At 36.2% G+C, this 63413-nt stretch overlaps 2 protein-coding genes and 1 long non-coding RNA gene across 3 annotated transcripts; 2 read left to right on the top strand and 1 right to left on the bottom strand.

The window, feature by feature from the left end:
- Nucleotides 1-23697: 23697 nt before the first annotated feature.
- On the top strand, nucleotides 23698-52218 carry LOC131166292 (uncharacterized). The gene is made up of 11 exons (XM_058124703.1): nucleotides 23698-24071; nucleotides 25793-25835; nucleotides 26250-26303; nucleotides 26677-26740; nucleotides 30248-30304; nucleotides 30443-30549; nucleotides 30703-30741; nucleotides 31823-31911; nucleotides 32029-32107; nucleotides 35547-35594; nucleotides 51419-52218. Exons 1-11 carry the CDS (start codon nucleotides 23893-23895, stop codon nucleotides 51497-51499), a joined length of 840 nt encoding a protein of 279 aa, XP_057980686.1. The 5' UTR covers nucleotides 23698-23892; the 3' UTR covers nucleotides 51500-52218.
- Nucleotides 26031-52108, bottom strand: LOC131166293 (uncharacterized). The gene is made up of 3 exons (XR_009139783.1): nucleotides 51945-52108; nucleotides 30111-30191; nucleotides 26031-26463 (listed from the first exon to the last, which is right to left on the bottom strand). It is a non-coding gene; the product is annotated as an uncharacterized LOC131166293 (long non-coding RNA).
- A 2195-nt stretch (nucleotides 52219-54413) lies between the features above and the next one.
- On the top strand, nucleotides 54414-63056 carry LOC131166324 (protein trichome birefringence-like 33). The gene is made up of 6 exons (XM_058124771.1): nucleotides 54414-54751; nucleotides 54873-55083; nucleotides 61148-61319; nucleotides 61509-61708; nucleotides 61833-61991; nucleotides 62503-63056. The coding sequence occupies exons 1-6, from the start codon at nucleotides 54568-54570 to the stop codon at nucleotides 62843-62845; spliced, it is 1269 nt and encodes a 422-aa protein (XP_057980754.1). The 5' UTR covers nucleotides 54414-54567; the 3' UTR covers nucleotides 62846-63056.
- Nucleotides 63057-63413: the final 357 nt, after the last annotated feature.

Raw genomic sequence — 63413 nt, 5'->3', positions numbered from 1 at the left:
AATTTTTTTTATAACCTACTCGTCGCAACCTATTGCACTGCAAAGGCACCAAATGCCATGCTAGGATAATAGAATTGGGCTTGGGCTTGCTATTCATATTACCATAGATTTAAGGTCTGTCACGCCCCGAACCCAGTAATGGGACCCGAGGGTGAATAAGTAACCTAACATGTCCCTGTATCATACAAATTACTAATGACACAGTACCATGAAATGAGGGTCCGACCCCGTGAGGTTCCTAGGCACCCTATACACATTCACACATACCACGGAAACACAGCGGAAGATAAGTCTTTTTATACATATACAGTACCATATCAGAGTCTATACAAAGGAGTCTAACTCCACAAAATACAACACAAGTCCAAGTGGCAGTCAAAACCCCCAAAAGACCACCCAGCATAAGCTTAGAACTTACCCGAGTACTTTCCGTAGTACACCAACACTACGCTCCTACACTAGGCAGCTAGCTCCGGTTACTCGAAGGACTTGAAAAATATGTACATACAGTAGGGGTGAGACACCTCTCAGTAAGGCAGATACAGGTTATATCGGTGTCTGCTATTTGAGTGTTATCATGGCAGCAAAACATACACAATTAAATGCAATTCCAGTACTTTCATAAAACAATTTCAAAAAAGTGCATACACGCACACACACATAATCAAGTAACCCAGTGTCATCACACCCTTCACCCTAAAGCCGGCCCACGATACCCAGCGTCGGTCCATAGCCGGCCCGCAATACACGGTGTCCCCGGCACATGGCAAACCCCAGGCTCCCATGGCATCATATCGGTACAAATTGGTGGATCCACACCCTTCGGTGATCAGCCAGTAAGGCTCATGCCCTTAGATATAAAGCCAGACACTTTTGCCAAACATGGCAGGCGATAAACATACACCCTCAAATATAGAGTCGAACACTCTTTCAGTACTTGGAACAACTTGGAACCCAATTCCTATTGCATTTCATCAAAACACAACCATGCATGCTCAGATAACCAAACAAACCACACCCATTTGGTAATCTATAAATCATGATTTTCCAAGCATATACAGTTTAATAAAGTCAAGGCACCGTCATCCCAAACACAATACATAACATAGTATACTAAAGGTTTTCCAACAAAACCAGGGATTGCAACCCAGTACCCCCTTTTTCCCAAAAATTATTACATGAAAAACCCAATATTTTACCTGTTAGATTTTCCCAAATGAGTAACCAAAATACACACAAGACCATAAACCACAATTCTACTGAGTCCGATTTCAAAAATAACCGACATAAACTGAATCCCCTTACCTTTCCCCAAATGATAAATCCCGAACTTCAAGGCCCCTAAACAGCGAACCTAGTTCCAAAACCTACATATCACAATACAAAATATACTCACAAACCTATTCTCTACACAACTACAGGATCATAATTGAAAATCGAACCTTACCTCAATTCCGAGCCAAAACTCGAAGATACCCAAAACAACGATCTGATCCGTAGTACTTGTAGAAAATCCTTACCTGATCCTCGTGGTAACGTTGGATCAACGATTCCCGCTACATACGGTGAAGAAATCTAGAAAGATAAAGAGTAGGTTGAGTTTCTAGAGAGATAGAGAGAGAATTTGAGTTTTCTTAACTGAGAAGTAATGAAAATATCTATTTATAACCCTTTGACTTGACCGCTCCTCGTCGACAAGCCCTTATAGACATCTCGTCAACGAGACAATGGCTTTGTCAACGAGCCTGAGATTTCCGGTTTCTCGAAACCCCTCGACTTCTCCTCGTCGACGAGCCTTCGTCGCCGAGAACTCCAAAGCCTTCGTCGACAAACTTTGGCTTCGTCGACGAAGCTTGCTCAATTACCAATTCACCCCTCTTAATTAATTAAATCCATAAATCACGGTTCGGGTTCTTAAAAGGCATGTTTGTATTATTTCTCTTTTCGACTTTCTATTTCATTTATGAGAATGATTTATTTGTTTATGTTGTGAGTTTTTTATTTTTGTTAACAATTTTCGTTATTTTTCTAAAAATCAAATTTTACGATATTCAGTTGTTTTGACAACCTGCTGCAAAAATATTTTAGTCTATGACTATTTTTTGAGATTAAATCATTCATTTTATCCATACCTTTTAACTAAAATTAAAATTAAATGATCATATGAATTTAAAACATACTTAAAAAAAAAGCACATAAAAATTCAAAAAAATCAAAAGAAATAAAAGCCATTTATAAAATGTTTTTACTATATTTCAATTTTCATGTCCCTCAGGATTTTTCTAGTCAAGTGAATAGAGACAGGTAGAATCGTTGCATTACACGCATAAATAAACTGCATAGAAATAGTTAACAGTGGATGAGAGAAACAGATTGGAAGGAAGGAGATGGGTGGATATTGTCATTGAATGGGCATCTATTCTGCATTGAAGAAACAGAAAGCTCAGACATCTCCATCCCCATCTATCTAAATGTATCCTTCCGATGTCGATGCCCGTTATCACCCTCGTCTCTGCCAGTGAAATTGCATTGCAGGGAGGGTTGAATGTGACATAAGGCACTGTTTTTGCACAGGAGGAACTCTCATGGATCCTCTTGTTGAGAGAGAGAGATCTCACAAGAAGAGAGGATGTGATGCGGCGGCGGGGCAGAGCTACGGCAGAGACGACGGCTACAGAGCTGCGCCAAAGACGATGGAGACCGCGACCGCTACGGCAGAGATGATGGAGGTTGCAGCAGCTATGGCAGAGATGATGGAGGCTTCTGCTAGGTTCTTTCAAGAGAGATGCGAAGCAGCATTAGAGCTCAATGCAATAGCACGTGAATAATGTTGTGGAAGATATTATATATAAATTGTTAACAAATTTATATATATTAAATAATTAATAATATATTTTCATCATTTCGCTTATAAAGTATGAATCTTCAAATATATTTACAAAAAAAAAACTATATTTTGTATAATACTATAATATAAAAAGGATATAAATTTTAAAATATAGTATGGATATGAATTTAAAAATGTATGAATACATATTTGTTTATTTTATTTTTAATTAAATAATTATTTTTTCTTTTAGTTTCAACAATTAAGTTATAAATGGTATAAATATATATAAGCAAAAGACACTCACCTCTCATGAGATTTGATAAAAATAAAAATTTCTCAAATACCTTCCTTATAGTTTCAAAAATGTCTCAAACCTCCCTAGAGATTTGCCAACCAAAAAAAAACATAAATCTTCTTTAAAAAAATTTATCTTTTTGTACAATATAAAGGGATGTTTGTATATTTTTGACAAATTTCAGATGAAGGTTAATATCTTTTACCCATATATTTTTTATTTGAATTGATATTCTATATGTAGTATACAAATTAATTCATTTTTATTCATAATTTGACTCCAACTTTTCATATTTTTATACATAACGTCAAAATTTACTTATATATTATAAGAATATTTGCACTTACTTTCAAAATATAAGGACATTTTTTCTTTAAAATGATTTATATTGTGTTTGATAACATGAATTGTCACGCCCGAACCCGGAAATGGGACCCAGGGTGTGATTTAGTAACCTAACTTATCCCTGTATCATATAACATCCATGATATTACACAATAGAAGGGTCTGACCCTGTAGGGTTCACACATACCCTATCCATCATCACATACACAATATATACGCAGCGGAAAATTCAACCTAATGCATTCATAAAACCATACCAGAGTCTATACAACATCAGGATTTATTCTCATAGTACAAAACATAATCCTCAGGTATCTACATAACCCAAAACAACAACCCGGCCATAGTATAGTACTTACACAAGTACTAGACAGCTAACCAACAACCACGCTCCCGAAAAGCTAGGACACTAGTATCGGCTACTCGAAAGACCTGAAAAATATTTGTATGATAGGGGTGAGACACCTTTCAGTAATGGAGAAACACATTATATCAGTATGTGGCACATGAGTGTTATTTCAATAGTAAAACGTAAACATTTCACAATTACAGTATCTTCACAAAACAGTTTTAGTATACATCTCACCAAAACACCTCAGTCTAGTGTCGTCACACTCTTCGGCCTAAGCCGGCCGCACGACACGGCACCCCCAATAACCTGGCATAGCCTAAGCCCCATAGCCTTTAATAGGTGCAAACATGGTACAAACTCATACCCTTCGGTGACCAACTGGAATCATAGGTGGTATTGCATACCCTCGACCTCAAGCCGGATATCTGAGCCTATGGTAGTTAACCGACTCGGCCTCCTACGGTATTATTCTGGCACACCTCATTTCTCAGCCTTCGTTTGTTAATCGACATGCCTCGATTGTTCTAGGCCTTTGATTTTATCCTGACTCGGCATTTTCACAAAGCCTGTAACATTTTGGAACTCACGTTCTCATATCTCATTTCAATTACACACAGCTTACAGTAGTTAACCAACACACTTTTTCACAAAATACATCATTCACGACCTACAGTAGTTAACCAACACGCTTTTCATAAAACACATCATTCAATATATATATCAGCTCATTCCACACTTATTTGGGTAAACAAACAATCTCACATCAGACATTCTGAAAATACAATTTAAAATAATCAAAGGTATGGTCATCTCTATAGCACAGTTTAACCAAATATATAGTTTTCCAACAGAAACGGAGATGATACCCGAAACCCGCAATTTTCCAAAAATTGTAAACCCAAAAATCCTGTCATTTCACCCTATAGATTTTCCCAAATAAGTAGTCAAAACATTCATATAATCGTAAACCATACCGATTCATATTACAAAGATATCTAATATAAACATAAACCTCTTACCTTTTCCCGAAAACCAAAACACGAACTAAATGGCTCCAAAACAACGAATCGAGTTCCCAAAACCTAAGGATCGAAGAATGATACTTCAATATAATCCCAACCACTACAGATCTACCGAACCGAAACTGAAATCAGACCCTTACCTCGATTTTGGAACAAAACCCAAAAATCCTCGAAACGAAATTCCGATCCTCTATAACCGTAGAGGTTCTCCGCTTGATCCATGTGGTAACATCGGTTTGTTGATTCGGGTAACATATAACCCGTATCTTAAATAGAGAGAGAGAGAGAGAGAGAGAGAGAGAGAGGGTTGGTTCAAGTTTTAGAGAAAGAGGGAGATTTTGAGTTTTCTTAACAATGAAGCAACAAAATATCCTATTTATAGACCCTTGACCGGGTCCAATTCGTTGACGAGACGGATCCTTCGTCGACAAATCATCTAAGCATTTCATCGAAGAACCGTTACCCTCGGTGACGAGCCCTATTCTGATATTTTACAACTCACTCGATATCTCTTCATCGACGAGGCTTTGAATTTTGGCAACGAACAGTATGAGGGCCTTCGTCAACGAGGACAATGGCTTCGTCGAAGAAGCCTGCTAATTTTACCTTTTACCCTTTACTTATTTATTTAGTCTGGACTTCTTGGGTCGGGTTCTTACATGAATTTCAAACATTGGATTTACATTTTGATGAATTTAGATGAAATTTAATATAATTTTGTTTTATATTTTATCCAAATTCACACAAATCCAAATTCAACGTCTCTCCCAAATATAAGGTTATAACATATTTTTAGTTATAGTAGATGTATACACATTTTTGTTCCTGAGCATTTTTAAATTTCCCCTCCCATGCAAAACATTTTTGTAAGAAATGCATGATCACCATATTGGTATGGCTTTTGTTGTCTTTGGTAACAATCAAGTTGTAACAACCTGCCTAATTTATCGTATAGATTTTGTTTTTTTTTTTCACGTAATTATAATATCTTGGTAAGCCATAAACCACCTGGACCCAAGGGAACTAGGGGTAACCTGAAATTCATCACCATTACTTAAGCAGCAAGAAAAGTGAAATCATATACTATCAGAATACCGTATAACCCAATACCAGAGTTTACTACAATTGTCATATAAATATACACATCACAAATATATCCAAAATAGTCCTAGGGTCGCTACCCAAAAATTCGTTTGACCCTAGCAAGCACTTACCCTTCAAGTAAGGCAGGACTATCGTACACTAGCGCTACGGAGCTTTATCCTCTCTTCTATCTGAGGCTCTTGAAATGTTCATATAATTTGGGGCGAGACACCTCTTAATAAGGGAAAATAAATTAATATCAGTGTGTGGCAACATGAGTATTTCCGTGCTATACATATAACAGTATATAAACATACTTGGTGAAACTGTCTGTATCATATCTAGGAAAACATATATAATCATAACATGACAGAACATACTGGATTTCCGTAAACATAATTCATCTCATATAATAATAATAAAAAACAACCCTAGAAGGTTAGCTGGTCGGTGTCATGTCTTAGCCCCACATGACTGGGTTGTGCGGCCTGAAGGCGAGATCCGACAATGGCTGGCCGACCACTGCCGAATCAAAAGCAAAAGTCTGTAAGTATGATGGGTCTGCCTCTACTGGTCCGTACACCAAGGGTACCAACACTACAATAAACAACATCGACTGCCATTCTCCCGATGCCCTGTACGACTAGTGGTATCACTAACATGGTTTCAATCCCTGAATATTGATCTAAACTAAACCATCCGAGTTTTGATAACATATAATATATTTACATATACTGATTTAACATGAAACTAGATTGATAGCATTTTTCTAAATTCTGACATATCATAAATAATCACGGCCTTGCGCCGGCTATCAATTACGGCCTTGTGTCAAGCATATCATAACATACTGAACTAAAATTTGTATTGTTTATCATAAAATTCTAAAACCATAATTTCCCATATTATTTATGGTTTTCCTGGAAAACTGTTGTAAACATGTTTTTTCTGAAAATTTGAAATAACATAATATTAGTAAAATGATACTCATGCCACACCGTTTTAGATAGTATTGAAACTATGTACTAAACTAAATTTATTCCTAATTAAATATTTTAAATATGTTTTCCTGTTTAGCAGCAGCATTCCCAAACATTCTGATATAACATACATAATTACTGTAAATACATGCTGTTTTAAAATAATAAATCTTCATAAACATAAACTGACTTAATTTAACCCCTTACCTAACTTACCGAGCGACCACAAATTTAACTAAATTTACTCATATGACATTCCCAGCTCAACACCCTAAAATCAACATTTTCTCAACAAATCCTAGTATTATTTCACCTAACACATTTCTTTCAACACAGAAACACCAAAAACTTAATAAAACTTAAAATAATTAACTTACCCAAATTTTTGGGATGGTGCCCAAATTGGTCTAATCAACAAATTACTCCAGCAGAATCATAAAGAATCTTCCTAAGAGTAACGTGGCTACTTCAGATCGTCTAATCGGCATGAAACGAGGTCGGATTTCTAGAGAGAAGGTAAGGGAGCCGAAGTTGAGAGAGAGAGAAAAGATTTTGCATGAAATTCCTCGCAGAAATCGGATTTGAACCTATTTATACACCAACCTTTGTTGATGAGACACGTTACTTCGTCGACGAGGCCAAGAAGAGAGTTCGTCAATGAACACTTACACATCGTCGATGAAATGAAGGCCTTGAAAATAGCCCTTTCGATAATTTCTCGTCGACGAGACATGTGACCACGTCGATGATCCCAAGAAGCCAGTTCGTCGACGAGAACCTGCTGTGACCCCCTTAAAATTTCTTATTTCTCTCATTCCTTTTATCATTAAATTACTATAATTCTTCGGGTCTCTACAATTACGATATAATATTTTTGACAAAATGAACCTTTCATTAGTTGACCGTTAGTTAACCGTTATGTATATATGAAAAAAGTTATTTTTAACCATAATGAATGATATTTTTAAAAGGACACCTACTTAATAAATTAAATTTAAATTTTGGTTAACATAATATATAGGAAACTACCTAAATGACTCAAAGATCTAATTGAATTCTCAAATTAGTTAGTCTATCAAGTTTAAACGGTTTGTTGTTTGGTAGGGCCGATAGTAGTACATTGTGTGGGACAAAATAAGGGTCTTTCTCACCTTCTACAAGTCTACGATCAACCTATTGACACTATCATAAAGAAAAAAAATACATCATTATTTTATTTTTGAAAAAATATGTAGAACCTGAACCCGAAAAATAAAAGAAAATAAATATAAAAGAGATAAATAAAGGGAAACAAAAGAAAGGAAGGAAATTGGTTTGGCAAGACTTAAACCATCAACGGTTTTTTTAGAGCTTAAGAAAATCGTCGCCCGTTTTAGTCAATTGGGAGAGTCAGTTGCCAAACCGTCGCCAATTTTCTGAGGGCAAGGAAAACCGTCGACGGTTTTCCTGCTTGCCTGCTTACTTAAGGGCTAAGCAAGGCATATCCTTTCATAACTTAAAAATTCTCTCTCTCTATCTCTCTATAAAGGTTTTTGGACTCTTTGCTCTCATTCTCTCGTGGCTCTCTCTTTCTTTCGTAGGCTCACCCAGAGCCCATGCTTGGTCTCCGATCAATCTTCTCCTCGTTCTCGACTCCCGGTTCGTTTTCGGCGACGGATTGAAAAGCTAGGGTTTTCCGTTTTTCAAACGGAATCAATTTCTTTTTCAAGAACAAGTAAGAGAATTAAGTTTAGTCACGTTTTTAATAAGTTTGAAATGATTAAACTACTTTATATATAAGTATACTATGATTTTAAATGTTGTTTCAAAAACCGATCATTCAAAGATGGATTTTTCAAATATAGGATATATGATACGGTATTTTGAATAAAATGAACGGTAGAAAGCTTGATTATAAACTAAATATACTACGAAGTACTGGTTGGTTATTTATGGATTATGTTTAAATACTGAAATCGTGTGACAAATGAATAATCGGTATAGATATTGTATAACTGAATTTGAGTATGGTTGTGAAAATACTGAATTGTTTGTGAAACATACTAGAATTGCCTTTGCAAAATATTTGAATTTGATATGACGGCGGGGGGCCGGGTTTTATTTAACGGTCGGGGGCGAGTTTATTTAAATGGCAAGTTCTATATGAAATGAGATTTATACTACAATTTTATTACTAAAATTGCATGATATGATTTAAGAACCCTGTGGACTAGTGATGTATATGAGAACACGATAACGTTGTTAGGGATTTATATTGAGACCGTGTGTGCCCACACTGTACTGAGAGGTGTAGGGTGGTATCTTGTAATGCCCCAACCCTTTATATGGGCCCGAAGTGCTACTATTCATACATAATCTGTGCATATCTGATAACATACATAAACTACCCGCCCTAAATAGGGACATACAGGTGTATCATAATGATCTCTACTTTCATACATTGCGGAAGACATAAACATTCATACTTCATCTGTTAGACTTGCCAGAGTTTCTAACTAACTTCTTACATACATACATCCATACTTAAAACATAATTTGTATTACATTCCCAAAAAGTCAACTTGGCTAAAAATCTAGTACTTATACAAAAACTTACATCAACTAATAAGACTCTACGCTCCAAAGTCCCTCTAGAAGACTAGGACCGGTTTCCTGTAGATCTTGAAACAAGGGTTGTAAGTTGGGGTGAGACATTTCTCAGTAAGATGGAAGATATTACATCAGTTCGTGACAACGTGAGTATATTTCAATATAAATAGTTAAACATTTAAAACATTCTCAATCCTGTAATATAATAGATACATATATAATTCCTATAATCTATAATTCAACATCATTACAAGCGAGAGTTCCCGAGGTTAGGGTAGGGTACAGGGCTATACACTGTACAGTCCCTCCGCTCGGTACTCAACCCTGTGACTTTGCCCATTTTAGTTTTTAAATCATGTATATGCATATAGAACTCAACCCAACTTCGTAACATCATAACTATGCCAGTAACTTTCCCCATGGCAAGGGTTGTGCGATAATAAAGCACTGATCGAGCCTTGTTCATGCAGGAATTGTCAGACATCATAACTTACTCCAGTCCGATTTGGCTATCACCAACCTGCTCCGTGATCAACCAATGGCCCTTCATACCAAATCGACTACATAGATACCCACATTGAGAACATCTGTGTAGTTGCACTATATCTCATATTGTGACATCCCGATTTTCGTACTAATTTTTTTATCATAAATAAAAATTAAGTCATACACATCACATCGGTCACGTCAACAACCCTGTTACCACCCATATGACCCGACCCATATTGGGTACCGGGTAAATAATCATTTCATTATACAACCTATCAACGAAAGACGGTATATTTATATCATCTAGAATACAATACCCAAAATATCAACATACATATATACACATTACTATCTCATACCCAAAACAATACAACCCTAGGAAATCACACCTCCCTAGTCCAAAACTCACCATGTATATCAGGGTTCCAGCTCCCTACTATCACGGAGCTCTATCACCTGGTCTGTATCTGTTTCCTAAAAAATTTAAATAATTTGGATGAGACACATCTCAGTAAGAAGGAATAAATTATTTATAGTGTGTGGCAATATGAGTTCAATTAAAACACACTTTACTTTTCAAATCATCATTTCATCTGAGAAAATACACTGATATACATATTCTCATAATCATATAGATATACAACGCAGGCTTTTATAAGCTTTAAAACCATTTATCAAGTTCATTCATTTTCAACATATATTTATCCACGAAGTTTCTAAGAATAGGGAAGATTATCCGCTCATACAAGTAGCTTCCCTCTATCCTAACACGTTATGCAGTCAGGTATGACCACATCTGATACCTGTTAGGGCACTCACCTTACTCAGTAAGCTCTGAGGTGGAGAGTTTCACTTCGCCTCAATTATTTATATTATTAACTCACATAGATCCATTTCTCAATTTATCATTCTCTATTTCTCATTTTCTATTATTTCTTTCATTTCTCATTTTAGTCTATTTTTATCATTCTTTTACTTTCCATTTCCATTTCACTATCCAACTCATGAGTATCCTTGGTATCTAGTACCAACATCGCATTTGTAACTCATGTCTACCTTGAGGATCTTTCTTTCCATGCCATGCTTCCCCCCATGGTCAGGGTTGTGCAGCCCGAAGGCTGGATTTAACCACGGTTGGCCGACTTGGTTAGATCAAAATATCATATCACATATCTCGCGTCTGTACTAAATAAATCAATTGATTGTCATGCCACAAGCTCCACAAGTTCGTGTGGTTGCACTATCACCAATAGCAATGGTACCGTGCTCAATATCACAACCCATCATTAGGGTTTCCATATCCATCCATCACGGTTATCATTACAACATATCCACAATCATTATGCGGTATTGACATTTCGTCAATCATATTTCAATGATCCCATTGCAGCTTTCGCACTTTGCAATGTTCATATTTCCCTAGTATTCACAATCAGTATATCTCAAGTCATCTCAATAAAAATGTTCTCATCATTTTCTGTGCACATTTCGTCACCTCATAATAGTATATATATATATATATATATATATATATATATATATATATATATATATATATCATGTTTCATGTATTTCAACATTTCTCAAAATACTTATCTCAATATAGACATTTCGGAATTCATATTGCAATAATTTCATTTTCAACATTCACAATTCATCACATCATATCAATAATATTTTCATCATTTTCTGTTTCTTCCCATCCTTCCAATACACATTTCATTCTTATAATAATATATACAACCCATTTCGTGAATTTTCACACTTTTCAATAATACAAATCATATTCTCATATTTCCCCATTTATTATAGAAAATATTTCTATAATCATATTTCATATTCCAAAATATCACAATTTAATATTACTCAAATGCCACACAATTTATCTAATATTTATATCATAATAATTTCAGACAAGATACCATATGCTCATTTTCACATATCAATTCAAACGATAGCTCTAAAAATACTGTTATAATTTATTTTCCTTACCTAACTTACTGAGAGTCTCGTTAAAACCCAGATCTTACGCCCCCAGCGCCCGAAACTCAAATCCTGCAATTCGCGTTTCCCCTAAATTAATTAACTCATTTCCCAAAATAATACTCATATAACCTTCCCTAGGCTCCATACATTCCAAATTAACATTTAAACTTATATTTTACACTCTTACCTGGTTTTCTGAACTATGCCTGCAGGGTTCCAAAATTACATCCATAGCACTCACCCGGGTCCTAAATTCCAAAAACCCTACTTCAACCTCAGAATGTCCAATATTTTAGCATTTCTAAATTAACATTAATTAAATAATAATTAGCGTCTTAATAACCCCCTTATCCTAATTTTGGGATTATGTCTACGACGACCCCACGAAAAATCCGCTTCGCTAGACTTGTAGAAAATTTTTCTTAGATTCTTGTGGTGGTATCTAATCATCAAGTGGGCTTAAGATTTACAAAAAATTGAGGTAAAAGTGAGAATTTAGCTTACCTCAAGAGATATGCCTATGCCACTCCTACGACAAATCTGCTCCGGTAGAAATGTCAGTGACGAGAATGGAGTCTAACGGTATTTTCTGATTTTCAATCGAGCGAAAATCAACCAAAAATTTGAGGAGAGAGAGAGTGGAGAGCGCGAGGAGCGAGCGCGAGAGAGAGAGAGAGAGAGAGAGAGAGAGAGAGAGAGATGACGGCTCTGCAATTTTTTTTTTCAGGCAAGCTTCCTTCTCACGTAAGCTTCTCAAGCTTCCTTTATCCTTTTTTTTTTTTTTTTTACCTTTATCTATATATATATATATATATATATATATAATAACTTATCCTTATATATATTTAAACATATATATACACATAATCCTCATATTTCTTAATTTAATCAATTTCCTTAATAATGTTTAATTAATCAATTAATAATAATAATAATAATTATTATTATTATTATTATTATTATCTTGAAATCACCCCACTAATCTTTAATAACCATTTTTGGGGTTATTACACATATTCTAGCAACGGTACCACGCTTACATATCATAAGCTTTTTAAGGCTTTCATATAACATCGAGCTTTTTAAGGTTTTCATAATAATGAGTTGTCTACGGCGGTTCCAACATCATATATACAATTTATAATAAAAGCATATAAGTAGTTCTAGTATTTTCACAAATTCATTCATTCATTCTTTCATACATACATACTTTCATTCATTCTTTCATACATACATTCATTTTGTGGTATAAACCAACCCACGCACTCTCAATTTAACCCTTACATACATAGTGTACGGTATTTAACCGACATCTCATTTCTGCATTTCCTGATAATCATTTGGAACTTCAGTTTCCATAGTTCATGAACATACTTTTCATTTCGTTATAGCATCTTTTCATATCACATTCCACACTCATTTGGTCAAAATATGTTATATATAGTATATGACTCGAAAATATCATTTAAACAGAAAACAAAGGTTCCAAGCATCTCCTATGTTAAGTTGAATGAAAATAAAGAAGTTTTGGAAAGTTTGGAGACCGTATGCCAAGACCCTAGTTTTTACCAAAACCGTAAAACCATAAAACCGACACTTTAACATGATAGAATTTTCCAAATGAACAGTCATAACGTACATAATAACATAAGCTACTGTTCTATAGGTTTAATTTTCTAAAATAACTGATGTAAACAAATCTCCTCACCTTTTAACGTAAAAACGAACCCAAACGGCTCAAAACGGTAAACTTCTAAAACTTCAATCAAGTGAAAACGTGTATCCTAGCAAGACCAAGGGTGAGAGAGACCAACGAGACCCAAAATGGAGTTCGAAAAGTCTTTTTAGTGAAAAAGCTCTGAAACCCTAGGAGAGAGAAGAGAGAGTTTGAGAATTATCTAAAAAAATGAGCTCCATTCTATTTATAAGTGAGCAGGCTTAGAGGAAAACCATCGATGGTTTCCCCTATCTCCACAAAACCATCGACGATTTTGTGGTTGACCCGCCCTGTTGACCTAAAACCGGCGACGATTTTTCTTTGGCTCAGAAAACCGTCCACGATTTTGTCCCAAAGTTGTCTAATTACTTCTTTTTCTCTCATTTTCCTTTCTTCCTCTCTTTTATATTCTTTTTCTTTTATTTTATGGGTTCGGGTTCCTACAATCTCCCCTCCTTATAAGAATTTCGTCCTCAAAATTTGATAATCGTTACTAAGCGTATCCTGAAGTCAAGACTACTCTCTGTAGAAGAGTCGGCAACCACCCACAGAGCGGCTCCAGCCTAAGTTTATTACCTGCTCTCACTTATGGAGGAGGAATACCATGGTTACAACGTAATGCTTCAGGATATTACAATACACATACAAAACTCTCTCGAAGACCATACTTACTCTAACTTGAACCACCTACTTTACCATACATACATATAGTTTTACTCACATGCTATTATACTTACCTGTATAACTCTAACTATCTCTGAATAAATGAGGGTACTACTGGCATATCTCCGACTCTAACTCCTATGAAACTTCCTCCACTGCGTGGTTACGCCATAGTACCTTCACTAATGATATCTCTTTAGTATGTAGTCTTTGTACCTTTTGATCTAAACTTTGCACTGGTACCTTCTCGTATGATAATGCATCACCGATCTCTAGAGGTTCATAACTTAGCACGTGCGAAGGGTCCAGCATGTACTTCCTCACTATTGACACGTGACACAAGTCGTGAACTCTGAATAGTGCTAGGGGTAATGTCACTCGATAAGCAACTGGACCAATCCTTTCTAGGATCTTGAATGACCCAATGTACCGAGGATTTAACTTCCCCTCTTCCCAAACCTCATCACCTCTTTCATCGGAGCGATCTTCAGGAATACCATATTTCCTGCCTCGAACTCTAGCTCTCATCGGCGAGTATCTGCATAACTCTTCTGCTGACTCTGAGCTGTTATAATTCTCTTTATAGTTAGTTCGACCTTTGCAAAGGCATGCTGAATTAGTTCCGATCCTAGTATTTGTCGCTCGCCTACTTGATCCTAATACAATGGAGATCGACACCGATGACCATAAAATGCCTCATATGGTGTCATCTCAATGCTGGCCTAGTAGCTGCTATTATATGCAAATTCCACAAATGGTAGATACCGTATCCAACTATCCCCAAAATCCAATACACATGCTCGCAATATATCCTCTAACATATAAATAGTCCTCTCAAACTGTCCATCCATCTGCGAGCGAAATGATGTACTGAATGTGAGCTGCGATCCCAAGGCATCCTGTAAACTCTTCTAGAAACGAGATGTAAAACGTGGATCTTGATTTGAAACAATAGAAACAGGGACACCATGGAGTCGTACAATCTCTTGTACATAAAGCTCTGCCAACTTATTCAAATAATAGCTGAGTCTGATTGGAATGAAATGTACAGTCTTTGTCAGTCGATCAATTACAACCCATATAACATTATGTCCATGCACCGCCATAGGTAACCCCGATATGAAATCCATCGAGATATGCTCCCATTTCCACTTGGGAATGTCAAGTGGTTGAAGGGGTCCTGCTGGCCTCTAGTGTTCTTCCTTGACCTGCTGACATGTTAGACACTGCTCTACGAAACTGGCTATCTCTCTTTTCATGTTCGACTACCAGAAAGATTCCCTAATATTTCTGTACATCTTTATACTTCTTGGATGTAAGGTGTAGAGCGAATGATGGGCCTCCTCTAGAATGAATCGTTTAATCTTGACGTTATTCGGTACACAAATCCTATTGTGGAATCTCAATATCCCATCATGATAAATATTGAAATTCGACTATAAACCACTCTGTACCTCTTCCACAACCTCTATTAGTTCTGCATCTTCCTTCTGAGTTGTTATGATCCTTTCCTATCAGGTTGACTGTACCACCAAGCTAGCAAGAAAAGCCTGGTGATTTTTTCCTACTACTTCCAATCTCAACCTTTCCAGGTCCATACAAATATGATGTTGAGCTCCCACTGCTAAGACTGACACATCAACTAACTTCTGACTTAGAGCATCAGCTACCACATTTGCTTTTCTTGGGTGATAGCTAATGATACAATCATACTCCTTTATCAGTTCAAGTCATCTACGCTGTCTCATATTCAGCTCCTTCTAAGTGAAAATGTATTTAAAACTTTTATGATCAGTGAAAATCTCGCACCTTTCACTGTACAAGTAGTGCCTCCAAATTTTCAATGCATACACTACCGCTACTAATTTCATATCATGTGTCGAGTATTTCTTCTCGTATTCTTTGAGTTGACGAGAGGCATAAGCAATCACCTTTCACTATTGTATTGGAACACATCCGAGACCTTTCTTAGAGGCGTCACCATAGATAACAAATCCACCACCCCCAAATGGAATGGTAAGAACTGGAGCAGAAACCAACCATTATTTTAGCTCCTGGAAACTTAGCTCGCACTCATAAGTCCAATAATACATCATGTTCTTCCTCGTGAGTCGTATCAATGGACCTGACAAACTGGAGAACCTTTATACGAACCTTCGGTAATATCTTGTAAGACCCAAAAAACTTCTGACCTCTTGAACATTCTTCGATCTCGCCCAGTCCACTACCGCTTCTATTTTATTTGGATCCACTGATACCCCTTTCTTAGACACTACATGCCCTAGAAATGCAATTTATTCCAGTCAGAACTCGCATTTCTTCAATTTAGCAAGTAGCTTCTTCTCTCTTAGCATTTGGAATACCAGTCTCAGATGAACTTCATGTTCTGTAGCATTTTTGGAATACACTGGGATGTAATCTATGAATACCATGACGAACTAGTATAAGTATTCATGAAAGATCTTGTTCAATTGATCCATAAATGCTGCTGATGCATTTTTCATACCGAATAGCATAACCATAAATTCGTAATGGCCATACCGAGTTCAGAAAGCTGTTTTCGGAACGTCCTCCATTTTCACCTTCGGTTGGTGATACCCAGATTGTAGATCGATTTTAGAGAAGATCTGCGTGCCCAATAGTTGTTCAAACAGATCATTAATCTTGGGTAACGAGTATTTGTTCTTTATCGTCACCTTGTTAAGCTCTTTATAGTTGATGCACATCCTCATCGACATGTCCTTCATCTTTACAAACAGCACCAGTGCTCCCCAGGGTGAAACACTCAGTTGAATATACCCCTTATCTAGTAGCTATTGTAGCTGCTCCTTCAACTTTCTCAATTCTAACTGGAGCCATACGATATGGAGCTTTCGATAATGGTGTCGTACCTTGAATCAATTCTATAACAAACTCTATCTCACGATTTGGAGGTAATCCCAGCAAGTCCTCTGGAAACATGTATGGGAAGTCGCACACTACAGGAATCTCCTCCAACTTAAATTCTTCTTACGACATTTCTTTCACACACGCCAAATACCCTTGACATCCTTCTCAAAGTAATCTGCTAGCCTAGATAGCTAATAGGATTTGTGGTGTAGAACACACACACGACCCTACAAACTTGAACCCCTGCACCCCGAAGGTCTAAATACTACCTCCCTTCTATGGCAATTAATGTTGGTACAATTGACTGATAGCCAATCCATACCCAGAATGATATCGAAGTCATGCATATAAAATACAATAAGGCTGACTGGTAATATTCTCCCCTGAATCTCTATTGGAAAATTTGGAATCATTTTACTACAGATGACTACTGACCTTGACGATGTAGCCATTACTAAATCACCCTCTAACTGTTGCACCTCTAAGCCACATAATTCGATGAATCCCCATGAAATAAAAGAATGCGTCGCTCCTAAATCGAATAATATGACAACTTTATTCAAAATCATATAAATGATAGATGTGATTACATCCCCAACGTTTTCTACGTCGCCCAGAGTTAAGGAATACACCCTTGCCTGGGTTGTACCCCTTTGATAATCACCGCTTTGCGCCTAAGCACCTCCTTTAGATGAATGTTGTGGGGTGCGTTGCCACCCAGTGTGCTGCAGTAGCGTGCCATATGTCCTAGTTTGCCACACCAATAGCAAACCCCTAAACCCAACAAACACTTCCTTGCATGAGGTTTTCCATAAGAAGGACAACCAGGCAAGGACATGGTACCTTGAGATATACCACCACCGGTCTCTCTTAACTAACCTTCACCACCACCATACTTCTTCCAAGTGCCCTACCTCACGACTGAATAAGAACTGGGAGGCGCTGACCTCTTCTTCGAAATCTAGACCTCTGCGTCCTCTTGTAGGCTCTTTTATGCTACAGTGGCTTTATCTACTAGAGTAGCAAAGTCCTGCAACTGCAAGATCGCTATCTGCTTCTGGATCTCCTTCTTCAGATCCCTATGTAAGTTCCAGGCCTTCATTGCCTCATTCGATACCATGAATGGAGCAAATCATGCCAACTCCTAGAACTTGATAGTATACTGTTGTACTGACAACTATCCCTGCATCAGGATCATAAATTCCTCCATCTTCACACTCCTGATGGTGGCTGGGAAGTACCGCTCAAAGAATAACTCTCTAAAGCGGCCCCATGTCATTGCCACTGGAATGAGGCGATGCTCCTCCAACATTTTTACTGATTCCCACCATCTCTGTGCCTCGTCTGTCAACTTGAACGTTGCAAAGGTTACTTTCTGCTTCTATGTGCAGTTTTGAACATCCAGGATCTTCTTAATCTCCCGGATCCAATTCTCAGCTCAAATTGGGTCTGCACTCCCTACGAAAACAGGAAGCTTTCGTCTGGTGAACTGGTCGATGGAGCATCCCAACTCAACTATGGGACAGTCTTGCCCCCTATTTGTTTGCACCACCTCAACCATAAGATGCTGTGTGAAATCCTGTAGTACGCTTATGGAGTTACTGCCAACCTTATGGTCGGCTCCCTCACTACTATTGCCTCCTACATTGGCAATATTCTCCCTGAACTCTTGTAGTGATCCTAAAAAAATAAAAATAAATAAAATATTTAAAAATAAAAAAAATTAATTAAAAAAATATTAAAATTAAAATTTAAAAAAATTAAAATTTAATTAATTAATTATTATTTATTAAATAATATAATATAATAATAATATAATATATAATGATATAAACATATATATATATATATATGATATATCCTAAAGGATTCATTCAAAATCCTTCAGGCGAAAGTAAAAATAGAGCCGCCACCCCCCTCCTTCTCCTCTTCCCCTCTCTCCCACTCTCCTCCATCTCGTCTCCAATATTTAGCCGATCGGAAATCCAGAAATATCGTTGGGCTCTGCTCGTCGCGACCAACATTTCTACTGGAGCGAATACTGTCATGGGAGGGGTTTAGGGTTTGGAGTTTAGGGTTTCGGGTTAGGCATATCTCTTGGGTTAAGGTCAAATCTCAAACTTACCTCAATTTCTCTTAAACCATAAGCCCAATTAACAAACAGAAATTACCAAGAGATTCGTGAAGAAATTCTCTATAATCTAGTCGAAGTGGGTTTTTGAATTAGAGCTCCGGGGTACCAATCCTAAATTGGGAGTAAGTTTAATAATTTAGGCTTTATTAGGCTATTTAGGGTATTCAGAGTCAAAATTTTAGGGAAAGTTACTCTAGTGATTGTGATGAGTAATGTAGTGAAGTTTGAATTTCAGGAACCGGGTGAGCACCATAGGTATTTTTCAGGGTCCCTGTTGGCGTAGTTCAAGAAATCAGGTAAGGGGAAAATATATATTAAACCAGATTTTTTTTATGAATTTAATGGAAAATGAATTATGTTATAAATATGTGTATATATTTTGGTATGAGTTTAAAATACCAACCATTTAAATTATATTTTTTCGAGTTTAGGGTTGTTTATTAGATACGTATATGTGAAATTGAACTGATAAAAGTAAAATATTTTTCAGAATAATTATGCAAGAAATTAAAGGTATTTTTCTAGTATATGAATGTTAAATGTGGATTGGCTTATTTTCATGTAACGTATGAATTTTACTGCTAAATATGTGTAACATGAGTAAATAGGAATGCTGTGTGGAAATATGATATATGTATGAGATGCATGATATTCAGGAAATGAACTGAGTATGAAAATGTTATATGAAATATACTGCATGTGAGTGTTAATGCAACGATGTAGAGTAGCTGAAAAATCCTGGGTAAAACAACTGAAAGATGTTGGATAAATGTATGATAGTTGAAAAATGTTGGGTAAAACAGCTGAAAGATGCTGGGTAATCTTTTTCAGAACCTCCACGAGATCAAGCTTAGAGAGCTTGAGCTGTGATAGCACTTTTGAGGAAAGGGTATACTTTTGATAATATTTTAGGATGTAGATATTTTATGTTTTATGTTTTAAGTATTCTGAGTAATGGATGGTTGTGAAACATACTTTTCATTTCGTTATAGTACCCTTTCATATCACATGCCACACTCATTTGGTCAAAATATGCTATATATATTATATGGCTCGAAAATATCATTTAAACAGAAAACAAGGGTTCCAAGCATCTCCTGCGTTAAGTTTAATGCAAATAAAGAAGTACTGGAAAGTTTGGAGACCATATGCCAAGACCTGATTTTTACCAAAAACGTAAAACCATAAAACCGACACTTTTACCTGGTAGAATTTTCCAAATGAACAGTCATAACGTACATAATAACATAAGCTACAGTTCCACCGGTTTAGTTTTCTAAAATAATTGATGTAAACAAATCCCCTTACCTTTTAACTTAAAAAAGAACCCGAACGACTCGAAATGGTAAACTTCTAAAACCTCAATCCAATGAAAACGCTTATCCTAGCTAAACCGAGGATGAGAGAGACCAACGAGACCCAAAACGGAGTTCGAAAAGTCTATTTAGTGAAAAAGCTTTGAAACCCTAGGAAAGAGAGAGAGAGTTTGAGAATTTCTCTACAAAAATAAGCTTCATTCTATTTATAGGTGAGTAGGCCTAGAGGAAAATCATTGATAGTTTCCCTTGTCTCCATAAAATTGTCGACGATTTTGTGGTTGACCTGCCCTGTTGACCTAAAACAGGCGACGACTTTTCTTTGGCTCAGAAAATCGTCCACGATTTTGTCGCAGACTTGTCCAATTACTTCTCTTTCTCTCATTTTTATTTCTTCCTCTCTTTTATATTATTTTTATTTTATTTTATGGGTTCGAGTTTTTACATATTTGTCGTTTAGCCTGCGTAAGGATGAAGTGCCTTCCTTGGGGACCTGGGCCAGGAAGTGTTAAGGCTAACGGACCTGCAACTGAGTTGTAGATGCTTACAGACGTACTTGCAGATGATTACTTTGACTGTGTTTGGGCTGATCTCCCAGGACATAAGTCCAGCCTTCGGGCCGCACAACCCGTACCATTGGGGAAGTAAATGGTGTGTTAGTCTCAGGGAGTGTCTTCTACACATATCTGTTGATTTATGTGAATGATATTATTATTTATTGAACTGGTTTATACTGAGGAAGTAAATGTATATTTTTCAACTATAAAAATGTTTATGACAAAGTAAACTCTCCGCCTGAGGGCTTGCTGAGAAAGGCGACTATCCTGATAAGTATCAGTTGTAGCTATACGAGGTTGCATAACGTGTTAGAGCAAAGGGGAGTTACATGTATGGGCGTGTAATCTCCCCTATCATAGGGGACTTTCGCCTATAAATAATTGTGTGAGTGTGTGAGTATGGTCGGAGAATGATGTTATAACTGTGGTTAATTAACAATTGATGATATTTTGTATACATTAAAACTCACGTTGGTCACACACCAATATTAATTTAATCAGCCTTACTGAGAAGTGTCTCATCCCAATATACAAATCATTTTTCAGGATCATCTCGAGATAGAGCTTAGCAAGCTCCGGGGTAGGGTGATAGCTAGTTTCAGTTTTTGTGAGTATCTATAAGAACTTTAACGTATTTAAGTTATGTTTAAAGTCTCTGGATATGTAATATAGTCATATGGACTGAGTTAGTTTTCTTTATTTTGGGTTGGGATGTAATATGGTATTGAGAGACTTTTATGTGAGTTAGCAGTTTAGAACTTTGGTAATATTTTGGGGAATGTATAATTTATTTCCGTTGCTTTTATATGATAAATATGGTATCAGGTACACAGACGTTACTAAAGTAGTACTTCGGGCCCCATGTGGCGGGTCGGGGCGTTACAAAATATATATAATAAATAAAAATTACTAATAAATCATAAAAGTATCTAGTAATGATATACTACAAAATGTTTATTACATGTAATTAATATAAAAATTTAATGACCAAACAAGCCATGAAACAAATAAAACATAATTCAATATTTTTAAATTCAACATGCATAGTATTAAGAAAAAAGAAAAATAAAATTTTAAAATTTATTATTTATAAATTTAAATTATAAATAGAGATGTCAGTTCATTAATGCGTAAAACATGAATGCTAAATGGATAAAAAATTCAAATTTATATTAATTGGTTGACTATTGTTTGAAACAATTCACCTAACTTTTATTGATTTTATTCAAGTTGTTATGTTATTAAATATGTTATTCAATCAAACCCAAAAAAAGCAAATCACAATTAGACTAGTTATCTATCCAAATTAATTTTTAAAATAAAAATTTAGTTATATTGTTGTACTTATGTCAACTGATTGACCAAATTTAATTGTTAGGTATTCAATTCACTTATAAGTTTATTTTTCAGAATATATGTAATTAATTGATAAACTTTTCCAACTTAACTTATTCAATTAATGTCATTTCTTTTAATTTATCTTATTAAAGTGGAGTAAAAAGTTTAATTTTTGTTATAAACTTAATGGCTGACTAACGATCAACTAATGAAATGTTTATGTTGTCAATTAAATTAACCTTCACGGGATCTTATGATAGTTTTCAAGAACTCAAGGGATGGAGTGTCATTTTCTTAAAAACGAGAAAGTGTTGCTGAATTTGACCCTTTTTTGCATTAAGGACATAGAAAAGTAAATTTAATAGTAGGAACGGAGGAACAAAGCAGATTAAATAATAGGAGACATCTTTTCATTTTTTAGGCACTTTATCATGAAAGTACATGTACTTTTATTATTAAAATAAATATTATAGTGTACAAAGATATATAGCATTTTGAAAACACTACCCTTTAAACCATGATATGAAAATATACACTTTAAAAAAAAAAAAAAAATCTATATACATATTTTTTGCTCAAAAAAATTATAAATTTGAGAAGGCACCATAACGTGAAAAGACACCTTGTGAAAATATATAATTTTTTTTCTATCTTTTTATAGATAGTATAAATTTAAATTTTGTACACATTTAGACTTTTGTAATTTAATGAAGGTCATAATCATCCTTTAAAAAGTAAAAATAAGAATGAAAATATGATTCCTAGAGAAATAACTATTCCCCAAATGGTGGTGGAATCATATTTTGCCGTTTATTTGACAAATTAAATGTAAGAATTATATTTCTAATTTTGATTTAATTTCTAATCTAATTTTACAAGTAAGATGAGATTATATTATTTAGAGTTCAACATTTTAACAAAAGCTATTTTAAAGTAAACAATCGGTTAAACACCACAACTTTCGGATTAACTCAACATCATTATAATAATATTCATTGCAAAAATAATATCGTAGCAGTTCGATGAGGGCAAGATTTGAGCTCAAGGATAATTAGTTTGAAAATAATAATGAACTGGTTTTTAAATTTTAAAAAAATACTGGGCAATAACTTGTGGTGGTTAATTAATGATATTACCTTCCGAATTAAGATCTATGTACGAAGAAGAAAGACTAAGAACCTTCCCCGTGCTCGCCACATTCCATCGTCCATCCCTGCTCGCATTGTCCAAGCATTCAGACAACAATGATAAATTAGGAAAAGCAGAGATGGAAGCATAAACATTGGATTGAAGCAATTGCAGAAAAAATGATAACTGGTGGCGATTCTCTGAAACTGCTCTTTCTCCTCCCGATTCTCCACCAACTCATCCTGCACTCGGCGTCTGCCATCTGCGAACTCGGTGTCGTTGACCGCAACAGGCTCTACAACTACACCTTGGCCTCTCCCACCCGCAATTTCCCGCATGGCGTCCTCAGCGAAGATGGGTATTTGCTCTCTCGTCCTCCAATTTCTTCTTTCAATTTCAGTATCATATTTTCAATGGTGTGAACTTTAGCCCCGATTTAGTTATTTTACACAAAGCAATTGGTTGGTGCCTTCAGTTCTTTGTCGCATGGGTTGGAGTGTATTTGGAGCTGAAATAAACTGAAGTCATGATGTTTATTTATTTTTTAATGAATTATTCTAGTATTATGTTTTCAATTGGGAGAATGTTAGCATGATTTAAATCCTATTTGTATAAAGCAACTGGTCGGTGCTTTAGTTCTATGCTGCATGGATTGGAGGTGTTGGGATTTTTTCTCATCGTTGCAAGAATAATAAGAGGGTTAAATAAACTTTTTCCACTGCTGATTTGGTTTCTGTTTGCCTACCCGTAGTTAACTTTTAACTTAACTAACGTGTGCTTTCTTTTGTTCTGCACTGTTTCATTGCATTACCTACTTGCACACGTACTACTCAATCCATTCTAATCACGAATTTAGGGCAGCACTGTTGGAAATTTGGCTAGGGTTTACATATTACCAATCTTGTACTGGGTTGCTGCTGGTGGCATCTGCAGTGGATATTGGCGGCCTATATACCTATTCCCATATTTTGTCCGCGTTATTCCATATTTTGAGTTTTCTTTATTCTTAGGAATTTTAGGAGAGAGACTTTAAGATTTGGGCATGGAGGTTCATGTGCACGTGGTTCCCTCTCCTTTGGCAGCTAGAATTATATGAAGGTAATGTTGGTTGTCATGGTTTTGGGCAGGTGGCTGCAATTGTGGTGCTCAGATGGTGGTCTAGGTAGTTGATGGCTGAGCATGGCTGCGCACAGGCGTGTGGCCACGAGTGCAGGAGAAGGGGCTGTGGTGGCCAGGGTTTAGGTGGGCTTGGGGAGGCTATCGCTGTGCTGTTAGGGTGTTTGTGATAGGCTGCTGTTGTTGTCAAGCCTATAATGTGGGATAAAGCTGTGGATGCCAACCTCTCATTCCATTGTCGATGCAATGTCATTAAAGAAATCTTTAACTACAATTTTCCCCAAATATTCCATTACAACTGGTGCATTTCAACTGCATGTGTCTGCACATGCCTCCCTTACCCCGGGGGGGGGGGGGGTGGTGGGGGTGTAATGACATGAAACTGTGTCAAACTGAGAATAGCACAGGTGGGTTAAGTGTAAAAAGTTAAACCACAGGGGGTAGATTGTAGACAGCTCAAACCACAGGGCAAAATTTATTTAACCTATATTATTATATTTTATGCATTTGAAACATTTGCCGAGTTCCCTGCTGAAAAGGTCAAAAATTTAGTTTGTCACAGGAATTAGATTAACTAATTACAGAGATAGCCTGGTGGAATTATTTTGGTATTTCATCATGTAAACCAGTGTAATGGATTTTGGGCCTTAATTAATTCGAGCCATGTGTTGTATTGGAGCATTGTGCTTATGAGTTTAAATTTACTTTTGAGTTACCAACCAAAAGAACTTGTCTTGGAATTGTTGGAATTATTTTCAGAGAAAAAGTCAAGTTTTGGCATTTGTCATTAAGTACATATCCATTTCAGGTTTCAGGAAAAAAAATTGCTTTCTTTATTTGAGTTCTACGTGAAATTTATGTTTGAGGATGCCATTTTATTATCACATTGCTTGTGTAACTGCATGTGGCCTTTGGTTCCGATTCTGATCAATGGGTGGATATTTTTCTGTTTAATTATTACAGGTTTTACAGGGTGGCAGTAAATGGGAGTGTGCTCTGGTTTCAGGTTGGCTCCATCAGGTTACATTTTGTTTCTTTGTTTTTGAAGCGACTTTCTTTCTAATGTAACAACTGTGGCATCCAACGAGGCGTTCAAACTTTGCACATTTTATTTATTTTTGTTAAAAGAGAAAGATATTTATTCTATCATGTAAATGTGGTGTAATTAATTTTGTCATGCATTAGTAAATACTCGATGTCCATATAAGTGAGCTCTTTTGAAGGTTTAGATTCATGGATGTCGCAATTCATTGTGCAGAGTCTCAATAACTTGCAGAGTTTTTCAAGTACAATATTTGTGATACATTGTGCTAAGACTGCAATAGTTTAGTTCAACAACTTCTCTCCAACAACTATTTTTAATTATTTATTTCTTCAAGTTGATTTTTGCTCAGTTTTTTTCCTTGATTGCATGGAACAGCTGTGCGACAGAATGATATTCAACCATGATCCACCAAAATGCGTTGAGTGCCTGGTAAATTCCTTTCTAGTTTTACTAATTTTATTCTCTTCATACTGATGGAGCAGGCAAAATGGTAGACCCAAGTTTTCTCCTTGGCTTAAAATACTATTGCTATTATCACACAGTTCATGGCCAATTCAATCTATTGCATGCCTGACTGCTTGAGCACATCCTGCACATCATAACAGATATGCGATTATTTCTTGTATATGTACCATTGAGTGGGAGAGACTAATAAATGCAAGCCACTCTATTTTTGCTGCTACTTTTTAATACCAATTCTTCAAGATGCTCAATTGTTTTACAAAAAAATAAAAATCAAATATTCTATCACTGTTGAGGTTTTATTTATGATTTTCTTGGATTTGATGCCTTGTTACTATAGGATTGTGGGGGTCCGTCACGCTGTGGCATGGGCTGTAGTGCACTTGTGTCTAACAACATAGGAGGTAAGCATTCTTGCAAATTTGTGCATGCAGAATTATGGTTTCACCATGTACTATGGAATTGGAGATGGTATAAAAATCAGCAACTCATGTAGTTACGAAGTATTATCATGTTAAGTTTATTCCAGAAATTGATTTTCTTGTATCTTGTAAAGGTTTCTTCTTATGATGTAATGGGTTCACGAGTGAGTTCTGAAAACACTCTCCCTCTCTCTCTCTCTCTCTCTCTCTCTCTCTCTCTCTCTCTCTCTCTCTCGCTCTTTGTGGGCCTTATTGTATGATGATACTCGTTTAAGTTTGGAAAATTTTCCTTAATAAAATTGTAGACTAGATTTAAAAAAAATATTATTTATCAATGCTAGTTGCAGCTGTCATTAAATTTAAATTTAGCAAGACCATTAAATTTTTATAAAAGCTGTAAGTTATCATGAACTTCACGCATGCACAATATCATCAATATTAGGAGGAAACATTCAGTATTTGTACCTATTTCTCAGGTCGTTTCTGATATGAAATGTCAATGATATGATAAATGATAGAACTGCAAATATTAGGCTACACCACCACTGTCATAGCAAATACTGTAGTTTGGCTATCCCAACTTTGGTTATCTGCAAGTTTGTAGCAATACCTCTGTAGATCATGATGGCGGAGTTTGTGAGAAAAAAGCCCTTTGATCCTTTACAATATGTTCAAGTATGACAATCAACTATCCATTCATGGAAGACCCGGGTTGGAGGCAATATGAATTGTAACCAATCCATACACTGAGAATGTGGATAACAAGTTCGTTCAACATATTCTTTAGCCAAACAAATTCACATATAGTGTGGTCCATGGCCCAATATTCTGAGTCAACACTTGATTGGGCCACCATAGTTTGTTTCTTACTCTCCCACGATACCAAGTTAACCCAACAAAAATACTATATCCGGTTGTGGATCTTTTATTGGAAGGTGACCCATCCCAATTTGCATTTGTATACCCTTGAATAAGTGGCCCTGACATGATATAAGAAACCTCTCCAAGCTCCACTATAGGTATCTCAAGATAATAGTTACTGTATTCTAGTGACTTGTTTTTAGAGAATCAAGAAACTGGTTGAGTGTGAGATATTTCTAACTTTCCAACAATTCGTACCATCCAGGATCGACGACAGATGACCCACATCTAGAGCTAACTTGCTGTCAATGGGTGTATCAACATGTTTGGATCCCAAAAGACCAGTTTCATAAAAAAAGGTCAAGAACATACGTGCTTTGTGACTGGATAATTTCCTTATAGGATCTAAATACTTCTATACCCGAGAAATATTTCAATGGTCCTGAATCTTTGGTCTAAAATTTAGTCTATGGAAAATGATTTTGGTGTTGGATACCTTGATCATCATCACCATTAGTTGCAATATCATCCATGTACGTAATGTGTAGAATCCTATTGGATGTAGTATGATGATAAACTACAAAGTGAAGATTAAACTCAAGTATTATGACATTGACAACCAAACCATGCTCTAGGAGATTGCTTTAGATCATACTACGATTTCTTTAGCTGATATACTAATCGTGTCTCCCTCTGAGCAACATACCTAGGTGGTTGTTCAATTGCTCCATATAGGCCCCCTCCTGAAGATCACTGTGCAGGAAGACATCTTCACATCTAACTAGTACAAAGGTCACAAGCCAGTGAAAAAAAGTGGCTAAGGAGATGAACAAAACAAACTTAGACAAGTTTGGCAATCAAAGAGAATGTGTCAAAAATATCCAAATTGCGCACATGTTATACCCTTTAGCAACAAGGTGGGGCTTCAAACATGCCATAAAACCAGTTCCCAAGTATCATTATCCTGTAATTCACACATCTGTTTAGTCTTCCACCCAGAATGTGATAAGGGTTCAAAAATAAATTAGAGGTTGGATGCTGTGAATAGGTGCGTTTTCCTTTCAATGGGAGGATCAGCATCTTCGAAAATGGGAAGATGAGGAAACCAAAGGTGTTGCAGTAGAAGCTGGAGGAGGCTCTCCTCTCTCGAGTCACCATTACGCATATGTTGGAAAATTGGGATGATTGAGGCAAGGAGAAAGACTCAAACTAGATGTAGACATAGGTGGACTGGGTAGAGATAATATGCCAAAATCTAGAAGGCTAGGTAGATGAAGAGACTCATCAAGGTTAGAAGTGCTCAAGGAATTGGAATAACATGGTGTAGTAACATCCGTAGAAACAAAAAATGATGTGGAGTAGGACTATGTTTTAAGTACATCAATTGCCTAGAGAATACATATTATAACATGAGAATCCTATTTATTCACCTAGGGTTGATTGAAGAACAAAGGGGCCACACACCCAAATTCCCGAATGTAAAGAAAATAAAGGAGCAGTTGGGGAAAAATATAGAAGAGGGAGTTTTACCATGAAGAGCAAAGGATTACATTTTGTTGCTAAGAGAGTGAGCACGTAAGTGCTCCAAACACTTTAGGGACATTCATTTGATAAAATGGGGTACAAGTGACTTCAAGGATATGTCTATTTTTCCTCTCTGCAACCTCCATTTTGTTGTGGAGTGTGGACACAAGATGATTGATGAATAATTCTAGACTAAGTCATATAAGTAGTAAATTGGGTACTGAAATACTCCTTACATTATCAATACGAAGAATAAGAAAATGAATTGAGTATTTATTTGAGAACAAAAAGGTTTAGGGGTTGGTTTGGCAGTGGCTACACACTTAGGGTTTAGGTTGAATCATGCTCTAATACCAATGTAATATTGGTAAATTGGAAGATCTAATCATAACGATGGGTCTCTCCCTCTATTTATAATATATGACAACTACATGACAATGGCCATAAAACCCTCTTTAACTCATTCACTAACTCACGCTCACTAACACAGCAATAACACATGGAATAATGCTAAATGACTAAATTGACCAGTAGCACATCGAACAGATAATGTATATGGAGATGTTATTGCATGAATACCTCTCCTCAAAGTGCTGGACAAAATGACTAGTACTGGACTGATTTGTTAATTATTTGCTTAATTGTGATGGCTCAGACACTATTTAGGGAATGTTAGTTTGATTTGGATCCTAGGTAGCCTTTTCCTTGCCAAAACTGGAAAGAACTCATTTCATGTTACAAAAGGAAAAATAATAACTGAAGTACAGGAGTTAACTAAATCCATTCTTGTTGATGTGTTAACTGTTAAGCTGTCCCTTTTTGGATGGTACGTTAGGGTAAGATTTGTGTTTAAATTTACAAGATCCACCACTGAGCGGTTGTGTAACCTGGTAGAGTTGGGGGCAGGGGTTGCTCAGTTTCGTGAAAAATTATGAAACCAATGAACTGATGTAAATATAACTCTCACCTGAATTGTTCCAGCTGTTTGCCTTCTGACTTCAATGTGAAAACAGAGTCTGACAATGGCTTCTTTTATCAGATTTGGAACCTGCAATAGGTTAAAGTAGACAATAATTTCTAATTAAAATTTTGTGTTGTATGAAGGTTATCATGTATGTACCACTATTGGACATGCCTCAAACATGGATATTGATCTCATTGGTAAGACTTTATAATGCCATAGTTTTTTTCCTTCTCTTCCTGATTAAAGAATGGAAATGCAATCAAGTATTTTCCCTGGTGTGATACAATAATATTTCCTCTTTTTTTTCCTAATTTTTTTGGACATGAATGTGGCAGATAAAAGGAATCCCCACATTGGTGTCACCATTAAGATGTCAAGTAGTGGCTCGGCACTTAACTGCTCACTCTCTGTGTCTGTTGTCTGTGATTCAAAAAGAGTTAAGGTGAGGGGCTTTTCTTTACTTTTTTTTTTTTTTGGCTTTTTTTTTTTTTTTTTGTTTTTGTGAATTGTTAAAAGGCTAATTATTTACTGTTGTTGGTCGATACTTAATATCTTATCTCTGGCACTTGTTTTTCTTTTATTTCCTGTGTTGCAGGGACCAAATTCATTCAAAAAAATCGGGGGCTGTGATTATGTGAGTGTTTCGAACTTTTAGAAAATCTCTCTTCTCCTGATGCTATATGTTTTAGATGCACAAACAATCTCATGTATGTTTGTGCTTGTCTAGTCATGTGCTTGCACACGCACATAGCCACGTGCAAACACATTTTCAAGGTTTGGTATTGTACTTCATGGCAAGAGTTTTTCGTTTTGTATGCTTTTCATGCAAAATTTCTTTAGATATTTCCCCATCGAAACATTATAAATAAATATATCTCCTTTTTGTGTTATTATCCTCGCATCATATTTCTATTAAAAGGACTGCTTGTGTCCTTACCATTTGGAAGGACAGATTGTTCAAACCTGGTTCTTCTCCCAGGCCAGTCTTGGCTTCTAAGTTGTTCTTTTCTGAACTTTGAATTCTATTCTTAATCTTCTGGATCAATGGAAGAGTAGCTACAATTTTTTCTCACATGCACTAATCCATTCTACATTGTAGGCCATTACCTTGAGGAGTAATGGCTTATTTTTCCAACTTCTATAGTGAGTTGGTGATATAGGGTTTGCTAATGCTGTAGCTACTAAATAAACGCTCAGGATTTCATTTGCCAGTTCAACACCTGAGATTGTGCGATTTTTTTTTTAATTATCTGTTATTACTTACTTCAAAGGCGCCTTTGGCTCTAATGCGTCTAACATATGGGTATCTCTTTTACTTTAATTGATCCTTTTGATATGTTTTACATATTTGGATGTAGATTCTTGGTCCATGCTATGAATATTTCCTTGCTCTGAATCTCAATTTTGAAATGAAAGGATGATGTGCTGTGACTAGTGTGTTGTTCATGTTTGTTGCCATGTTAGTGCACGTAGAAGGGGTGGACAAACAGGCGGTGACATTTAGAATAAATAGAGAGGCTATTTAAATTTATAGAGCACAATGGATTTCTCAAATTTAACTTAATAAAGGTCATGATTGCTTAGCAGTATTTTTATTTTCTTTGATCAATCTTTTTTTTTTTTTCTTTGACCTGTGTCATTTCATAAGAAAATCAACTTTATTGCTTTGCATCTGTTATTTACCGTTCTTCATGTTAACATTTTGTTCTCTGCAGTCTACGGAGCTAAGGCATCCCTCTGGTTGTGCAGAGATAGTGTCAATTCGTGGGAAAGGATGGGGCTGGTTTGGCACCCTCATGGTTATGTAAGGGTTTTATTCATTTTCCCTGGCCAGTTGGCATGTTTAAAAAACACTATTCAATTGCCTTGCTGCTACATCATGAAGAAGTAGTAAAGGTTGGCTGATTGTTCTGGCTTTCAGATTCTTTTGTCTCTTTGGTGCTTATCTGCTGGCTGGTACAGTTTATCGGTTTTTTGCCCTTGGAGTTCGTGGTATAGATGTATGCTTTCTCACTCAAGCTGAATTTCTTTCTGTTGCACTTGAATTTTTCCATTTATATGTTGCTTAGTGCAAGTTATGCATTTTAGTTTGTTTATTCATCTAATTGTTTTGTCGTGGGCTCTTGTGGCATATAATCGAGTTTTTGGTGACTACAATCTACAATTCAATGTTCTAAAAAAGTTCCCATCAAATGAACTATGTGCTGAATAGAAACTAATGTTAATGAATGATTTTGTCATTGTCAATGATCGACACCAATGGATTTCTCCCTGCCAGATTAGTAACAAAAATGGTTTACATAATTATGAGGTCCACATAACCAATAGAAACCTCTATTGATCACATTGTGCACAGCTTGCTAAAATCATGCGTAGTTGGCACTGCTGCAAAATGCATATCTGGTGTACAGTGGAACTTTTTGTAAGCTGGATCCACTTGGCTCAGTGTTGATAAATTTTTTGTGAAGTTTCATGGCGGATTCAGGAACTGGTGGATTGCATTAAACATGCATAGACAGGTGCAAACTGAAAAGGTTCATGATGTTGATGCCTTAACAATTCATACCCATAATAAGTTCTTAGGTACCTGGGATGATTGCACCACTCAAGTTGGCAAGGATTAACTGAGCATGAAGTGTTTTTCTTTTCAAAGAAAAGGTTTGGAGGAGCATTAAGGATTTATATCCAAGCGATTCTATTCCCTAAATGGGATTCATGATGTCAATTTGAACCAGGCTTACTTGAATTCTAGACCCGGACCTCTTGGCAATCATGAGGCAACTTCAATACAAGAATATTCCCCTCCATAATCTCAGAGAACTGTATAAAAATTCTCTTGCAGCTTTAGAAAAGCTCTGCAATTTTCAGAAAATTTTAGAGCGGCTCGAAAAAAATTCTTGCATCAGCTTGTGATCATCCTGACCTTCAGCTTGAATAAGGAAAATTCTTTCTGCCAGTGTGAGCTCAAGAAGACAAAGAAGATTTTCTCCAGAAAGAAGTCGTGATTAAAAAATTCTGCGTTCCCTAAATGTTGAATGTGGAGATTATCAGAGGAAAGAAGAATTGGAGGCTTTGAAAGCTGGTCAATTCTACATTTGTAGGAAGGAAGGTCATTCTGCGAAACAATGTCTGAAGAGGGATATCAATAAAAACTAGGTTTTCATTTGGCCAGATCAAAGATCTTCCTGATGCAGATATTGAGTTGCTATTCTCATGGACAATGCAGTAGAAAGGGAAGCTTTCCATGACATAACATATGATTCTTCAGAAAGCTTGGGCGCTGAGGATGATGATTGTTCTGATGATATGACCAATAGATCATCTAACTTGTACCAGATGTTGACCAATGATCAATCTCTACCTGGTTGAGGACTGAGGGATTAGAATATCTTTCAAGATTGGATGCAACTGGTTGCCTAGGTCATATTAGGCAACTTTATCCTATGGAGACATTGTAACCCTGCCAAGCTAGAAACTTAAGCTCAAGTTACTCGTTAACTTATTCAACAGTTCTGTACACAATGATCCAGTTTTCTCTCCCCCTTCTTCATGTTCATTCTATCAATTTTCTGCATGGACTGGTATCCTTCTGATTATTCTTTGTTACTCCAATTTTCTTCTAATGTGGGCTGACTAGCTTTCTTCTTCGATGTTCAATTATGTTCCCAACTGGAGTCCTACTCACACATAGGCTAGGGTGTGTCACAGGCAGTGCCACCCCTCATATAAAGAGACCTTTTTTCCTTCACCCGACTATGTGATCCCATATCGCGCTGTTACTTCTTTGCTTCAAGGCTTCATAGGAGCTTCACATTCTTGCTTTTCTTTCCCCCGAGCTGCACTACTAGCAGAGATCTGGCTCTAATTCTATTTGTAAATATTCTGTCCTAATTTTGAAGCATTGAATAAGTTATAACTTACTTGTAAGTGCTAACATTCAATTCACAAGCTTAAGCCAGCCCAATACTTCTTAACAATCCTTCATATATCAGTCAATCCATTTTTTCTTTTGACATCCATGTGTGATGAACTTCCTTCATACCCAGCTGGTGGACTGGTGCTGCTGAATTCTTCCATTTTCACTGTGCATGATAATTTTCTTCCAGCATGTGGACTATGGTTCTTTATAGGCTTAATACCAATAATTGTTGCAGTTGAGGAGACCTTATAAAGCTATTAGCCTGGTTATCTGTTTTCTGTGTTTTGAGCCAAGTAAAACTACTGACCACTTGTTTCTTTATTGTCGAGTGGCTAGGTGACTTTGGGTCCTTTTGTTTTCATTTTTTTCATTAGACATTGGTGCTATCTCGGACTATTGACACTTTCTTGTTGGTGCCATACAGAGGTTTTGGGAGGAGCAAGAAAGGGCTGGCCTTATGGTTTGGACTTTGTGGATGAAACACAAGTACTTTTAATGGCTAATCAACTTCCTCTTGCCTTTTATGGAATAGAGTTGTTTTCCTTGCTTCCTTTTGTGTTTGCTCCTTGGATTTTATTTATTTATTTATTATTATTATTTTTTTCGGGGAGTATTGCTGTCTGATCTCCAGAGTGATTGCAGGGCGCCTTACTGTAATTGCTTTAATTTCTTTTAAGAGGATGTCTTACCCTCCCATCCTTTTACTTTCTTATATTTTATGTTAATGCGATTCTCTTTCTATCAAATTTCTTCCAGCACGGCTCACCAAGTGCTTTTTCCTATGTTTGACTGTCTCAATTTAGGATCCTGTTTACTTCCAGGCTAGAGGCCTGCCAGAGGCTGTTCACCACTGCTCTTTGTGCAGCAAGACCTCCTTTCTTTTGTCCAGCAACAAAATGCTACCAGGCGCTGCTAGTTCTGTGCCTTGGGTTCTCTCACATATGCTTTGAGTGCTAAAATGTTTTGGGATAAGTAGAGTTTATCTGTGGGATGTTAGATTCGTAAATTTGAAGAGAGTTAAGAGGAAGGCTTAAATCTTTAGAAGTTGAGACATTGACAAAAGGTATTGATCTGTGGTCTACTGGTGGATCTAGAAGAGGTTAAGTGGCAGAAATTAATCTGTGCAGTGATGATTTTGAATATTGAGTAGTAACAACAAGACATTGTTTTATTGATAGGAAAGCTGGATGATTTATAAAATAATGGATGAAAAATTGGATACAATCTTTGATTCATAACCATATTTTAGCCTAGAGCTATAGGCTTGTCGCTGGTGCCTCTTACTTGGGATAAATGGCTTTGTTAATATTTCTCGCTAAATTCTTCTAGACTGCTCAATTTTAAATTAACTCTCTACCTTTTTTTATTTTTTATATCATGGATTATTAATTTCATTTGTCAGTTTTAAAACTAAATTGGGTGAACACATGTCCCCTGGGCTAATCATAGCCTAGATTTGCTGGCTGTCTTGATATTTGTGGATGTATGTTTGACTCTATTGTTTTTTCCTTTGTTTTTAGGTTATTCCAAACTTGGATTTTTGGACCAGCTTACCTCGCAGACTAAAGGTATTCCTTCATGTGAAACCCTTAAATTCCTACTTTTTCATTTTTAGTGTCATGACCCTGAAGCATGCTACTAGAAGTATCTAAAACGCAACTTTGTTTTCACGTCTTCCTGTGTTTTGAATGAAATTATGTTGTGCAGAGTTGAGTTTCTTGGGTGAAAAAAGGGTAAGAAATAAGAACTTTAGAAAGTTCTTGATCCTTGTGTCTGCATCTTATTGCTTATGTTCTCTCTTAAAAGCAGTCGAGGTGAAAATTACATGATTGCATATTTGCGTCCATGCATTGTGTTTTGTTATCTGTCTTTTTTTGGAAGTACTTGTTCGTTTAGGCATGAGGTAGATTTTTTGCAATCTAGATATACTAATGTCCCCAAAATTTGATTAGTGGACTGTGCATGAGATGAACTTCCAATCTAATAGTGGAGATTTTTTTTACATTTTCATATGGGCCCAACAGAAAAGGAGTCACCAAAGTTGATAAATTTGATAATTGAAGTATGACCATAGCCATGGTATTAAAGGCATAACAGCCATAATGTCCGTTGCATAACTATCAAATGGTAACAAGGCTGTTACATGACGGCACGAGATGATACTTCATCCCTAAAAAGAATTCACACTGCATTGTTCCATTATGCTTGAGGCATTACAGTGCGGTTACAGCGCCATAAGGTCTGTTGCAGAATGATAATGATGATGCGTAACCAAGCAGAGCGGTTCTATCTGTACTGATGCTGTTCTATCTGTACTGATGCTGTGCATCATAAACCAAGACATGGGCTTCAAAATCTTGGGTTCTCCAAACCGTGATCTGGTTGGAAGTGGCTAAGATTCCCTTTTTCTTTTTAATTTTCTTTTTTCTTGATTTAGGCTAGAGATGATTTATCTGACTTGAAGTAAGTGTAATGTATTTAAATGACTTTATTTTGTGTGTTTAAGCTCATTTGAGCTTGTATAATATAGATTTACTGGAAAAATGTTGGAATTTTATTTTATTTTATTTTTACTAATTTATTTATTTTCTATTTATTTTATTTTTAATTTTTAATTGTATTAAGTCTTAATTTTAAAATTTAATGCTTAGTTATAATTTATAATTGGACTTCTGATTTGGAATGAAGTGTTTTTTTTTTTAAATGAGAGACTACAATTTAATAATATCCAAATAATAGAGTACAAGTCTTGGAGGGCAAGGAGTCCTAAACCAAAGATCCAAAGAACAGGAAAAAATGCAGGTATCTAATTTACAAAAGTGCTACCTTCCAATTCCTTTCTAGATTGGAAAGTGATAAACCCCCCAAAAAACCAAGAGTGCACACCTGAAAGGAAGCGTGGAAGAGCACTCTATCAAACAAAGGCCGTTGTGCAACCCTTAAAAATTCTAGAATTCCTCGCAATCAAAGGTCCAAAGAATGGCAAGAATTGCTGCACTCCAAAGAGCTCTTCCATTTCTATTTTTGCCAAAGCCCCACTACTTAACGAGCGAAAGTTCTCCCCCCTTCTGTGGCGCTGCGCACTCTTCCCCTGCGTAAGAAAAGAGTGCATTCCAAAGCTGTGTTGCCATCCTGCAATGCACAAAGAGATGAGCATTTGTTTCATTGTATTCATGGCACATGAGACACATGTCGGGATTGAAACCTTGTGGGGCCTATTTCTCTAAAGCAGATCCTATATGTTGATCCTTTATAGAGAAAGGTTCAAATCTTCCCAAGAACCTTAGCCCTCCAAAGGGTGTGGCTCCAAGGGAAGAGGTTAGGGAACGGGGTTTTCAAAAAGTGCAAGAAAAAACATTTTGAAGTGAACGTGCCCAAAGAATCACCCTCCTGTACTCTCTTATACTCTTGAAGGAATACAATGGTACAACAAGGGAAGTGGGGTAATGAGCTCATCCACCTCTTTTTCATTGAGTTTCCTAAAAAAGTGGAAATCCCATGAAGAGGAAACCCCCCTTAGAGGAAATGAAAGAGCTGATGGTTGCGTTATGTAATGAAGAAAGTTTAAATAGTCGAGGTACTTTTACTCCAATGGAGTCTCACCCACTCACACATTCTCCAAGAAATGAACCCACCTTATTACCGTTATCCACCTTGGACTGAATAAGAGGAAAGAACTAACTAGCCACTAGCGGTAGGAATTTTCAAGGACATGCATTAGAGATGATACCGCCACCTCTTGTTTCCCACCTATTCTGTTGGATCCCATATTTACTTTTGATCACTTTATGCCAAGGGGAGTTAACTTCTAGAGGAACCTCGAAGCCACTCATTGATTAAGGAGATGTTTTCAGATCCATTTTATTGATGCCCAAGCCCTTCTCGAACTTAGGTTTGAATGTCTAATGGATCCCAGTTATGATTCGGAAGAAGAAGACAAAGGAAGGCGGAAAAAGAAGAAAAATGTCCAGCAAAAGCTTAAAAAGAGATATGAAGACGGAGATCCAATAGTGGCTTGCTGGGAGAACCATCAAGAAAATTTGACTACTATGTCAAATATGAAGAAAAAGAGGCACATGATTATCTTCCTAAAATAAACATATTAGGACCCTCAAATTATGATGGTGATTTCCCACCATTAGAAGATAAAGATACGAGGTCAAGAACAAAACATTCTTGGAAGGTTAAAGATCCAAATGTCGTCAACCTAGATGGATCTACTAAACATGTCTCTCCAGCTGAAGCAACTCTTAACTGACAATCAAAAAATGCCCTTGCAGAGCTAGCCAACAAAGTTGAGAATAAATTTGACATCACAACCATCCTCATTAAATGTCGGAATCATATCCAAAGGCTTCATGAAGAGCTGATGCAAATGATCCAGCACATGTCAGCATTCCCACCTGCCTTCAAAAAGAAAGAAATAGAAATGCAACACCTTAGAGCTCAAGTAAACTCTCTCAAGCAGAGCCAACAACAATAGCATAGACAAGCGAGAATAAACCCCTTGTCCCCACCATCCACTCTGGCATTTAGCTCCCCTCAACCAATGTACCGACCTATATTGATGTAGGCTTCCTTCAGAGGTAGCGAATCTTTTCTCCATTTGAAAAAAGGTAACATACTCAAAAGCTGACCCAACCCCAAAGGGTTGAAACAACGGTAGCTTCCACTACACAGAAGAAAGACAAGCAAAAGGTTAGTGAGCCAAGCATCCCAGATCAAGAGCCGCACATTGGAGTTTTGGAGAAAGTAGATTGATTTGAAGCATTCTGATAAGTCATTGATTCGTCTAGCGTCTAAATATATGATGCATCTATTACTAGACTAGATCGAAAATTTATTTATGACTTTATAAATCCAATTTCACATTCATTAAAAATTTATGATACATGTATAGGGTGTACTCAATGTGTCTGAGCCTGCCCTATAGAAACTCAATTTCCAAACTACTGGCAGAGTTGGCTAATCCCTCACAAAAGTATCCTGAAGAAGCACCAAAAGAAGAAGAAACTCCACTTCCAACACTTCCCATCATAACAGAAGATGAATAATCTTAATGTTCATTTAAAGAGGAGATACAACCCCCAGACAATCCCATCGATGATGAGGGAATAGATGACTACATCAATGTCTCAGAAAATACCTCATCTGCCATATTGATGCAAAACCCAAGCAGTTCAAATGGTAATGGACCAACCACCTCATTGGAAGGAATTCCAGCAAACCAGTGGAGGAATAAAATCCTTGAGCTTCATGCTTGGTGCGCAACCGTATTAATGAAAGAAGGGATCACGCTAAAGGAAGTCATTGGAAGGGTTGTCTTCAAGTTCGTTGGTAGACTCAGAATCTGGTGGATAAAATTTGGAGATTATTGACAACTATAAATATCACAAGTCCCAAACCTCGATGTCTTCATATCGACAATCATTGAGGAATTTTGTGTGCCTGGGAGGACTATGTTACGCAAGCCAGGGAAGAGTATATGAAAATAAAATGTTGTTTGCTTAAAAGATGAGATCTTAAGAAGCATTATAGTCTTATCTCTGAAAGATACTACACTCTCTGTGGACAAGATGACATCAACCTTAAGCAAGCATTCCTCAACAGCCTGCTAGATCCATTAGGAGAAAAAGGTTCTCTGAGAACTTCAAAATGAGTGGAAAGACTTGAAAGCACTTCTCTTGGCAAACTTTGCCAAAGTGCTCTCATGAATTTGGATGCACTTTGCAGAAAATATGATATGTACGGAAGAGTCTAGAAAGCCTAGCTCTATTAGCAAGGACTTTGGACACAATTTTATATGGATGATTTGAAATGAAGTTTGTCATCTACATTTGATTTATTTATTATATTTTCTTCATTCCTTGTGGAATTTTTATAATCATTTAAATATGTAATATCATCTTGATCATATGTTTTCTTCTGATATAATATTAAAAATTTATTTACTTGTTTATATATTTTTTAGTGCAATTTATTTGGCTAGTTTTCTTCAGTTCGGTTTTGACCAAAATCGGACACCAAATCAAATTGATTGGTTCTCAAATTCAAAAACCGACTTTGAACACAAAACTAGTGCTTTTTTGTAAAATCAATGGTTGGTTCAAACTTAAGAGGTTTGGGAAAATTCGATATGTCACTCAGAGTATTAAGGAAAATGAGGTAGTGTCGTATTGGTCAAAGGCTATCAACAGAAGGTGATAGGTTGTTGCTTTTAAAAATCTCTCCCTCCATAGGTATTTGGTGAGGCCCCTATGGATATTTGCTAGACCCTCTCTCTCTTATTTGACCAAGTAAAGGGGTTAACTGAATGTCCCTAATCAGTAAAGCCCAAACCCTCCATAACCCTAGTATAATTGGTCTAGCCCTCGTGATGCAGGGGCAGCAGTCAAGGTTCTGCAGCCATGGGAGAAATAAGAAGAATCGAAGAGAGGAAGGAAGGGAAAGGGAGGAGAGAGGATATACCAAGGGGAACTCATGTTCACAACTCAATTCAAATTCAACACTAACGGCTTACAATTCCTTGACCTAACTTTTCTTTATTATTCTCCAATAAGAATTTTCCCAAGGTCTTGCTTCTTGTCCTACATCACCCTGGTTTGAGCTCCGTCCATCCTATTTTTAATTCCTTTATCTAGATACAATTGAAATCACCCATGCATAGGGTTGGCCTCAAGAAAAATGCAATCAATCCTTCAAAGATTCTCAATAAATATTAAAGTTGATTTGTAGGTGGGACCATAGACAGAGTTTAGCAACTGAGGGGCCTGACCTAGACTCTGATGAATAAGAGCGAAAATGAAGTTTTCATATGTTAGTACAGTATCTATGTCGATTCTCCTTCTCCAACACAATCAAATTCTGCAAGAACAGTTCTTTGCATTACTAGTGAATTTTGCTTATGTAATTTTTGTCTCTGATATGTAGGCCAAGTTTGGCTTTATTTCTCTTATAAGGGTATTGAATGACAAACTATCATGGAAAGCCCCAAACCAGATAGTTCCATGCTATAGCGGGGCTTGGCGGGGCATGGTTTGGCCTGTCTTCTCAGCCACTGATATTTGCATAAAGGTCTTAGTCACAATGTTTTCCATAAACTTTTTCTCTATGTTCTTATCTCCTTTCTCCCTTTCCAATTTTTTTGTTACATAATCTCTTGTTAGTCTCTTCCAGCAACTTGATTTCTATTGTTGCCAAAATTTATCTGGGAGAATTTGGGTCAAGCACGACTTCGATCACCTGCAAGGAATGAGAGAAGAACGGCTTGGAGAACCTAGGGTGTACTCTGGGGGATCACTTCGATGCCTAAGTCAGGGAATTTGGAAGGATTATATAATTGCAACAATAAAGGAGTGAGTGAGAATGAGATGAGATGCCTTACCTTCCCTAAGGGGCCCATTTTATAGACTTTTGGGATACCTTATTATTGATTTTCCTACTAAAGGATATTTATTTAGATCACAGGGGTTACACTTAGTCTATGGATATGTTACTAGGGAGGAATTATTGGTGTGCTAACCCCCCTGCTTTAATCAATGGACGTTACCTCCTTTCCATTAATCCCTTGAGATGTCTTTTCATTTTTTGGTCTTACATAAGTTAATGCTGAGTTTAATGCCAAGGTCTCTTGTAGGTTATATCAATTGCCCCCCTACTCTCGAGTCTTAGAGTTACCTTTTTAGCTCTAGAGTATATTGTATTTACTATAAGTGCTTTTATTATCATGAGATTTGGATTAAGTCATCAGATGAGCATCTTTGGGCTTTATGAGCGGTGCTCATTGGATGGGCCAATACTCTACTGAGCATGCTTGTTTCTTGTTGCCTCATGAGCGGTGCTCATCAAATGGGCCTGTACTTTGCCGAGCAATGCTCGTCTCTTGCTACCTTGTGAGCGTTGCTCATCAGATGGACCAATTTTTTGTCGAACAATGCATGTCTCTTGTAGTCTTGTTGCCTTATGAGCGATGCCTATCAGATGATGACGAGGAGGAAGAGGAAGACAGTTTTGAAGAGTAGATATTTTTGCCCCATCAAGTGATTGTATTTATTTGATGAATTTTTATTATTTGTTAATATACAATGATAATATTTCTTCATAATCTTAAAATTCCATGCATTTTTAATCTCCTTCCCTTTTAAGTTCTTTAATTTATACGTCCTTGGCTTGATTTCTAATGTTATTTGGTACGGTCCTTCCCAATTTGGCTTGAGCTTGTTAGATCCTAGTTCTCCTGGGCTTTACCTATGTCTTCCTTAGGACCAAATCTCTAGGCTTGAATACTCAAGAGTTATAATACTTACAGCCACTTTTTGCTGGTACGCCGCTATTCTAATTTGGGTCTGGTTTTGTTTCTCCTCTATATAATCTAACTGTATTCTCAATTCTTCATCATTTTCATCTACATTGAAATGTTGCCTTCACCATGAAGGAATTCTTATTTCTGCTGGAATCACTGCTTCTGATCCAAAGGCTAATAGAAAGGGGGTTTCTCTAGTGGTTGTTTTGCGGGTGGTGCGATATGCCCAAAGTATTGAAGGGAACTCCTTTGCCCACTTGCCTTGTATAGATTCGAGATCCGTCTTAAGTCCATGAAAGATTATGCGATTCATGTTTTCCACCTATCCATTGCTCTATGGGTATGTCACTAATGCAAAACATAGGGTTATACCTAGATCAGAGTAGAAAGTTTTGAAGTGATGGTTATCGAACTGCTTCCCATGATCCACAAGAGCCACCACGATATGCGGTATCCTATATCGTCATATGACCGAGGAATAGAGAAATTTAGTGGTATTACTCTCTTTGATATAGGATAGTGCCTCAGCTTCAACCCATTTAGTGAAGTAATCTATAGTGACCACTAAAAATTTTCTTTGTCCCATGGCTTGAGGTAAAGGGCCCAATATGTTGATCCCCCATTGAGCAAAAGGACATGGGCTAGCCAATAGGGAGAGAACACTCATTGGTAAGCGGGGTATGTTGGCACACCTCTGGCATCTGTCACATCGCTTTACTAAATCCAAAGCATCTCTTCTCATGGTGGGCCAATAATACCCCTGTTGCAGTGGCTTATAAGCTAGTGCCCTTCCTCCTAGGTGGTTCCTGCAAATTTTTTCATGGATCTCTTTCAAGATATACTTTGCTTCACTTTTATCTAGACAACATAGGTATGGTAATGTAAAAGATTGGCGGTATAGCTCTTCATTTATTACCGTGTATCTGGTTGCCTTTTTTCTAAGCTTCAATGACCCTTTCCTATCTTCTAGTAACCCCCCTTCTCCAAGGTGTTTTAAAATTGGAGTCTTCCAACTTTCTTCTTCAACAGTTGCTATGGTAATTTCCTTATAAGTAGGTTTTCCTATCCGCTCTGAGTATATTACTTTCTCCCAATCTAGTTTTGAGGCGGAGACTAACCTTGATAGAGCGTTAGCCTTTGTGTTCTTAGCCCTGGGGATATGTTTAATGTTGAACTCTGAGAGTGCTTTTGCATATTCTCATACTTTGGCCAAGTGCCTTATCATCTATGGTTCTCTAGCTTCAAAATCACCTTTTACCTGTTCCATCACCAACAGTGAGTCACTTATCACTTGTAATTTCTTTGCTCCTAGGGACGTTGAAAATCATAGCCTTGCTAGTAAGGCTTCATTTCTGCATCATTGTTGGTTGTAGTAAACTCCAGCCTCAAGGCATGTTGTACTTTAGTTCCATTGGGTGCCTTGAGAATCAATCATGCGCCTCCTGCCGCATTATTAGGAGATCCATCCACATGTAATGTCCACTGCTCTATGTTTCAGTATCTTCAAAGGTTTGTTTAGCTATGAAGTCGACTAGGACCTGTGCTTTAACCGCTGGCCTTGGCTTGTAGTGAATATCAAACTCTTTGAGCTCAATTGACTAGTTCATCATTCTTTCGTATAGCTCTGGGTGCTAAAGGATTTGTCTTAAGGGTATATTAGTCAATACCATGACCTTGTGAGCTTGGAAATAGGGTCTCAATTTTCTTGCCGAAGACAGTACAACGAGAGCCGTCTTCTTTGCAGTGGGAAAGCTGATTTCGGCACCTTACAACACCTTGCATATATAGTATATAGGTTTGTGTTGCCTGCCTTCTTCTCGCACTAGGACATAACTTACTGCATTGCTAGTAAAGCTAAGTACAAGTACAAGTCTTCCCCTATAACGACTTAACTGAAAGTAGTGGAGAGCTAAGGTATTGCATCAGTTGCATAAAGACTTTATTGTGCTCCTTACCTCATTCAGATCTTCTAGCTTTTCGTAACACCTTGAAAACGGTAAGCATTTATCCCCGAGCAAGAGACAAATCTACTCAGTGACGCCAACCTTACTGTGAAGATTTGTATTTCTATTTTACTTTGTGGTATATGCATTTCCATTAAAGCCTAAATTTTGTCTGAATTCACCTCTATTTCCCTGTGAGTCACCATGAATCCTACGAACTTTCCTGTGGATACTCCAAATGCGCACGTGGTGGGGTTTAATTTCATGCGGTACTTCCGGAATAGTTCGAATGCACTCCTTAAAGTCTTTGGCATGATTGCTCGACTTTAAGCTTTTGACTAGCATGTCAACCACATAAGCTTCCATGGTGCTTCCCAAAAGATCTTTGAAAATTTTGTTTACCAGCCTTTGATAAGTTGCCTCTGCATTCTTCAATCTGAATGGCATTACCCTGTAGCAATAGAGCTCCCTTTAGGTGACGAAGGCAGTTTTTTCAATCCCCTGGGAATGTGTGATCTGATTGTAACTTGAGTTTGCATCCATAAAACTGAGGAGCTCATGGTTTGAGGTAGAATCCACTAACTAACCTAATTGAGGGAGGGGGAAACTATCCTTGGGGCATGATTTGTTCAAATCTGTGAAGTCGATGCAAGTTTGTCACTTCTTGTTTGATTTCTTCACTAGCACCACATTGCTAAGCCATTTCGAGTAATGAACCTCCCTGATGAAGTTAACTTTCAAAAGTTTTGTCACTTCTTTGTCAATTACCTTGACTCACTCAAAAGCAAAGCTTCCCTTCTTCTATTTCACTAGGCAGTGGTTGGGGCCCACCTGGAGTTTATGTTCAACAACCACATGATGATGCTATGGTGGTATCTTTGCTTATTGCTAATTATCGGGTAAGGATAATTTTGATAGATAACGGGAATTTGATAGATATAATCTACTTCAAGGGATTAATGGAAAGAGGGTAACATCTGTTAATTAAAGCAGGAAGTTAGCACACCAATCTTCACTCCCTAGTAACATATCCATAGCTAAAGTGTAACCCCTGCAATCGAAATAAATATCCATTAGTAGGGAAATCAATAATGAGGTATCCTGAATGCCTATAAAAAGGACCACCCCCTAAGGAATGCAAGGCATCTCATCTCATTCTCACTCACTTTTACTGTTGCAATCATATAATCTTTACAAATTTCTTGACTTAGGCATTGGATTGATCTCCCGAAGTACACCTTAGGTCCTCCAAGCTGTTTTTCTCTCATTTTTGGCAGGTGATCGAAGTTCTGATTGATCCAAAATCTATCGGACAATTGGCAGCAACGATTCCCTTTTCACTGCGTGGATCTGTTGCTCTAAGTCCATTCCTATATCCTCAATCTCCACTTGATTAGGGTCTCATTTTGTAGATAATTTGCATCATTACATTAGAGTTTAGTTTTCTTATTACTGCCCTCACCTATCGCCTCCACTTTCCATTTTGAAGGTAGAGAGTCCATTGCCTCTAATAATTTTGGGGGTGTTTGGTAGAATCAAGCATTCAGTGCTGAGCAATGAATCAGGCTTCAAATTTTTTGATTTAGAGCTCGATTGAACCCCTTAACATGGAAAAGTATAAGTTTTTTGGAAAATCCTAAACATTTGAATATGTACTTATAAAAAAAATACAAGAAAATTTCATCTCTCCCAAATTTCATATTTGTCAAGCTAATTCGAATATTCATCTCTTATGTTTGCTCAAAATTTGGTGCATCAATCATCTCCGCTAATTTCAGATTTATCAAATTAATTTTATTTTACTTACATTGTTTAGGTTTGCACCAAATTTGGTGCATCATCCATGATGCAGGGGTAGCATCAAGGATTTGTAGCCATGAAAGATATAAGGGAGGAAAGGGGAAGAAGGAAGAGGAGATAAAAGTGGGAATCACACATTTAATTCATTTCAAATTCGTCGACAATTGCCTACAACATGGTTTTCACACACTATTTATAAGAAAGCCTCATCACATGAAATTACACACAAACCCCTAAAACTAAATTACATAACAAACATACCCCAAACATACACAAATATTAGAAACAATCCCCCAAATACACATATCCTATACCAATTAAACTAAACGCACAATTATCTACTAACTAAACCCAGGCACTAGCTAGCAGAGGAACACATGGTCTAGGGATGTGGAATTTCATCAGCCAAGGCTGGAATGATTTATTTCCTTGTATTAGATTTCAGGTGGGGAATGGGGACAACATTTATTTTTGGCATGATGCGTGGCGTGATCAGGAAGCCCTCAGTGTCTTATTTCCAGCTATTTACAACTTGGCCTGTGACAAAGATGCCTGCATCGGTCAGCACCTCCAAACCTCAGATCAGGGGCTCTTTTGAAACATCCCCTTACTTGGAAATGTGAAAGATTGGGAACTCAACAAGCTCGCAGACTTCTACAGCTTTCTCTACAACTTCCAGCAGTGGTACTGTTCTTCCAGTTTGGACCTTAGATGAGAAGGGGGTTTTCACTGTTAGATCCTTCTACATGAAGCTCTTTCTTTTGGAGTCAAAACAACTTTAATTTCCCTTGGACTCAGGTTTGGAAGACAGTTCCTCCTGCAAAAGCTTCCTTTATTGCTTCGGAGGCAACACATGGCAAGATCTTGACTTTGGATAATTTGCAAAGAAGGGGTCCATTAGTCGCCAACAGATGTCCCTATTGCATGGCTGACGCAGAATTAGTAGAGCACATCCTCCTTCATTGCACTCGGACCAGGAATCTTTGCAACATGCTGTTGACTAATTGGACAATGGCGGGTTATCGCTAACTCTGTGGGAGGGGAACTTGGGGCCTGGAAAGGGATTCGGGCAACAAAGGAGAAGAGAAAGGCTATGTCCCTCATTCCCCTTGCAATTTTCTGGTGCGTTTGGAAAGGGAGGGGTAGGAGAATGTTTAAAAATTCAATCTCAGCACCCCAGATCAGCAAAGCGAACTGGTTTACTGCAGTTGATTGCTGGCATGGTGGGATTGTTGTTAATGACTATAATGTAATCTTTGACTTTTGTGACACCTTTCAGGGTGCTTGACTTGCTGTACTGTGGGCTGGCATCCCCTTGATGCCTTTTCAATAAATTTTCTTTTATTTATCCAAAAAAAAAAAAACTTCTAACTAAACCCTACAATCCCTTGACCCAATTCTTCTTAGTTATTCTTCAAAATGGATCTTCCCGTTGTCTTGCTTCTTGTCCTACATCAAATCTCCCCCAGTTAGAAAAAATTCGGCCTCGGATTTTGAAATGTTGGAGAACCAAAAGTAAGGAGCAAACTTGGACACTTTGAAAGCCAGCACTTGAGTGATACAAGAAACCACAATCCATTGGCAACACCATAGACTTGAGTTGAGAATTAGCAGCAATAAATACATTGGGAATGACAAACTCAACAATAAGAATATTTGAAAAACTTCAGATGTCTTCAAACACATTCATTTCCTTTCTTGTAGTGTCTTCAAGTTGAGTAACTTTGGCAGATGCTGTGTCTTGGTTTGTTGGTAGAGTGGGCTTCAAAATGATCTTACCATTTTAGTTGAAGACATATGTGTTCTCATATCCATGAGTCACACCTAAATTATCCAACTAAGGAGAACCAAGGAGTACATGACAAAATATTCATGGGTATGATATCACACCAAACATTATCAAAATAGTCACCTATCTGGATAGGAACTGAACATTTTTGACAAACACTAATGGAATTTGCATACAAGTATTCCACACTTAAGAAAGGTATGGAATGGCTTGATATTATGCCAAGAGTATGAAAAAACCCATTTATTTTTTTTCAGTAAGCTGTTATCAAGTTGTTGGATTTATTTATATATATTACAACTATATATCACCAAAAACTTTAACACAATTTGCCCAAAAGCCCAAGTCCCAATTTCTTAGGAAACTTCTTCAATTCACATGCAGTCTGGATTGTCATGCTGAAATGAAACCAACTCCACTTAGAAAATTCACAAAAATGTAGCAATTAACCTGATTTTTGATGCTGGCAGTGACAATTTCTCGTTCTTCATATCAAATTATCATGCTTGCAAAATATCAGGTGCACACTCAAAATATCATGCTGCAGTCAAAATATTGTGGAAGAAACGCAAAATATTATGGCCAGATCAATTTCTTGCAAGTCTGGCAGTTGCAGATTAGTCTGGATTTTTTCTCATGCGCGTCGCCGGCGCATGGGGCGTGTGAGCCTCCGGCAATAAAAGGCAAAGGTGGATCAGGGAGTGGGGAATACAGTGGTGGTGGTGGTGTGATGAGAAAATTACATGATGTTAGGGATTTTGAAGGGCAGTCAACTAGAGAATATTTGGCTGGTGTGTGGGGCTTCACTGGTGGCCTTGGTGATGAAATTTTAGGGACTAGGGTTTTGGGGGTTTATGTTTTTTAATGGCATGGGAGGTGTTGAGAAAAGATTCAAGGAAAGAGGTGTTCGAAAAATGGGACATGACTGGAATTTTTGAAAAAGTGCAGAACTACTTTTTTTTTTTTTGTTTTGTTTTAAACTCAAAATTGATAACAGAGAGGATGATTGAAGGTGCTTTTGTGGATGGTGTTGAGATGAGAGATTAACAGAGGGAGAGCGATAAATGGAGAGAATAAAAGATGAAAGAACAAAGAGAATTTCAGCAGAATATCAGAGAGAGAAAAAAAAGAAGAAAGAAGAAAGAAGAATAAGAAGAAGGGAGAAGGAAAGAGAGGACAATAAAACTGGTGCTGGCAGAGCAGTGGGTTAAAGACATAGCAGAAAATAGAGGAAGGGGCTGCTGACAGAAGAGAGAACAGAGAAAGAGAAGGATGGAATAGGGAAAAAAGGATGGAGAAAGCAGAACAGAACAGAACAGAACAGAAATGGGGGAGAAGAGAATAAGAAGGAAGAAGAAGGCAGGAGGAGGAAGAAGAAAAGAGACGAAGAGAGGGGAAAATGGGGGGACTGAAATGGATGAAGAGAGATCGATATTGGGCTCTGATGCCAAATGATGCAGGGGGAGCATCACGTATCTGCAGAAGGGAGGAAATGGGAAGAAGGAAGAGAGGGGAGAGGAGGCACAAGGGGGAATCACACCTTCAGTTCATTTCAAATTCATCGACTGCCTACAACATGGCTTTCACACACTATTTATAAGAAAGCCTCTTCACATGGAATTACACACATACCCCTAAAACTGCGTTACATTATAGACATACCCCTAACATACACAAATATTACAAACAAGCCCCCAAATACATATAATTTTATACTAATTATTAAATACATATACTAAGTAAACCCAACAATCACTTGACCTGATTCGTCTTAATTATTCTCCAACAAGGATCTTCCCAAAGTCTTTGCTTCTTGTCCTACATCAAACTATCTTCCCAAATTTCAGAATTATCCAGTCAATTAAAATCTTTTTTTCCCATCTCTTGGGAGGCAGTGGCAGAGCAGTGGTGGCTGGCAGGTGGGAGAGTTGCCATTAATTTGCTCCAAATCTGGCGATGGTGGCTGTGGAGCTCCTCCCCTGCTGTGGAAGGTGGTCATGGAAGGCGGTGGTGAAGGCTATGAGTAGCAGTGGTGGTGGGAGCATTGCTAATTTGCTCCAGATATGGAGGTGGTTGCTGTAGGAGTTTGTCTGCTGTGGGAGATCGTCATGGGAGGCGGTGGCGAAGGCAGTGGTGGCTGGCAGTGGTGAGAGCATGGGTATGGAAATATGGGGTTACTTTGAGGCAATTGTGATTCTCTCAACCAGAGGGATTGAGAGAAGATTCTTATGTCTGATCAAACATAGATGGTCTCTTATGTGAAAGCCCATCCATTGAACTGGTTCTATTAGACTCCACTTTGTGCAAATAAACAACCCTCACCATGCATGATGGAGGGTTAGCATGATCAACTGATAACTTGGGGCTCTTTTGTACATGGGGAATGAACCCCAACTTGTGCTGCCCACTGTTGGGTGACTTGGGTCCTTTAGCCCAAATATCTCCTCATTGAAGGGGTAAGCAACAGATATTTCCTCAAAGTAGGGGGAACAATGCTTGGAACATTATCTTTGTCATGCATGTTGTTTTATATCCTCAAGGTTGCTCGTGTATTCCTTTTGCAGATCACCTTCTTCCACTTTGCATCTTGTACCGCCCTACCTTTTCCCGTACATTCTGTTATGCCTATTGTCTGCTCTTTTTTTCCTATGGGGATGCATACCCAATTTGCAATTTTGTTCTTAAACAGCTCTCTGTTTTGCTCGCCTGTAGCTCGTGCCTCCCTGTTTGTATGTGGACCACCGTCTTCACAGTTTCCCAAACTTTCTGTATGACTGAATCTGCTATAGTTTTGAGTCTCAATCTGATTCTGTGATCTGAACCAGGATCCGTACTTTGATTTGATCACTGCTCTATCATCCTTGAACGGATTTTCTTTCTTGTCATGATCCAATTAACCACGGTTATGGCAGATATCGGCAATATTTTGAACCTGTAAAGTTGAAACATTTTCCCTTTGTGAAGATGCCTGTTGGCAGTGGTTTTGGGGCTTCTATTTCCCACATTATTTTCATAAATATTTTCCAGATCCTTTTATCTTCCTCACCTTCCTGAATATCCAGTAGCTTGATGAGCATTTGGGCCTTGAATGGGGAAGTGTCTTTTTCTTGGAGGTTTATATTTGGTAGCCCCATTTCTTGAGCACCAGCAGTTGATTTAGCACGGAATACCTTCTGAGAAGATCCTTCTCATCTGAGAAGGTAAATAACTCGAGATGAGCATGATATGGGTTCCTTTGAAGGAATTGGTGACCCTAGTACAAGCTCTGGAACTAGGTATGATGAGAAAGAGTGATATAATCAGGATCCTCCATGCCATTCTGTATGGTGGTAACTTGAGGGAGAGAGAGGTGGTGAGTGGGTGGGGGTGTGACAGTTCGAATTTGGATTTGGATTTGGATTTGGGTCTATTGGTCTAGAGTGAGACATGCTTTATGTGCTTACATGTTCTGTGTTTTTATGTGACTATAATTTTGGCATGCTTCTGGGATTATGACAAATTTTGCATTGAGTGTGCCTTCCAATCTGTTTACCTTTTGTGTTTCCATTTTCTTTGCAGAGTTTGTTTATATCTTTAGTGCGGAAATTTAGAGGACCTTCTCAAGGTTACCGAACCTCCTATTCTCCAGTCAACTTTTGAGAAATCCAACCTTCACTCACCAAATTCAACTGTAGAATCAGTTCCCAGTCTTCTCCGTTCTGCAGCAAACCTTGCAAGCAAATGCAAATGGGTTCTTATTTTACATCGGAAGTGGCTTTCTTTATATTGAAGATCGACGCCTTCATGAAAGCAGACTTCTCAAATCCTTGGCAGAATTATAGCCATATCTCGACATGTGATCACAGAGTGCTCTTTCCCCCCCAACCTCCCCTTTACTGATGATGTTTGATTAAATGTAATTTTTTCTTAAAATGACAAATATGAGGTACTATTTTGGCAAGTTTTGTAGCATTTTTGTTTGTTGTCATTCACATCCACATCCACAGGGTATTGCATTTTTCAGCAACTGAACCATATTCATTCTTGGCAATGTTGGCCATAGCCATACTATGCATATGAAAAATATTCAAAGTTTTGAACTGACCTGTGATTTTCCTATGCAAATGAGAATTGAGAAGATGCAACCAGTGCAGGCCCCAAGAAGCAGAGCAGCTGGTGGTAGTTGTATTGCACCCAAGCAATTCGAATGAACAGTTAAAGAAGCCTCGGGTTGAGATTGTTTCCTTCCCTATCTTCTGTAATATAAATAGCCTCTGGCAGTGTTGTCCATGTTTAAATTAAAAGCTTGCCCTTTGTCTCTTCAACATCGTAATTGACACTCTTTGATGAATGCAATAGCAAAAAATGAATTATAAAAATGGATTTGATTATGTTTCCATGGTTGACAATTCGCTTTATCCCATTTATTAGAATTCTCTTTTAAAGCACAATGGCTTTTCCGTAGTCTCGTTACCCTTCTCTTCTTAAATATCAATGTATTATTTCAAATGGAAAGTCATAATTTCCATAACTTGAACCCTAGTCAGGAGAGCAGTTCATATCATCAAACTCAATTTTATTGAAAGGTAAATGAAATTAAATTCGTCCATCTTGGGGTCCATGAATTTGGAATTAGAAATGAAAATTTTAAATATTGTATAATAATGTGAAGAAAAAGTAGTTTCTAATTCATTGGATTTATAAATTGATAAAAAATTTGAATTCTATGTTAGAGGCCGGTTTGAATTTTGTGACTTAGCATACGAAAAATGAGTTAACGAAAAATGAGTTACTTCTCATTGCGTAGTCGGAAGTCAAAAAAAAAAAGAAAAAGACCGTCTATAAATCCAAACCACACATTATTTGGGGTTTAAATGTTTGGTTATCATTACTTTTTTTAATTAATTAGTTAAGCCATCCTTATAATTAGATATGAGGCACCAGTTAAGTTTCAACTGCTCCAATTTTTTTAATTCTTTATTCTGTTCATAAAAATTGGGTGAGGGTAATAAGGCAACAGAAACAGTTGAGAGGCAACCAACTGAAAGCTGAAATGTCACCAAAACCTCAATCATTCGGTACCTAAACCCCCCGGAAAATAAAATTAAAAATTACCAAAATAAAAATAAAAATAAAAATAAAAATGAAGAAAATGATGCGTAATCATCCCTCACGCCATCCCTTACCTTTGAAGTCAAGTGAATATTATTGTTACCACTCATCAGTATAGCTTCTTCGTCACGAGCTTCTGCTTACTTTATAGTGATTAAAAAAAAAAAAATAATGGCTAAGTTGGCATGCCGACTTAATTTTATTTCGTGACAGACGAATCACCGGCATCGAAGAAGCTAGGTGTCAAATAAATCTTTAAGCGAAATGCAAGCTCATGATTAGGGGCTGGCTGTCATTCAGGCTGGAGTTGCTAGCCTCCAATATATATAACGAAATTTTCAATCCTTTTTCTCTCTTTTTTTTTTTTTTTTTACACATGACCATATTTAGGCAAGTGATTTACATGCATTTAGATTTAATAGAATAAAAATGTGGATAAAAGATATGGACTTCTCTTGAGATTTGACAAAAAAAATAATGGTCTCTTCTAAGTTTTGAAAAATTTCAAGGACCTTCCTGAGGTTTCAAAAATTCTTAGAACCTCCGTTAAGATTTGTAAAAAAAACACAAATTTTTACTTATATTTTTATAAAAAATACAAGTTTTTTTAAGGAAAGATTCGTGTGTTTTTGACAAATATGAGAGAATATTTGTGACATTTTTGAAATCTCAACGGAGATCTATGATATTTCTAAAATCTCAAAAGAGGTCTTTGTCTTTTTATCAAACATAAAAACAAGGTGAATGTTTTTTGTCTTAAAATTTTAAATAAAAAAATCCAAAATAATTCATATTAATTGTGTTAATTTAACTATTCTCTTTATATGTGCATCTCTAGCTTTTTTTAACTAATGTATAGTAATGTCTTCTTAATCACATTATTAATCACAAACGAGATGCATGCTTTATGTAAAAAAAATACATTAGAAATTAACTCACCCAAATCATTGAATAAATAATGTGATTGATTTGTTGCTCATATTCGAAAAACTTGGTCTATTTGAATTTTGTCGAGTCAATTATTTTAAAATCTTACGTATTAATTTATATAGAAGATTATATTAGTATTTGACCGATAATTTAGCTTTTAACTGTTCTCATTACATATTAGTAATAGTTTAATACTCACTTTCATATATAGGTTTCATCGTTAATTTACTTTTTATGTCAAGTTAATTCACTTTTTATTCATTTAATCATAAGCAAATTGAAAACATACATTTTCAAAAAAGTAATTTAAACAAAGAACATTAAAAGTTAAACCCTTCAAATCATTGTGTAATAAACCATAAACTCCTAATATCCCAACTTATTAATATTTTTAATTATTTAATTTTCCCCCAAAAAAAATTATGACCAATATTATTCCTTGGTTGTAACTTAAAATCTATAGTTAAGCATAAACCAAAAGAACTTTAAAATTTTTTTTTTTTTTTTCCTCCCAACTTACGTGCATTGAATTGAGTCCCACCAACTGCGCTGATCCCGTATTTATTCAAACCAACTTCCATCTAACTCCTGCCAATTCCAAACTTTAAAATTTTTTTCAGAAAAAAACCGAAATAGGGGATTCGAAGGAGTTAAGGAGATCGATCGGTCAGTCGATCCATCGATCGATGAAGCCGCACTTGTCGTCGTCGTCGTCCTCCTCTGTTCTAATTAGAAAGGCTCGTCTCTCTCCTTACCTTTTCACTCTGCTAGCCTTCATCCTCTTCGTCGCCGTCCTCTACGGCGAGGACTTCGCCTGCATCTTCGGCCGCCAGCTCCAACTCGGCCCCGACTCCGACGTCTCCAGAACCGGTGAATCCCATAATCCTCATCTCCACTCAACTCAACTCAATTCAATTATTTTTTAAATTAAGAATCAAATTCTGGGTTGAATAGATCGCTGAGTTACTTAATTGGGTGTTTTGGGGGTTAGAGAAGAGGAGGGAGAAGCTGCCGTTCGCCATCGGAGAGTCGACGTGCGACGTGTTCAGCGGGAGGTGGGTTAGGGACGAGTCGACTCGTCCACTTTACGAGGAGTCGGAATGTCCGTACATTCAGCCGCAGCTGACGTGTCAGGAGCACGGCCGGCCTGACCAGGAGTACCAGTTCTGGAGATGGCAACCCCACGGCTGCTCTCTTCCCAGGTTCGTAAAGCCCCCCCAAAATCGTTTCATTTCATGTTTCAAATTTGCGTGATGTGGTACATTGGAATAGTGGAATTTTGATGAATTGGATCGTTGGCGTCAATTGCGGGGGAAGCCGACGGCCGGCCAACGGCGAGTAACGTTGGCGGACCGTTTTTAAACCTGGCCACGTAGATCTGCTTTTAGACATTCGTAAACCTTCTGGCTGGCATTGCTAAATATAACTTCCACAGTTTGGGAAACTCAATAAGAATAATGAGAAAATTATGTGTTTAAATCTTTAATAATTAACATTATATATAAATATATGAGTAAATGGTGGCGAGTAATATTTTGTTCTTCGATTGAAAATATATTTCATCTGAGGGTCGTATTGTAGTCATTAATCACTGTCCATTATTGACATATTGCCAAAAATAAATAAATTTTAAAAATAAAATACTCTGCATGTGGACACCCACAATGATGTTTTAGTAAAAATGAATGCCAAGAGTTATAAAGATATTTTAATAATCTCAAATTAAAATTTATGATGTTAAATTATTTTTGTATATGCATTTTTAATTATTATAATTAAATTGTGACTTGTATGGTGGAGAATAATTTAAGAACAGTGAAAAGAAAAAAAATCCAATACTTTCATTGATTATAAAAAAAAAAAAAGGTCAAAATTACATGCAGTGCCGCAATAGATAGTAATACCATAATTTCAACTTTTAAGAGTACACAAGGATACCATACCCTTTTGCAATTCTCAATCCAATGATTTAGAGTTTAGAATTAGTCCTTTTTAATCTGAATTGTGTGAATTTAGATAAAATAGTGTATTGGATTTTATGAAGGATTTTGATTAGATTTTCATGTTGCAGGGTCTAGTTTACACCTTAGGAGTGTGTAAAAAGGAATATAAGCGAGGAGATGATAGTACCCTTTTCATTGTGTGATCAATCTAAGCTTCAAAAGTTCAATTTCAAATTGATGAAAAAAAAAAAAATCTCTAATAATAAGCAAAAAAATTGGATCGAAGTAGCTAAATTTCTTATGCTACGAATGCTCCAGAGTTTTTAGTAAGTTCTTATAATCATATTCTTAAAGTTTGGAGTTTAGATATTGTACGTATCATGTGGGAGTCCTAGGAGAGATTAGAAGGGATACAAAATGAAAGATGAATTCCTTGTTGTGTAGCCAAAGTCATTGTGGGTAGATTTTTTTTTTTTCAAAAATTGAATTAAATTTTATGGAGTATTAATGGATAATGCACCGGATCTCATCAAAACTTTGCAGTTAAGTGTACTTGCACCCCTATCAATGACCCTCCCAGAGACTTTCAAAGCAAACTATCTCTAACTATCTCAAAATCTGATCCCATAGAATGGGCTGAAGTTAGTTGAGTCTAGCTTTTAGTGGGAACTCGTTATTTGGGCCTTGCCTGAATTATACAGAAGCTGGGTTAGAGTAGCTTTTAGTGGGATTTGGTTATTTGGGCCTAGCATGAATTGTATACAGCCCAACTCTGGGTCATCCTGGGCTGCTGGGCCAATTCTGTTCCCACCGGGTAACGCAGTCATTTTGGGCTGCCCACTGGGCTTGTGCCAGGTTTGTCTGGTTAATGGTGACTGTCACTTTGTGAGAGATCCATTTTTCTTTTTTCTTTTTAAAATTATTTATGTATTTTTATTACTTTTTTTTATGAACTTGGACATCTAAATTAAGCATATATAGTATAATAATTCAAACAATTATTTGCTCCAATATCTTGAAAATAAAAATATTAAACACTCATGGAATTATTTTTATGATAGTTGTTGATTTTGGATAAAATATAATAAAAAATTATGTTAAATTCTTTCCAATCCATACAAATATAAACTCATACTCTAAAATCTATGTTCTTAAGTATTACTTAACAAATTTTTGATGGGTCAATCTTGCTGTTGTTTTTGATATTTTTTTATTATATATTTATTAACACCCTTTTCAGTATTTGTGATAAAGTCATCTTCTTCTTGTCAAATGCACTAAAAATTCATGAAATATTACATGTACCTTTTAAATTTCGAATGGAACCATTATTATGTAAAAGGGTTTTAAATTATGCAAACAAAAAAAATAGATGAGTAATAATAAAATTTTATGAGAATATATATATAATTATATATATAATTTTCTATTTTTATATTTTATTATTTTTAGTGCATATAAAAAAATTTAATCACAAAAGAACAGGTTAAATTTATACTGTGCGAAATATATTAGTTTTTTTTCTTTTGTTGATGATTTTGAACTTCAAATTGGGTAAACTTTTAGAACTGATACACACCGTATCAAATTGGAAGAATGAGAACATTGCAAATAAAAGACATTAAAATCTTAGTGAGCGAGATATAATGAAATCGGAACAAATAAAATTGTTTTTTAAAAGAAGATAAATTTATATTTCCTTCAAGAGAAAGGATTGAAGCTTCTTACTTCTCGCTCCTTTAATATAAGTTTACCTTGTTTTAAAAAATAATTTTATTTGTTCCGATTTCATTATATCTTGCTCACTAAGGTTTTGATGATTTTGAACTTCAAATTGGGTAAACTTTTAGAACTGATACACATGGTATCAAATTGGAAGAATGAGAACATTACAAATAAAAGACATTAAAGCCTTAGTGAGCGAGATATAAAGAAATGGGAACAAATAAAATTATTTTTTAAAAGAAGATAAATTTATACTAAAGGAGCGAGAAGTAAGAGACTTCATTCCTTTCTCTTGAAGGAAAAATACAATAGAAAGAAAAAGGGATAAGTTTAATCACCCACTTAAATCTTGAAAAATGCAGAAAAAACTCTTTTCTCACTTCAAGTGAAATCTAAAGATTCAAACATACACAACAAAACTGTTATGCTATCAAAGTGCATGTGGGATTGGAATGTTCCATCATATGATTCACATGATACTAGCTAGCTTCTAGAATAGTAATAAAAGTGAAGGCCACTATTAGAGACTGCACTTTGTTTAATTTGTGGGGGTGGGGGGCTCTCTCTCTCTCTCTCTCTCTCTCTTCAGCCGCAACTTTATTGGAAAAGCAAAATCACTTGTAAGAGAATTATGTGCCATACTGCCAATGCCATCACTGCTTGTTTCATTCCGAAGTCTACATCTTAAATTTGGTTCTGTTTGCGTGCATGGCAAACCCTTCTTATCTCCTTCGAAAGGTGGCCACCACTTTATGCACGCACTTCGTTTGACATGTTTATAAATTACGCCATATATGCATGAGCATGCACGTCTGTTATCAACATCACATCATTAGCATAATAACATTGCGCACAGAGATCGAGAATGGGCCTTCGACCCAATGGCTGATGGATCTCCTCGTCGTTCTTCTGTCTCCTCCGGCCCAATTCGGCTGGCCAAGTTTTGTTTCCCCAAGCCCACATATAGTTTCGCTACCTTTTTCATATATATATATATATATATATATATATATATATATATATATATATATATATATCTTAGTATCTTATGTAGTTATGTTTGAGGTACTACGTGAGATTGTGTTTGCATGGATTAGCCATCATACTGGATAAAGTTTTAACATTTATGTTGAAAGTACTATATTAATTATTCCTTGTTAAAGTCTTTGAAAGTTTTAAATTACCTCTTGATACCTTTTTATATTATTTTTTTTTTAAAAAAGGTATTAGATAACTCATGGTGTGCTATATGCTTAGCCCCATTTGGGAGCACTTAAAAAACAAGTGCTCACAACACTTATCACTTAAAATAAGTGTTTTTACAAAAAAAAAAGTGGTATTTGACTTGTACTATAACAAATATTTATTACAAAGAGTGCTTTTTCAAAATTATTTTTTTAATAATTATTTTAGTGAATTTTGAAAAGTAGTCTAAGATAACTTTTTGATTACTTATAAGTGACATTGTTCATAGGTGATAAATTTTATAAATATAAGAAAATTTAGTGGTTATTTTATAATTTAAAATATACATTAGAAGATAATCAAATACTATTTTATTATGTTATAATATATTGGTTATTAATGAAACATAATTCAATTCTGGAATGAAAAAGAAGAACCATCGATCTATAAATTTAAATCAATATTAAAAATTTAAAATACTAATGTAATTAATAATATTATTTTAACATAAATTAATGTGATAATCATATGTCAAAAATATAAATTAAGAAAAAGGTTATTGTTAATAAAAAAATAATCTTGTATTATTTTTTCTCATTAAAAATATTAAATATTAATTAAAAAATAGTTAGCATAATTACTAATTAAATTTTTAACTGAAAATTAAGCATATATTATTTTATCATGCATTATAACCTATTAATTATTAACAAAATATAATTAAATTCTAGAATGAATAAAAAAATTGACTCTAAATTGAAATTAACATTATAAAACTAAAATTTTTAATTTAGTTATTAACACTATTTTAAACATTAATTAATGTGATAATAATATGTTATAAATTAATAACAAGATTATTTTTATTGTTAATAAATAAATAATAATATTATATCATTTTATTTAATAGAAAATATTTAAATTTTAATTATAAAAATAATATATTATAATTTAAATTTTCTAATTATAAAAGTTTCAATTTTTTATTTAAATATATTTAAAAATAACTATATATTATTTTTTAATGCATTATGATGTATTAGTTATCATAATTCAATTTTGAATTGCACAACAACTATTTATTAATTTTAATCAATAAAAAAATTTAATTGAATTATTAATATTATTTTTGTCATAATATAGTATGATAGTAATATGTTATAAATATACATTAATTACAAGATTATTATTAATTAAAAATAATAATCTTATTTATTCTTTACAAGAAAATATTTAAATTTTAATTCTGAATAATTAAAATAGTTATTAATGAAAATTTAATTAAAAATATTAATATTCATAATTTAAAATATGTTAAAAATAATCATATAATACCTTACAATAAAAGTAAGTTTGCAAATACCACCTATTTGAAATGCAACCAAACACCACTTGTAACTTTAAACACTTTTCTAATTTATCACTTATTATCAACACATTAAATTCAACACTTTTTTTTTTTAATAACACTTCTATGTAAGTGTTTCCAACTTCCAAATGATCCCTTAATATAGACCTTCTATTAAGAAAGAAAAATATGTATAAAATTTGTTTTGTCAACTTCTAAAAATGCATTGAGTATGTTTAGTTGGTATCTCTAGGGATGTAAGTGAGTTTCAATTACTTGGGAGCTACTCGGACTTGATTTTTACTCTAACTTGACTCGATTCGATACGATTTCTCTTGAGTTTGAGTCGAGTTCGAACTTAATAATAGTACTCAAGTCAAGTTTCAAGCCTGATCAAGTTTTTTAATTTTACCATTTTTTATATTGTATATGTACATTATATATATTTATAAATGTATTTAACATTAATTTATAATTTAATAGAATTGGAGTTTATAAATTTGTAACCGAGTCAAGTTTGAGTTTAATAATTATGAATTCAATTAAGTTTGAGTTTAATATTTTCGAGCCAAGTCCATTCAAATTTGAATATTTTAATGTGTTGACTCGAATACAAGCCGGTATCTCTATTGAAAACACACATAGGCGCATGCATATGCATCACTTTGTAGGGAAGGTTTTGTGGGTGTCTCGCCCAGCTAATCTTGCTAATGTGTGATCTGGCAGAGATGATGTTCTTGTTATGTGATATTGGTCAATTTAATTTAGAAAATAAAAGTCAGTAATTACAAGTGAATGATGTTACGAGTCCACTGGACAATAGTAGGAGGAAGAGGATTACGAGGGACATGTGCCCTACGCTCTCTTCTTGTTATGTGGACCAGCAATAATGATCAAACTCTTGATGATGAATAGCATACATCTAGATCATAATTTATACATCTAGCCATCACTAATATATATATACACGGATAGATAGTATATATATGTAGTTGGTGTTAATTAATGTGAGGAAATTAATGAACGATGCATGCATGCATGGATGGCGATCATGGGCGCATGCAGTTTCAACGCGACACTGATGCTGGAGACGCTGAGAGGGAAGAAGATGATGTTTGTGGGGGATTCCCTGAACCGAGGCCAATACGTTTCCATGATCTGTCTTCTGCACCGCCTCATTCCCGAACATGCCAAGTCCATGGAAACTTTTGATTCACTCACCGTCTTCACTGCCAAGGTTTGTTTACATACTAATTTATTAACTCTCTACATGCATCTCCATCATATATGTGTCGTTCATATTCATCCTAGTTTTTGAATATATATATATATATATATATCTAATTAACTAAATTTGGCATGCATGCATGCATGGATTGGAGACTGAGTTAATTAAATAATAACACTGAATGTGTGGTGTGTATAGGAGTATAATGCGACGATAGAGTTCTACTGGGCGCCGTTTCTGCTGGAATCGAATGCGGACAATGCGGTGGTCCACAGGATATCGGACAGAATAGTGAGGAAAGGGTCCATTAACAAGCATGGGAAGCACTGGAAAGGAGCTGATATCATTGTCTTCAACACCTATCTCTGGTGGATGACCGGCCTTCAGATGAAAGTCTTGTACGTTTCCCTCCCTCCCTCCCTCTCTCTCTCTCTGTCTCTCTCTCTCTCTCTCTCTCTCTCTCTCTCTCTCTCTCTCTCTCTATGTGATTTATTCATTAAAGATGTGTTTTAATTTGTATAGGCAAGGGTCGTTTGAGGATGAGGAGAAGGATATAGTGGAGGTGTCGACAGAGGACGCGTATCGCATGGCAATGAAGAGTATGCTGAGATGGGTTCGCAAGAACATGGATCCTAAGAAAACCAGGGTCTTCTTCACCAGTATGTCCCCTTCTCATGGCAAGTACGTACTCTGTCCCCCTCTCTGCATACATATATGTCCTTGGTTCATATTTTCGAAGAACTTAATTAATGAAAAATGACTTATGTGAATCATTATATATTAAGTCAAATGAATAGTTAATGTTGGAATAATTCTAAGCAATAATATCGATGTAACAGTGCACAGAGAGAATTCATTAACTTGTCGGCATGCATGTATACACCAATCGATGAACCAGTTGATTAAAAAATTAACGATATTACATATATATTTGATAATTAATATTAAAGTTAGAATACTAAAAAAAATTTATAAGTTGGTCAAATTAATTCTATTTTCATCAGTTTAAATCAAGTTTTGACCGTTGTTTTATCAAGTTTAGAGTTAATTAATCCGACTAAAGCCCGGTCCGATTTCCAATTCAACTGGTCTGACCGGCTGATTATAATTTAAAACATCCACTTGCCCGTATCAATAATTAACCCTATAGAGTTTTTAAGAATTTAAAATGTGGATTATATATGGACTGCAGGAGCATAGACTGGGGAGGGGATCCGAATGGGAACTGCTACAACGAAACGGGTCTGATAGAGGACCCAGAGTACTGGGGGTCGGACTCAAGAAGATCCGTTATGGGGGTGATAGGGGAGGTGTTTGGGAAGTCGAAATTCCCCATAACATTTCTGAACATAACGCAGCTGTCGAGCTACAGGAAGGACGCACACACCTCCATATACAAGAAGCAGTGGAATCCCCTCACGCCGGAGCAAGTGGCCAACCCCACCTCCTACGCCGACTGCGTCCACTGGTGCATGCCCGGCCTTCAGGACACTTGGAATGAGCTCCTCTTCGCCAAGCTCTTCTACTCCTCTTAATCACTCCTCCTAAAAAATCAATTAATTGATTGATTAATTAATTAATTAATGTGTTCTTGATGAGTGTGAATTGAGTATGGCCCTTCTCTTGTGCATGCATAGAGTGATTAAAAGTTTCTTTCAAATTCAACTTGCTCGATTAATTAACTTTTGTAGATATGGAATTGATGCCAATATGAAAATTTGAGATTTTTTTTTGAAAAATGATCAATATGGATTATGGTATTTTTGGGATTCATTGACTTTTTATAGTTCAATCAATTTTAAATCACAAGATTTTGTATCATTGGTAATTGAAAATTTTTGTATTACTTTTCTCATGATGAATATATAGAATTTTTTCTATACAATCAATTAAATCAACTAGGAGGGTTGTTTGGGGAATGGCCTGGGAGGGTAGACTACTTTACAAATAAATCCTTTCGAAATGGGAACTTAATTGTTCTTTCAAGGTACTGAAATTATTAATAAGTTATCACTCTTTCGCAAAATTGACGGCTAGCTAGGAGAGAGGGATGGGTTGTTGTGAAGTCTAAAGTTTTGTTGACTTTATTCAAATGAAAAAGAA

Source organism: Malania oleifera, chromosome 10, assembly GCF_029873635.1.
Source record: "Malania oleifera isolate guangnan ecotype guangnan chromosome 10, ASM2987363v1, whole genome shotgun sequence".
NCBI lineage: Eukaryota > Viridiplantae > Streptophyta > Magnoliopsida > Santalales > Ximeniaceae > Malania > Malania oleifera.
This window is presented reverse-complemented; position numbering and strand designations above follow the sequence as displayed.

Excerpts from the sequence above, each read along its gene's own strand:
- LOC131166324 (XM_058124771.1), top strand. The coding sequence starts at position 54,568 with ATGAAGCCGCACTTGTCGTCGTCGTCGTCCTCCTCTGTTCTAATTAGA. Across the intron at positions 55,084-61,147 it reads CACGGCTGCTCTCTTCCCAG|TTTCAACGCGACACTGATGC; the intron begins GTTCGTAAAGCC and ends GGGCGCATGCAG. Across the intron at positions 61,709-61,832 it reads GGCCTTCAGATGAAAGTCTT|GCAAGGGTCGTTTGAGGATG; the intron begins GTACGTTTCCCT and ends TAATTTGTATAG.
- LOC131166292 (XM_058124703.1), top strand. The coding sequence starts at position 23,893 with ATGATAACTGGTGGCGATTCTCTGAAACTGCTCTTTCTCCTCCCGATT. Across the intron at positions 30,305-30,442 it reads CATGGATATTGATCTCATTG|ATAAAAGGAATCCCCACATT; the intron begins GTAAGACTTTAT and ends TGAATGTGGCAG. Across the intron at positions 31,912-32,028 it reads TTTGGCACCCTCATGGTTAT|ATTCTTTTGTCTCTTTGGTG; the intron begins GTAAGGGTTTTA and ends TCTGGCTTTCAG.